The sequence below is a fragment of the Talpa europaea genome (assembly GCF_964194135.1).
Source record: "Talpa europaea genome assembly, chromosome: 6".
Taxonomy (NCBI): Eukaryota; Metazoa; Chordata; class Mammalia; order Eulipotyphla; family Talpidae; genus Talpa; species Talpa europaea.
The window spans coordinates 54,351,961-54,424,049 of NC_140072.1; the positions used below are offsets into that span (position 1 = coordinate 54,351,961).

The 72,089-nt window shown below is 42.3% G+C and overlaps 2 protein-coding genes across 2 annotated transcripts; both read left to right on the forward strand.

Annotated features, from left to right (window-relative positions):
* Positions 1-782: 782 nt before the first annotated feature.
* MOB1A (MOB kinase activator 1A) lies at positions 783-14,391 on the forward strand (the record flags this gene model as incomplete). Its single annotated transcript, XM_084235131.1, has 5 exons — positions 783-828; positions 6,571-6,664; positions 7,658-7,791; positions 12,583-12,746; positions 14,314-14,391. 5 exons carry the CDS (start codon positions 783-785, stop codon positions 14,389-14,391), a joined length of 516 nt encoding a protein of 171 aa, XP_084091257.1.
* Positions 14,392-22,952: 8,561 nt separating this feature from the next.
* BOLA3 (bolA family member 3) lies at positions 22,953-34,774 on the forward strand (the record flags this gene model as incomplete). Its single annotated transcript, XM_084234443.1, has 4 exons — positions 22,953-23,015; positions 25,195-25,318; positions 27,191-27,279; positions 34,709-34,774. The coding sequence occupies exons 1-4, from the start codon at positions 22,962-22,964 to the stop codon at positions 34,772-34,774; spliced, it is 333 nt and encodes a 110-aa protein (XP_084090569.1). The 5' UTR covers positions 22,953-22,961.
* Between the last annotated feature and the right edge of the window lie 37,315 nt (positions 34,775-72,089).

Here is a 72,089-nt window from a genome sequence, read left to right on the forward strand (position 1 = left end):
TTGGTAACTTTAGGACTGTCTCCCTCCCAACACCATTTTCTGTAGGTAGAAATTGAGGCTAAAAAGAGGCTTGGTTTCTTAGGCAGTCACAAAGTTAGTGGCAGATCAGGGACTACTAGGATCCAGGGTTTTTCCCTTTTGGTTAAAGTGCCCTTTCTATTATACTGGACTGCTGCTTGAAGCATAGAAAAATTGCCTTCTGTGTATGTGCAGTTGTGCTGCTAAAATCCAGTTTCTGTGGGAGGAAACAAAGTTAAAGCATCCTTATTTTGTGATCATTACTGCCCCCCCCATACTGTTACTTTTTTTTTTTAAGGGGTACAGGCCAGTGGTGTGAGGGTGAGAGGATTCACTAGAGACAGAGTGGGAAGTAGAACAGACAGAGCTACTGAAATAACACTGCTGAGGGTAGCAGCTGGTGAGACAGGAGAGGTCTGCTGCACCATGTGGGTCACCTCCCTGGCTCTGGATAGAACTGCTGCTGTGGCTATGGATTGCTTCATAGTACTGAGACTTAACGCCTAGCACCACCAGGGAGGCCCCACTGGTACTTTTCAAAGAATAGTTTTTAATTTATTCTCAGAACTATTTATCCACCTAAAATGATGCCATTCTGCCTCCACTCCTAAGATATAATATACTTTTACTTTTAACCTAACAGCAGCAGCCGCTCTTCCAAAACATTCAAACCAAAGAAGAATATCCCTGAAGGGTCTCATCAGTATGAACTCTTGAAACATGCAGAAGCAACTTTAGGAAGTGGGAATCTGAGACAGGCTGTTATGTTGCCAGAGGGAGAGGACCTCAATGAATGGATTGCTGTTAACAGTAAGTTTTTTAATAACTTTCAACTTTGATTGTTTATAGGAACATTTTTGCTAAAGTCTTTTTTTAAATTTTTCTTTATAATATATTATTTGTAAACTAAACTAGAAGTACAAATACATACAAAACTTGGTTCTCTTCGGAGTTCTTGGTAGTAGTTTGTCTGGTTGACGGACACGTGAGGAGAAATGGTAAGTGCTTTGGGGTAATTTCTGAGGAGAATGGTATGAATTGTTGAGTAAAGTGAAATACTAGATTAATAAGTGCAAGAATTCTACCTGTGCATACCATCACTTTGTAGGGAATTTATATTCACAGTTGTGCTCCAAATGTCAACACCTATTGTCTACATACTTAGAAAATAAAAGTCAGTTGCAGATGGTATGATCAGTCACTCGATTGTTGTGACTTTGGAGTAGTCTGAAGGAAATTTGAAAAATTTCAAAGGGAAGGGACCCATGATCTGAAAAGTCACTCTGAATTTGAGACATGTTAGATTTGAATACTAGAATCTGGGCTTCTGAGATGAGATCAATTCTGGATGATAAGGTTTAAATCTTTTAGGAATTTCACCTGTTCCAGAAATTTAAAGTTTTTAATAGGATTTATCTAGAATACAGAAATAGTCAAAGTAGTTCAACGAATTTCTAGGTATCCATTATCTAGTTTTAACAGTTAACACTTTACGCTTTCTGTATCTACCTTGATTATTTTGAAGTGAATCCCAGACATACTGTTTCATTTATAAATATTTCATTATCTTTGGGAACTCCATTTTAAAGATAATGTTAATACCTACCACCATTCCTTTATGTTATCAAATGTCAGTGTTTACAGTGTTTTCCTGATGTCTTATAAATGTTCCTTTTTTTTTAAGATTTATTTTTTATTTATACAATAGCTGGGGTACAGGCCAGAGGTGTGGGGGGGCGAGAGGATTCATCAGAGACAGAGTGGGGAACAGAACAGACAGACGGACTGAAAGCACTGCTGAGGGGAGCAGCAGGCGAGACAGGAGAGGACTGCTGCACCATGTGGGAATCTCCCTGGCCGGCCAGGAATCGAACCCACACTGCAGAGGCTGCAGACAGCTGCACAGCGCTGCACTCAACCTGCTGTGCCACCAGGGAGGCCCAAATGTTCCTTTTTTATTTATTTTTTTATTTTTTTTTTTAAAGATTTTATTTTTATTTGTTTATTTATACAAGCACTGGGTACAGTCAGAAGCGCAGGAGGGTGAGAGAATCCACCAGAGCCAGAGCAGGGAGCAGAGCAGGCAGAAGGACCGAAATACACTGCTGAGGGGAGCAGCGGGCGCAGGAGAGGTCTGCGTGCCATGTGGGACCCTCCTCTGGTGGCCGGGGAGCAGCCGGGGATTGAACCGGCGCTGCAGAGGCTGTGGGCAGCTTCGCAACCCAGCGCTCAACCGCTGCACCACCGGGGAGGCCCAAATGTTCCTTTTTTTAAAAAAAAAAAAATTGGTTTTAAGTCAGGACCCAATAAGGCCTGAACATGTTTCTTGAATCTCTTAATCTTAGAGTTCCCATCCTTCCGGTCTTTTTCTCTTGATTATTTTTTGTTGTTGAGGAAACAGTTCATTTGTTTTCACAGCACAAATTACCATGTCTTGTTCTTCCTTTTATTTTCTGTGAACATCAGATCTAGAGCAGCCCTTTCCAATAGAACTTTTTTTTTTTAAGATTTATTTATGGGCCTCCCCGGTGGCACAGCGGTTGAGCGCTGGGTTGCGAAGCTGCCCGTAGCCTCCGCAGTGCTGGTTCGATCCCTGGCCACTGGGCGAGGGTCCCACATGGCGTGCAGACCCCTCCTGCCGCCCGCTGCTCCCCTCAGCAGTGTACTTCATCAGTCTGTCTGCTCTGCTCTCCCCTCTGGCTCTGATGAATTCTCTCACCCTCCCGTGCTTCTGACTGTACCCAGTGCTTGTAAATCTTTAAAAAGAAAAAAGATTTATTTATTTATGCATACAAGAACTGGGGTACAGGCCAGAGATGCGGGGCATGAGAGGATTCACCAGAGACAGAGTGGGGAACAGAACAGGCAGATTGACCGAAATACACTGTTGAGGGGAGCAGTGGGCGAATCCGAGAGGTCTGCTGCGCTATGTGGGTTGCTCCCTGGCCGGCTGGGGATCCAACTCGTGCTGCAGAGGCTGCAGATTTCTTCATAGAGTGGTGCTTAACCCCTTGCGCCACCAGTAAGGCCCCCAATAGAACTTTTCCAAGAGGATATCAGTGTTTAGTATCTGCACTGCAGCCAGTTAGCACTTGATATGTGCCTTGTGTGACTGGAATGGAAAATTTTTTTAAATTTTATTTATGTATTTATTTATTTTTAAGATTTATTTATTTATTTATACAAGCACTGGGTACAGTCAGAAGCATGGGAGGGTGAGAGAATTCACCCTGACGAAGTAGTGACGAAGTACACTGCTGAAGGGAGCAGCGGGCGAGACAGGAGAGGTCTGCTGCGCCATGTGGGACCCTTGCCTGTGGCCGGGGATGAAACGGGTGCTGCAGAGGCTGCAGGCAGCTTCACAGCCCAGCGCTCGACTGCTGCGCCACCCGGGAGACCCTGGAATGGAATTTTTAATTTAATTTAGTTTTAATTGTAAGTAGCCATTTGTGGCTACCATGTTAGCATAGCTTTTGTGTTTCAGATTAAACTTGAGTGTAATTTTTGTAAGACTACCTTGTAGGTTGTAGATATACTAAATGTAGATTTTCATAGAGGCTAGTTGTCTTTATGTGGTATTAATTGACAATTAAGAATCATTGCGGGGCCTCCCTCGTGGCGCAAGGGGTTAAGCACCGCACTGTGAAGCAATCCACAGCTTCTGTAGCACGAGTTCGATCCCTGGCTGCCAGAGAGCAACTCACATAGTGCAGCAGACCTCTCCTGTCTTGCCCACTGCTCCCCTCAGCAGTGTATTTCATTCCATCTGCCTGTTCTGCTCCCCACTCTGTCTCTGGTAAATCCTCTCATGCCCTGCATCTCTGGCCTGTACCCCAGCTCTTGTAGGCATAAATAAATAAATCTTAAAAAAATCATTGCCTTGGTCAACACTGTCACAATGTGCACTACAAATGTAATTAAAAAATTTTTTTGACCCATTAAAAAGTTATATTTAATCACTAAGAGAAAAAAAACAAGGTATAGAACTATTTAATGTTATCTTTTGTGTAAGACATGATAAATAAACTTGAGGGGAGGGAGTTGGAATGGTTGGAATTTAGATTTTTCACTATAGGGTTTTTTGTGTCTCTTGATTTGTGAGCCATGTAAGTAGTATATATTAAAAAAATTCTGTTTTTTAAATTTTTCATGTTTGTTTAATTTATTTTTATTTTCTTACATCATTGTTCATTTTTGTACGAAATGTGATTTCTCCCCTCAGTTCTACTACTACATATCACCTATGATCCATAACTGTAGTCACTTGTGCTCTTCCCTTCCCAGTCTTGACCCATTGTGCTCCCCAAAAATACATTTTTAGCCTCATTTGAATTATTTTTCATTCTGAAGGCATCTGTTCACCTTCTTCAGCTAAATTATTCTTTGAAACTTACTTCTTTAGATCAGTTGTCTTCCAACCTTTTGGTCTTGCAGGGGTCTCTTTATTCTTTTAAAATTTATTGAGAACCCCCAAGAGCGTTTAATTTTGTAGGTTAAATTTAGTGATACTTACACTGTGTTAGGAATTAAAAATGAGAAAATTTAAATACTTATTTTTAAATTTGTCTAAAAATAGCAATAAATCTATTATCTGTTAACACAAATGTTTTTATGAAAAATAACTTCAAAATCAATTTTAGTGAGAAATATGGCATTATTTTATGTGTTTGCAAATTTTACTTAATATTTGGATTAATAGGAGATACTTGGATTCTCATAGCTGCTTCTGCATTTAGTCTGTTGTGGTGTCACATATCCTGTGTTTATTATGGGAAAAAAGACTGAAAGGAGACACACTAAAACATTAACCCTATCACAGCTTGACTTAACATTATGGATGGTGAAGTGTTCTATTTCTCCTTCAGTATTTCTTGAAACTTAATTACGGTAAAATAAAGTTTAATCCAGAATTGGTATAATTACATCTAAATGGTGTTGCTTAAGTTAGCATGAATAAGCACAAGAAGAAAAAAAATCAAATATTAAAAAGGTGCCTCTGGACAAATCTGTGCCTCCTGAATGAATGAGAATAGAAAGAGCAATCAAAAAAGCATGACCTCACAGATCCCTCTGAAATAGGGAATCCCTGGGCCATATTTACTTGCTTTTTAAGAAACTTGAAAAAGCCCTAGTTGATTTTTATTTTTATTCATTTATTTTGTAAAGATGTATTTATTTATGCAAACAAGAACTGGGATGTAAGCCAGAGGGGTAGGGGTGAGAGGATTCACCAGAGAGAGTGGGGAACAGAACAGGCAGATCTACTGAAATACACTGCTGAGGGGCGAGATAGGAGAGGTCTGCTGCATCATGTGGGTCAGCTCCCTGACCGGCTGGGGATAAAACTCGTGCTGCAGTGGCTGGCAATAGCTTGTTAGTGCTGTGCTTAACCCCTGGGCCACCAGGGAGGCTCCCTAGTTGATTTTTAGATATTGCTTTGGATGAGGAACTAAGGCTTGTTAGGTTCTCTTTGTACAGAGTAATGTTTCACCAAATTAAGTACATCCTCTTCCTGTTTCTTCCAGATCTAGCTGAAGCTCATTTAAGATGTACTTCCTGACTGCTTCAACTGGTCAAGATGTAGCCTTTTCTTAAATTTCTAGCACTTTTTGTTAGCCTTTAGATCCTATCTTATTTGTTATATTATTCATATTATATTATTCGGTTTTGTCCATCTGTTACACTGGAGATCCCACACTGAACATTATCTCATGTCCTTTTCATTTTCTCAGTATGCATTAGGCCCTCAGATTTTTATGATGAATTAGTTTTTTTTTTTAATTTTTTTTTTAATAGAGGCATGTTTTTATTTATTTATTTATTTTGTTTTGTTTTGTTTGTTTGTTTATACATGCACTGGGTACAGTCAGAAGCGCGGGAGGGTGAGAGAATTCACCAGAGCCAGAGTGGGGAGCAGAGCAGGCAGAAGGACCGAAGTACACTGCTGAGGGGAGCAGCGAGCGGCAGGAGATGTCTGCGTGCCATGTGGGACCCGCCTCCGGTGGCCGGGGAGCAGCCGGGGATCGAACTGGCGCCGCAGAGGTCGCGGGCAGCTTCACAACCCAGCGCTGAACCACTGCGCCACCGGGGAGGCCCATGAATTAGTTTTTTAAATGCCTGTTGATACACCTATTACCTAGAAATGTTCTGTAGCTTTTGTTTCCTAACACAAATGGTACTGTGGTCCATTTTGATAAGAAGCAATGAATATTTATATTCCCTTGGATGTAATAAAATTGTATATTCTAAAAATATAATGGTCACCAGTAGAACTATCTCTAATACTTTATTTTCCTACTGTTTTATGCTGGTTAAAAGCTTAGTACATTAAAACTGAATATATCTTAAAAGTTAACTTTACTTCGTTTCACAACTTAAAAGAGCATTTACAGTATATTTGAACTGTTGAATCTCCCAGGGAACTAGCCAAGAACTTGAATACATGGTCCATTTTGTTTTAACCAAGAAGTCTGATGTTTTGTTGAATTTTGCATAGAATTTTTTTTTTTTCCGCATAGAATTTTTAACACAATTCTGCTACTTTCTTTTCAGCTGTGGATTTTTTCAACCAGATCAACATGTTATATGGAACTATTACAGAATTCTGCACTGAAGCAAGCTGTTCAGTCATGTCTGCAGGTCCAAGGTATTACATACCCCTGTAAAGTAGATGTTTGAGTTATTGAAAAAGCTAGTCATTAATTGATACATGTTAAATAATTAAGACTTTGTTTTTCCTGTGCCCACTTAAGTAAAAGCAGTTCAGTGTTAACAAGTACTTGAATTCTTACCTATAAGCTTTTCGTTACTAGTTCATACTTTGGTGTGTAATATTTAGTGTTTTGATATTATAATTGCATTGTAATATGTATGAATGCTTAGTTGTGAGAGTAAAAAATTTGAGTTAGGTTTATCTTAAATTGCAAAAGTTCACTATTTTCTGTTGTATTAACGTTTATGGTTCTGTTTCTAGTTTACAAATGAATTTCTTGGAAGTGTTTACGTGACCTTTATGAAGGTCCACAATGAGTTTGTAGTCCTATTTTTATTACATTATTTTAGGAGTAATGTCTTTATCTTGCGATGTTTTATTCCTCAAACTTCCTTAAAAGAAATTAAGATAAATAGGAGAATTAAGCTTGTTTATGGATTACACAGTGAAGTTTTATATAAGTTTTGTTAGTCATTCTAACTCAGCAAAAATTAGGGAGAGAAAGATGGCATGCCTAAGAGTGTTTCTTTAATACCCCTTCCACAAAACAGGGTTTTATAACCATGACTGTTGGTGATAACTTGATGAACAAAGATCTCAGAATGTAGTGGATCAATCAGTCTTTAATCCAGCCCTCAACACGCTCTGCCTAACAGGAATGCAGTTCCTTTATCTCCCAAGGCTGTGCTAAAAACTTATAAGCTGGCATTGCCTGCTGTCATATTATCTTCCTTTTCTCTTCCAATTATAACAATCACATTTCAGAATACTTCTCAAGGGAACTCTTAAGTAATCTTCAGTAAGGCTTTCGGTAATTTACTTAAGGTAAATGCAACATCTGTTGACAAAATGTAGACCACTTTGGTTACAAGTTTCACTTTTGTTTTACTTTTGAAAATACGCTCAGCAAAATCTTTTTCTCTCCAGGTATGAATATCATTGGGCAGATGGTACTAATATTAAAAAGCCAATCAAATGTTCTGCACCGAAATACATTGACTATTTGATGACTTGGGTTCAGGATCAACTTGATGATGAAACTCTTTTTCCATCTAAGATTGGTGAGTTATTATAGAACTGTTTTTCTTTTAAAATGATAAATGTGTTGTAATTCTTTAATGCAGTTACTGAAAAAAAGAGACAGCCAAATTCCTTTCCAAAAAAAATCTGTGTATTATCTAAAATCTAAATGAGTATTCCTCTAGGTGTGTTTGTATCATGTCTGTTTTTTCATCAGTGCTAGTTATTACTCATTTTTTAATTCTATTTTGAGTAAATAAATTGGTTTTAATGTACATTTTAAAAATATTGATGAGGGCCTCCCTGGTGGCCTGTCGATTAAGTCTTAGTACTATCACTGCAACAGCTTGAGTTTCATCCCCAAACCACATACGGCTCAGCAGACCTCTCCTGTCTCACCCGCTGTTCCCCTTACCAGAATATTTCAGTAAATCCACCAGCTCTGCTCCCCATTCTGTCACTGGTGAATCCTCTCACACACACCCCCCTCCGCCCCGCATCTCTGGCTGACACCCCAGTTCTTCTGTGCAAAAAAATAAAAATATTAATGAGATTGAGCATTTTTTTGGTTTATTGATCATTGTGTTTTCTGTTTATAGTATTTATATTATATTAATTCTTTGTCATAGATAGATGATATATGTATTTTTCCCCAGGTTGTATTACTTTGTTCGGGAAGTGTTTTTGCTGTATATAACTTATTTTGTCCTATTACTCTTTTCTTTTATGACTTGTGGATTTTAATTAGTAATTAGAAAGGTTTTCTCTAAGATTATAACAATACTTGTCCATGCTTTTCATTAGTACTTTTGTTTTCACATTTAAATTGTTCTGTCAGAAATTTTTTTCTGAACACTCCTTTTTGTCCAAATATGCTAGCCAGTTTGTCCAGGACTATTATCCAAATACATGTGTCTTTTCTGCCCTCATTATCATGTATATACCAAATTGCTACATATTTTGGAGTGTTAATCTCTCTATTTACTACTGTAGAAGTTCTACACTGTTTTAAATACCATGGCCATACGGCTTTAAACATCTTGTAGGTCTAGTCTCTCTTCCTTGCTCTTCTTTTTCAGAATTATTCACAGCTATTCTGGCATAGTTGTTCTTCCAAAGAATTTAGAATCATTTTGTCAAGATAAAAAACTTTGTGAGATTTTGATTATGATTTCATTCAATTTATAGATAATGTAGGGATTCTTGTTCTCTTGACAATATTGAATCTTTTCAAGAACAGGGTGTATTTTTCATTTATTGATCTTTCATTATTTACTGTTGTAGAATTTGCCATTTAACTCTGTGCTGACCCTTCAAGTTTTTGAAGTTCATTACTAGGCATTTAATCTTGTATATTGATACCTTGTTTCCAATTGGTTATTGTTTAGTATGTAGAAAATTGGTGATTTTTATCTAAATGTTATAACTGACCACCAGATTTTAAGTGGTTCTGTTTTAGGTTGGGTTTCTCAAGTTTTTAAAGTATATAATCACATGTTAAAATATTAGCTTTGTGTCTTTTTTTCTTATATGTGTATTTCTTGTATAACTGAAATAATTTTACCAACTACTTCCAGAGCAGTGCTGGTGATGGCAGATATACTTGTTCCCCCCCCCCTTTTTTTTTTGAAGATTTATTTATTTATGCATACAAGAGCTGGGGTACAGGCCAGAGATGCAGGGTTGAGAGGATTTACCAGAGACAGAATGGGGAACAGAAAAGGCAGACTGACTGAAACACACTGCTGAGGGGAGCAGCAGGCGGGACAGGAGAGGTCTGCTGCGCCATTGGGGTTGCTCCCTCGCCAGCCCGGGGGATTGAACTCGAGCTTCAAAGGCTGCGGATCACTTCATAGTGCTGTGCTTAACCCCTTGTGCCACCAGGAAGGTCTTATACTTGTTTCCTTTTATGTCAGCATTTCTAGTATTTCACTATTAAGCTGGAATCTTGCCTTTGGTTTAAAGTGTGAATTTTTAAAAATCAGATATGTTTGTAGAGTTTTATTAGATACTTTTTCGGTATCTATTAATGACTATAAGGTTTTCTTAATGTTCTGTCGGGAGAGTAGTTTTTATTTGCTGATATTTTAAGATTTTGACATCAGCAGTATTCATGGATGAGATCAATTTTAGGGTGCCTTCTGAACAGCATATTATTGGATCCTGTTTGGGCTGCCATAACAAAAATACCAGAAGTTGGATTGATTATAAACAATACAAATTTATTTCTCACAGTTGTGAAGGCTGGAAGTCTAAGATCAGGGGGCTTACATGGTTGAATTGTGGTGAAGACCTAGTTTTAGCTTATAAAATTGCTGCCCTCTCTAGTCCTCTGATTCAAGAAGAGGCCACCAGCTTTGCCAGGGCTCTGCTGTTGTGATCTAATAACCTCTCAAAAGCTCCACCTCCTTCCTCATGCCATGACCTAAGGGCTTAGGTTTTCAACATATGAATTTGGGAATTGGAGGAGTACACAAAATATTCAGACGATTGCAGGTTAGGAATTTGAGTCCAGTTTTTGCTCTTTCAGGAGCAAAGTTTATATCATGTTGTTATACTTGGTCTGTTTGCTGTTCGTCAACTTTTCCATTCTGTTATTAAAATCTTAAATTCCCTTCCTCACAGACTCTATTGTATATTGATGATGCTTGAATGTTACTGTTAAAATCAGTTTGGCAAGTGCATAGATTTAAAAAAAATCTCTTACATTTCTTTATTCATTAAAATCTGCCTCTTGTGAAAGATAAATAATACTGTCTACTTTTATTCTCTTCCTTCAGCTTTCCATTCTGTAATAATCCATCCTAATGTTCTGGCATCCTTTCCTCTATTAGCTATTATCTACATCTTATTTATGCCAGTTCTTTACTCTTACTAAACAACAACTTCTATTCATTTTTTTAATTAATATATCTAAGTTTTTGCTTTTCCCTTTTTAAAGCATGTTGCCCATTTGTAAATTCTAAGAGAACAGTGGTTTGATTTTTAAAAATCTAACTTTTTAATGCACAAGTACAAGACCCAACCAGAAAACCATCTTCATAAAGTTGCAGAATAGGGGCCTCCCTGGTGGTGCAGGCAGTTGAGTGCTGCACTCTGAAGCTGTCTGCAGCCTTTGCAGCACAGGTTCAATCCCTGCCAGCCAGCGAGAATCCCACATGGCGCGGCAGACCTCTCCTGTCTCACCTGCTGATCCCCTCAGTAGTATATTTTGTCATTCTGCCTGTTCTATTCCCTACTCTGTCTCCGGTGAATCCTCTCACCCTCCCACGCATCTGGCCTGTACCCCAGCTCTTGTATAAAAATAAATAAATCTTAAAAAAAAAATAAATAAGGGCCTCCCCTGGTGGCGCAGCAGTTGAGCGCTGTGCTGCGAAGCTGCCCACAGCCTCTGCAGTGCCAATTAGATCCCTGGCTGCCCGCAAGGGTCCCACATAACATGCAGATCTCTCCTGCTGCCCGCTGCTCTCCTCAGCAGTGTATTTTGTCAGTCTGCTTGCTGTGTTCCCCGCTCTGGTGAATTCTTTCACCCTCCCGTGCTTCTGACTGTACCCAGTGCTTGTATAAATACATAAATAAATCTTTAAAAAAATAAAATTTCTTTAAAAAATAAATAAAAAAAGTTGCAGAATAATATTTGCAAAGGCAGGTTGACTAAAATGGGGGTTGGAGAAGTCCATAAAAGTCAAATTACAGGAGAAAAACATACTAAACTTCCAACTATCAAGGACTGGTTGAGAAGTAAGTTAACAAAAACAAAATGTAGGGAAGGGAAAGTGTTTTGGCCTTTCCCCCCACCAAAATATTAAAGAAAATGAAGTGTTTCAAGAATAGTGGTGTGAAACAAATCTTGAAGGTAAACTAGGTTACTTGGGTTGCAGAAGCCTTATGTCTTCATTTACTGTACTTATTATCAATTGTATTGTCTTTCTCACATATCTGTTGTCTAAGACACTTTGATATTGTTAACCAGAATTCTCAGGAATGTAACCAGTTGCATCCCCATCAGCATTGGTTGGAGAGAGATCACAAACTCTCTCGCAAGTCTTTTGTAAGGAGGTGTTTATTTTCTTTGAAAAATAGTGAGATGTCCACCTTCCCGTCTTCAGGAAGTATACCCCCTTCTTGGATTACAATAAATAAAAATAGCACTTAAAAATTGTAAGTTGAGTATTCACAGTTTAAGAAAGAAAACTGGTTTTTGAAAGTAATCCAGAAGATTGGCCACTTTTTCCTCCTAACAATAGAGGATAACGTCTATCCTACCCCTCCCCCCCTTTTTTTTGCTTAGGAGTTTGTTGAGAGTATGTGTGAGAGAGTGAGAGAGAGAAGTGGTTGTTTTGAGTTACAAATTACAAAAAGCAAGTTTTCTATTTGTAATCAAAATAATTTTTGCATATAATCTTAACTGGACACTTTCCGGTGTTAATAACTAAAATTATGTTTAACTTTGGTTCAGCAGCATCTTGTAACTTAATACCTGTGCCTTCTGTTGTAAGGCTATCAAAAAAGGATGGTATGTGGGCCTCCTCTGGTGGTGCAGCGGTTGAGCGCTGGGCTGCGAGGCTGCCCGCGCCTCTGTAGCTCTGGTTCGTTCCCCCGCCGCCGGCGAGGGTCCCACAAAAAAAAAAAAAAAGATGGTATGTGAAGCTATCTCATATATTTAGGTTTGAATTTTTTTTTTCCTTTGCCTTTTTAAAAAAATGTATGAACATGGTTCCCTATTCGTGACAGTGAGATTTTGTGTGTGTGAGTTGCTCATGGTAGGGTCTATAAACTTCTCTTATATTCAGTTAGATAAAGGACTAATCAGTATATGTGTTTGATTGCAGGTGTCCCGTTTCCCAAAAACTTCATGTCTGTGGCGAAGACCATTCTAAAACGTCTCTTCAGGGTGTATGCCCATATTTATCATCAGCACTTTGATTCTGTAATGCAACTTCAAGAGGAGGCCCACCTCAACACCTCCTTTAAGCACTTTATTTTTTTTGTTCAGGTAAGTTGAACTGTGTTTTTCTGTCCTTTGACTTGGATTTATTTGGATTGGCTTAACTTTAATAAAGAGCAATTATTAAAAAAGCAGTATCTTATTTATAGACATAGAGCTAAGTAAAAGTAGGCTCTTTTCTCTTTGCCACGTTGTTTATTTTAATGATGTGTTTAGCAACATAGAAAGCATAACCACCATTTTGGGCCTTCCGCTTCTGCTTGCCCCAGATGTGTCTGGTTAGGATATGGCAAGGAGCACCAAAAACCTAGGAAAGCCTATTCATACCCTTCTGTTCTGTTGCCAACTGCAAATATGGGGAAAAAAAATATTTGCAGTTGGCTTTGTTTCATGAAATGTCTATGCCTAGAAAAGAAACTAGAAAGAACTTGTCTGCTATCTTGGGTAGAGTTGTCGGATATCCCACAACAGGTCAAATTTTAGGAAGCTGGCAGCTAGTAACTTGAAAAAACCTCCCTTTTCCATCCCAGTATGGCCTGTTGCCTTTAGTTGGAATTGAAACTTTAAGAAAAATCAAAATACTTCACATTTTTTGAAAAAGATATCAAGGAATTGGGACTCCTTCATGTCTAAGTTTAGATTTACATAGTTTCAGGTAATTTCTATATAAATTAGACGTGCAATTTTTTTTTTTAAGATTTTTTTTTTATTTATGTATACAAGATTGGGGGCGGGGGCTCCCTGGTTGCACAAGTGCTGTTAAGCACAGCACTGTGATGCTGTCCGCAGCATCTGCAACATGAGTTCTATCCCCAGCTGTCCAGGGAGCTACCCACATGGCGCAGCAGACCTCTACCTCTCCTGTTTGCCTGCTGCTCCCCTCAGCAGAGTATTTCAGTCTGCATGTTCTGTGCCCCACTCTCTGGTGAATCCTCCCACCCCCACACCTCTGGTCTGTATCCCAGTTTTTGTATGCATCAATAAATCTTTAAAAAAAGAATTGGGGTATAGGCAGTAGGTGTGGGGGTGAGAAGATTCACTAGAGACAGAATGACAACTGAACAGGAAGATCTACTGAAACATACTGCTGAGGGGAGCAGCAAGCCAAACAGAAGAGGTCTGCTGTGCCATGTGGGTTAGCTCCCTGGCTGGGGAACGAACTCATACCTCATATGGCAGAGGCTGACAATAGCTTGAAAGCACTGAGACATTAACCCCTGTACCACCAGGGAGGCCCGACATGTGCAATTTTTACTTTAATATTTTACACTGGATCATGTCGATACAGTTGCTTATTAAGTTCCCTATTTTTTTTTTAAAAGGGAATAAAAAGTATGTTGTTTTTGTATTTCATTCAGTCTACCTGTTCTGTTCCCCACTCTGTCTCTGGTGAATCCTCTCGCTCCCCACACGTCTGGCCTGTACCCCAGTTCTGGTATGCATAAATAAATACATCCTTTAAAAAAAATTACACTATTTTAAAGTGTTCACAGAGATCATTTCATCATTCTTTTGTGTTTCAGCAAACTAGGGTTATTAACCCTTCTGTAAATGGCATTTATAAAAATTTAAATTTTAGACTCATTTACAAATTTTACTCTTCTTCTCTTTTTAGGAGTTTAATCTGATTGATAGGCGTGAGTTGGCACCTCTTCAGGAATTAATTGAGAAGCTTGGATCAAAAGACAGATAAACGGTTTCTTCTAGAACACAGTTATCCTCTTGCTTCATGTACTGCTAAAACTATCTCATTACTCTCTGTTATAGACTAGTGATACAAACTTTACAGAAACAGGATTAAAAAAGACACCGGTTGTGTGTACTGATAAAATTGTCTCAAAGGTAGGTTGGCCTGCTGCCTTCATAGTGAGAAATTAAGGACACAACTGAATCTGAGATACTGTATCACCACTCCTGTTACTTTCAGAGTCATGTTTGGTTGTAATAAGTGATGTCTAACCTGTAGCTTGTCAGTTTACTTATTATTCATTTACTGAAAGAAATGATTTATTCTGTTTCAGATGGCAGTAATAATGGATGTTAAAAATTTCCACCAGTAAGTTATTAACAAGTTTCCAGAACAAATTTCTTAGTAACATAATCAGATCAGCTTTACTCAGTTTTATACAGATAATAGGTATTTTTAAATTTCCTTAAGATTTAGAACATTTGTGTCACTTTGAATAACTTTTTAGTTTCAAGTTTGGACAGTAGTGTTTTTATAGATGAGGTTATATGTATACTTTTTCAAAATCTGTGACTGCAGTTTAAATCATCTTCTGTTACGTGATATGGGATTAACCAAGGTTATTTTTAAATAACTTCATTTTTCAAATCTGTTTTTTTATTCACATTTGTACATTTTTAGGAGTGTGTGCTCATACAATTTTTAAAAAGCATCTACAGGTGTTCTTGTAGGTTTTTATTTTGACTGCTTCATTCAAATTAATTTTATTATGTAGTTGTGACTGAAAAAAATAAACTTCCCCCAAATTATGATAAATTTAGGTCTCAAAGCCACTATTTCCATACACATTATTTTTCAGAGGCCTTGAAATTCTTGATAGGCGAATGGAAGAAGGTACTGAGTATTTGATTATTTTGTCTTGGGTTTCCTTTTTAAAAAAAAATGTTTTTATTGTGACTTGAGACTAGTAGTGTAGAATGCACAAACTTTATCCCAGTAAGGATAAAACCTAAGAAAAACCACAATAAAAACCTTGAAGGTGTACACATTTTATAGCATAGCTAAGAGAAGTGTGTCACCTGTTGTGTGTGTGTGTGTGTGTGTGTGTGTGTTTGTGTAATTAGGGACAATAAGTAAAAATTAAGTGGTTTGTTTTTGTATGAAAACTTGAAATTCTTCTATTTCTGTTGGGATCAAAAAAATCTTCCCCTTTACTAAAAATCTAATTTTCATTTGATTTCTAGGATTTAGTAAATCCTAGGTGACTGTTTAAAATGTATTGAGGCAAAGCTTTAAGTTCACCAGCATTCTGTGATTCAGTGCTGTCTTTTTTGCAAAGAACTCAAACATCCTAGATGACTCTGATCGGGTTAAATTTGATTTTTTTTTAAATTCATTTTTATTCTATTCGAGTATAATGAAAAGAATTTCTTAGAAATCCCATTTTTATAGTAACTGAATTTCAGTAAGTTCTGAAATATAGAGTTTTAAATTAAAAAAATTTCATCTGAGGCTGAAACAATACATCATTGTATGAGGGATTAAAGAGTGAGATTTAAAAAAAAAAAAAGGGAGATCACTTAGAAGAAAAAGCACTGTCTGAAGCATTCCACAGTCCATGTTTAAACTCATCCACAGGTCCTTGTCAGGTGGTGTTCTCTGTGTTTATATTGATCATTTATCAACAAGAAACCAGGTGTCTAGATCCTACCTAAGATGTTATTGCCTCTCAACTTTTAAACCTTGTTGGTTTTTTTAAAATCTGAAAGGAATGAAATATTTCTCAACTAGGTTGTAGTTTTCATCATTTCCATTTAAGATATTTTTAAACAAGAATTCTCACTTTTCTCCATTTTTCTTCAGTGATAGAAATCCTCTCTTTTCATGACTTGATTCCAAAACAAACCAAAGATGCTTACATAGTAGTAGCACAGTAGTGAAAACACCTTATTAACAGGATTATTAAAAATTTTTTATTGGTGATTTAAATGTCCTTTTTTTTAAAAAAAAAAGGCATTCACAGGTTCCCAAGTCAGTCTGGCTTAACCACAGTGCACCAGACATCAGTGTTAACACTTGTTTACATCCAAAGACAGGAGGAGAATTGGAGGAAGGAGAGAGAATGGGGAGAAGATGGCATCTTCCTGACTTGGCTGAAGGGCCATCCTTTGATAAGAGTTAGAAGAAATCAATCTGTCTTTGACTCTTCTCAGTTATTTTATCTCCCTGTGCCTGTACCACAACAATCACTCCCTTGCCATCTCCTAATCAGAGGCCATCCCCTCTCAATGTCACCTTCTGTTCCTCACACCTCATTACACCCATGGGGTGGAGTGTGCTTACTAAATTATGTAGTTAATGTTATGGTGCTTTAATTTCCAAGCCTTTAAAAAGCTTTTGGACAATGATTTACAGATTTTTGTTTAAATATTGAAACTTGCTGTGTTGCAGATTTTGTGTTGACAGCCAGGTGTATCTTTTATTATTCAGGTTGTGAATAAAGTTGATTTTTCAGGGCTGTCAACTAACAAATTATTTCATCTTAGATTGGAGGACCCTTAGCTCATGTAGTTGCCTACTTGGGAAATGTAAATCCATAGTCATCGTGACTTTGATGACAGCAAAAGGAGTTTTCCTTGTAGTGTAGAGGCAAGAACAATCGTGGTGGTGATGTTAACTTTTGCAGACATTGTTGAGGTTTCCTGATGATACTGTTTGCTTTCTCACTGTGCAGTGAGATTATACTAGAAGTGGAGGTTCTCAACATACCATCGTTACCTCAGAAGCATACGCCAGTCAGACCCAAAGATATCCTAGACATTTGTTTCTGAGCAGCCCCGTTCTGGTGCTGGAGTTAACCCTGCCTGATTGTGGGAGATTGTCTCCTGTCTGCAGGACCCTGGCGGGAGAAATGCAAGCTGTGATGCCAAACACCGAGCTACCTTTAAGAGGGGCATTTTCTCCTGGTAACAGTTCATTACTGGGTCTTGGTTTTAGAGTATAGAGTTCTGGCAAAAAGAAAAAATAGTAGCTCTTAAGTCTTCCTATCTTTCGAATCAGATTTTGATATTTCAGATTATAAAAGGCTTTTGGGGGTGAGATCATATGGGATAGCAGTTATTTTATTGAATGAGTTTTCTTACCAGATTCTATTACAAACAAGTGTTCTGTGTCCAAGTGGATCACCAATGTGCTATAGATTTATTATAGAACAACAGTCTGGTTTTGGTCTATGTTGAGAATAGTTTGCATAAGTTAGATCTTAGTTACCCTCTGAAATATTTTTAAATGTCTTTACATGCAAATTTATGTTGTATTTTTAAACCTTTAGGGGCTTTATCTATTTTTCTAAGTCAGTTAACTGTACTTTAAAAAAAAGTATTTTGTATCTACTTTTGTAACTGCCATCAGAATAAAATATATTGAAAGAAAGAAATGAATGATGAAAGTATGTGTCTCAACTCATTTCTCTTCAAATTTGGAGACTTGAGGGTTTTGCAGATTCTTTTTTTTTTTAAAGATTTATTTATGCATGCAAGAATGGGGGTACAGGCCAAAGGTGCGGTCGGTGAGAGGATCCATCAGAGACAGAGTGAGGAACAGAACAGGCAGATTGCGGGGAGCAGCTAGCGAGACAGAGGAGGTCTGCTGCGCCATGTGGGTTGCTCCATGGGTGGCCAGGGATCAACTTTTGCTGCAGAGGCTGTGGATTGCTTCATAGTGCGTAGCTTAACCCCTTGTGCCACCAGGGAGGCCCCTGGTTTTGCAGATTCTATGGATTTTTGAATAGAGCTTAAACTTGGAAGATGATTTTTGCTTATTAAGATACTTCCCTTCTCCCAAACAGCCACTTCTCATTTTTTAAAAAAGATTTATTTATTTATTTATACATACAAGAACTGGGATACAGGCCAGAGATGGGGCAGGTGAGAGGATTCACCAGAGACAGAGTGGGGAGCAGAACAGGCAGACTGACATACACTGCTGAGGGGGGCAGCAGGTGCAACAGGAGAGGTCTGCTGTGCCATGTGAGTAGCTCATGCTGCAGAGGCTGCGAATAGCCTCACAGTGCTGTGCTTAACCCTTTGCACCACCAGGGAGGCCCTACTTTTCATTATTATAAGAGAAATAGAGTTATTCTTAGGTCCAAATTATAGATGCTTAATTTTAGGTGTACTCAAAATAGTGCAAAATTATTTTGACTTTTTTTGAGTAGAGTTAATAAAAATTGAACATGAACATGGCTAAAATATGGGCTGACACCTATATTTTGTGTAAAATATGGTTAAGCTAGAAATTTCGGATTTTTCTTTGTTGCTTCAGTTAACTTAAAATCTCTAACAAAAAATGTTAAAATTTCAAGGGTATATGACTAAGTCTTTGAAAGTACTTTATAAGAGTAGTAGGAAAACCTAAAAAACCTTTGGAAGGGCCAGAATTGTGCTGCACAAACAGAAAAAAAAGTCTGCAGGATCCTGGCAGGAGAAATGCAAGCTGTGCCTTGGGCCTTCTCTAGCAAATAGCCCATTGCTGTGGACACTGCAGCCTGCACTATTACTGCTGGCCACTAGATGTCAGTCCTGGCCTCAGAAAGTAGATAACAGGCAACTGACCTGCCCAGAATAAAAGATTTTACCTGGTGCCTTCTTTTGTGTGCCCTCCTAACCAGGAGCCTCTAGTTGGCAAGACCTAGGTCATACATTTCTGTCCTGACTTGAGAGCCTGAGAAAAAAAGTCTGAATTTTTTATTTGGAGCTTCACAGTTCACAGCAAACTATTTAAGACACTGGATGGTCCAAAAGCTTGGACAGGCTTTCTCTGAGCTTGTTCCTGTTCTAGGAAAGTATAAGGAGTTTTGGGTCTCCCTGGTGGTGCAGGTGTTAAAGTCTCAGCACTATCAAGATATCAGCAGCCACTGTGGCATGCCAGCCAGGGAACTAACCCACATGGCACAGCAGACCTCTCCTGCCTCTCCTGCTGCTCCCCTCAGCAGTGTATTTCAGTAGATCTGCCTGTTCTGCTCCCCACTGTTTCTGGTGAGTCCTCACCACCACTACCCCCACCTGTGGCCTACACCCTAGTTCTTGTATGCATAAATACAAATAAAATCTTTTTTAAAAAATATAAGGAGTTTTCACTAGAATGAGCACAATATTTAGCTCAGTTAATATTTTTTGTAGCAGATTTTGTGAAGGAAGTAGACTGTTGATACAGGTTGTGGCTAAGCTCCTTAATTTGTAGCTGACCAGTACTATAATATCCACTTTAGGGAAACCTACCTGTTTTAGAGGAATCTTTTAGCAGGTTATCTCATTTAATCCTTAATAGCAACCTGGGAGGGGGTGGCAGCTGAGGTATGTTAGTAATTTTCTGTGTTAAGACAAAAGCTCAGACTTGAATTAACTAGTACACTAGAACGTAGTAAAGGAGGTCTCTTTGTGGGCTGTATTTCTAAAAATTCTGCGTGCTCAAGAGTGCCAGGTGCTTTATAAAATAAAATTATTGCAATTAGAGGTCATCCCAGTGAGGTAAGCAAGGAGGTTTATCCATAGATATCCTAAGGAGTCTCCCAGTTAGATCTAAATACTGTGGGTATAAAAGCTGGGACTAGCCATGGACTCATAAGTGAAGAGAAAGAAATGCTGAAAGAATAGACAGACATTTCCTGGGACTAAAGGCATTACTTTTAAATTGTAAGTATTAACCTGGAACTTCAGGTTGGTTGAGATTGTTCTGCATATCCTTTTCCAAAAGGGCTCAAATTCAAATGGAAACTAGAAGTGCTAAACCTGTCAGTGCTTTTCTTTTCTTTTTTAAAGATTTATGCATACAAGAACTGGGGTACAGGCCAGAGGTGTGGGGGTGGGGTGGGGGTGAGAGGATTCAGAACAGAACGAAACAGGCAGACTCTATCAGTGCTTTTCAATAATCACAGTGCATGAACTTTTTTCTCATACCATGCTGGGCTGTTGACATAAATGACTAAAGCAAGATCCTGCTACTGGAGCTTAAGGACCAGTGGGAAAAACATACATATCATTTTAAAGGGTGATGCAATAAAAGTCATGCACAAGTTGTGGGCCATTAGCTAACAGTCAGAGGGGACTTCTTGGAGAAGACTTGAACTGCATTAAACAATGGGTGATTCATAACCAAACTTGCAGCCTAGCTTGTATAAGTAGATCAGTGTGCTGAAGGTTGCACTTCAGTTGGGCAGGTAAGTAAGGATTAGATTATACAGAATTTGGGAGTGGACCTCCCTAGTGGTGCAAGGGGTTAAGACACAACTATGAAGCTAGCCGCAGCCACTATACCACATATTCAATCCCCGGCCAGGGATCTACCTGCATGGCACAGCAGACCTCTCGACTTACCTGCTGCTCCCCTCAGCAGTGTATTTCAGTCAATCCGCCTGTTCTGTTGCCCACTCTGTCTCTGGTGAATCCTCTCACCCCCCCAACTCTGGCCTGTATCCCAGTTATTGTATATAAAAATCTAAAAAAAAAAAAACTTGGGGGTCTGCCTGTAGGTGATGGGGAACCTGAAGCTTTTTAAGTTAGCAAATAATGGACAGGTTTTCTTTTCAGGTGGCTCTGCCAACTGGGGCTAAGGTAGGATACGAGGGCAGAGTTGACAGCTCAAAAAGAGTGAATGTGAACTTAAATTATGGGGCAGAGAAAGGTTGAAAAGCTAAAGTACTGATTATCAATTAAAGGAATTCTTCAAATCAGTGAGCATATAACATGGGTCTCGTGACAATCCAATTAAAATGGTGCTTATTCCTGTACTTCTAGTTTTTTTTTTTTAAAGATATATTTATGCATGTAAGAAGTGGGGTGTAGACTAGAGGTGCGGGGGGTGCCGAGAGGATTCACCAGAGACAGAGTGGGGAGCAGATCAGGCAGATCTGAAATACACTGCTGAGGGGAGCAAAGGGCCAGACAGGAGAGGTCTGCTCTGTGTGTGTAGCTCCCTGGTAAGCTGGGATCGAACTCGTGCTGCAGTGGCTGGCGATAGCTTGATAGGGCTGTGTTTTTAATCCCTGTGCCACCAGAGAGGCCCCTAGTTTCAGTTTTCATTGGTTTTGCTCTCAGCTCTGCTTCTTTATCTGTTTCATTTCCAAAGAGGTGCTGCCCACATGGTTATAAAGATGGCCACCCGCAGCTCCAGGTTTTCTACCAATTTGGCAATCCAATTGCTAATGAAGATTATTATTTTTTTTTTTTCGGTTCTGGTAGTCATTGATCACATTGATCTGGCTCAGATTATGTGACCAACACTAACCTACACTAATTCCTATGTCTAGTTGGCCGGACCTGAGTGTTTTGTTCTCTCCTAGAACTGGGGATGGCCTGTCTCCGCTGAACCGTGCCTGCAGTTTGAGTAGCAAAGGAGTGGTTCACCACTGCACCACTGGAAAGTTGGCCATTTTAATTATATCATCAACATCTAAAAAGAAAAATTGAAGACAAGTTAGTTACCAACCATCATTTTAAACATACATATATAGAGAGAGAGAGGGCTAGAATGTGGAAGCAATATATATATACATTGAGGGCCAGAATGTGGAAATCAATACTGGAATGAAAGAGCTTATTTTTGCTGAGGACATTAAGGAACAAAGGTGACCAACATCTAGCCAAGTGTAATGTTGATCATACTGACTGCACAGGCCAGAATGAAATAGCAAAAAGCTGGTAAAACCTACTGGGGTATACCAGACCACATGCTGCAAACAAAGAACAGCAGAGAGGGGAAGGGTTGAATTTTGGCCTTGATAGGTATTCTAGATGCAGGGCAGGTTTGCTGACAATTTTACATCTTCCACACCCCCGCATGGTGTCAGCTTCATAACATCCGCAGGACTCCAGGATGTACAGTTCCAGTCCACACTTCTGCTAGGCCGTGTTCTATGGGCAAATCCAAAGCCGTCAGCCCCCTCCCCCCCAAAGCTAGCCCTCATCCTCCATCTCATTGTCCAAGCCAGACACTTGGGAGTCATCCTAGAAGCCTTATTCGCTCTCACCAGTCACTCCATTCCATTTACCTGGAACTGGCAAACTCCAAAGTGTGTCAGCCACCTCCCATGATTGGTTTGGCTTCTCTGGTCCAGGACTGTTGCCTCAGATACCAGGTTTCCAATATCAGCCCCACTACAGTCCCTCCTCACGGGAGCCAGGGTGATCTTTCTAAAACTCAAATCTGAAAGCGACTCTCCTGCTTAAAATCCTTCTGCGGCTCCCCTTTACTGGAGGGAGAAATGCAAACCCCACAGTTTAGAAGCTGGCTTGCGGGCGGCGGGGAGTGGAGGCGGGGTTCCACCTAGGGCACGGGAAGGTGGGTGGAGGGCGGAGAACCCCAGAGTCGTTTCGAGGCGGCGAGTGAAGGTCCATTTAGCAGATCCAGGTGGCGGGTGCGCATGGCGGGGGCGAGGGCAGGGGCGGGGCCGGGCGGGGCGACCCGCGGCCTCCGGGCGGCAGGGGGCGGCCGCGCCCAAGGTGGCGGCTCGGGTTTCCCAGGCTCCGCGCCTGTCGGGCGGCGCAGCGACCTCGGGCGGCGCGCCGCGTTTGCCGGGCATGGCGGCGTGGAGCCCGGCCGCGGCGGCGCGCCTTTTCCGCGGGAGCCGCGGGGTGAGCGCGGGCGTGGGCCGGGCTGCTCTTCCCCGGGCGGGAGCCGCTGGGACTCCAGGACCGAATCCCGGGGGCGCAGCGCGGGGCCCAGGGACCTCCCTTCCTTTTTTTCATTCATTCATTCATTCAGTCAGTCAGTCAGTCAGTCAGTCAGACGTTCCGTGGGCCCCGGCTACCGACTTTCAGGGCGGGTCGCGCTCTGAGGGCGCCCCGGCGCAGGGTGAAGGTTGGGGGCTCGGGAAGTGACGCATGAGCAGCCATCACACTGCGGGTCTGGGACCGGCAATGCTGACTGGCCGCGCCGAAGACTTGGAGTCATCGCCCAGAGTCAGGACGCGGGTGTCGGGGACTGTCGCGGGGTCTGGGCTCTCCTGGCCGCTGTGACCTTGACCGTCCCTAAATTCCACACCTCTGGAGCAGAACTCCAGCAGAGGGCACCCGCGGCACGCTCCCCCAGTTTCCTCTTCTTTCACATTTTATCCTTTCCTCACTTCATCCACTTCTTTCACCTTCCTGCCATGTTCTTCTTTCTCCCCTGTTGGTTTTGAGTCACCCCCACTGGTGAATTTCATCGCGGAGAGTAGGAATCTGGAGATTTTATCGGTAGATTGCTTCATTAAAGCCCCCTGCCCACAGATCTGCTAAGATGAAAGAAATGTAGGGAATCTGCAAGCTAACCATCCCCACCCCTTAATGTTGCCACGATGCCTCCCACTTGGTCACCCTCTGCCTTTGCTGCTCTGTTCTCAGAAGAGGCTCCATCTCTCACTCCAGTGATGTTACCCAGGTCCACAGCATCAAGTTTCTGCACCTCTACACAACACTCATTCTAACTCCAAATCTTTCTCTTTTCCTGCATTTTAACTACCTACCAGAATCAAGACTTCTTTGGCAGGTGCACAGTAGGCATGTCGTGATTGGTGTAGTTCTTCCTCCCATTCCCAAAGTCCTGAGGGCTGACCTGGCCTCAGCTCTGGAAGGTGACAAGTAGCAGGACAGACTCAGCTTGGCCTTTAAGACCAGCTGGTGAAAGAGCTACTGCACAGGTTATTTTAGAACAGGTGCCCTTAGAGTCTATAACCCAGGACCCTGCCTGGGCCCTCAGGAAAGACCTGAGGATTGGCAGGACTAAGGAGTAAAAGGGTGGAAACTTTGGCACCAGCACTAAATAGCAGCCCTGATATTCTCCCACCCACCATCTTCCAGTTGGGGACCAATACCTGGTGCTACTTCCTTTGTAATGCCTCTTATCTGGGCATCTTTCCTGACTAGCATCAGAGGGCACTATTTCATGCAGGTGGCACCAAGAGGTAACAAAGTTACCTTAACTAACAAAGTCCAAAAACCTTAACCTGACACCCAAGGACTGTTGGGCTCTTATTTTCAGTCTTCTTTTTCAGAATGTGCTCAATCCAGCCAAGGGGCTAATGACCTAGTTTTCTGCTCTTTACCACTAAGGTGTGAGACACATTCCCATCAGCACTGGCTCCTTAAGAGAGCTGTTGGGTTGGAGGGAATATTGCCAATGGCAAGTGATGTAAAAATGTTCCTCCTTCAGGTTATTTAACAGAATTCTGCTTCCTCTCCCCAGAGCATATGGCAACAGGTAGCTGGCTTACTGAGCAGTAGGTTACACGGTCATATACCAGTGGAGATAGTGTGTAATGTTTATCAAGTGTAAAGGGTGGGTAGAATTTGGCCCCATAAGTGACTGGTCAGTGGCATGCTGGCCTACCAGGGCACATCTGAGGCAGGCTGCCTGGCTCTCCCGACTCTGCATCTTACTACCAGATGCAAGCTTGGGCATATTATGTAGTGTCCTAGTGTCTTCACCTATAAAACTCGTAATGATAGTGCCTCTCCCTCAGCAGTATCATGGATGTTAAACATCTACCAAATTTAGGTGTGAGCCTTGTGTCTCTACAGTCAAAATAAATTATTTATAACTGTCCCCCCAGCCTTCCCCCCCCCCCCCCCGCCCAAAAAAAAAAGCTTATTCTGCATCCTGGAGAGATAAAATGGACATCTGACACCATACTGCCCCTCTGACTAGTCACTCATGGTAAGTGCCTGGAGTCAGGCCTTCAGGGCAAGAGCAGGTAGGGCATGGGCAGTAGCCCAGTTCGGCCTGGGGACAGTGTCATCAGGCTCTGTATGACTCCTCTTTGTTCTGTGGCAGCTTCCTTTTCTCCACTGTGTTCAGCGGATGTTTGCCTCACAGACTGAGGGGGAGCTCAGAGTGACCCAAGTTCTTAAAGAAAAGTTTCCTCAAGCTACTGCTATCAAAGTAACTGATATTTCAGGTAAGGTTTTCTCTCATCTTTCCCACAGACTTTGGTAGACCTTCTACCCCTGGGTGGGGGCAGAGGGCAGGGGACTTGGTGTAAGGAACTGCCATCAGTGGTTTCTCAATGTGTGGCCTTGGAGCAGATGGACTCAGCCTCTCCTACTGGATAGGGTGGAGGTGGGGGGATATAGAAACAAGGAAGGGAAACTGGGAACAAGAGCCAGCTGGGAGGACTCATGTTCACCAGCTGGGACTGCTTGGATGAGGTTGCTTTTAGTCATCCCGAGACTCAGGTTGACAGTCTTTAATTTGACTATGAGCTGGGCCTTACTCTAATTTTCCCACATTCTCCTGATACCCTAGAGCTTCAGAGATGGAGCAAACCCCATGAGGACTTTATTCTTTTGAATAAAGAAACTGCCTCACTTTCAGTGACGCCAGAGAGGCCAACCTTCTCCTAGGGAGGAGGCAGCAAAATGGCTGTGAGGAGACGAGCCCAGAGAGGCCACAGAACCTATGCGGGTTCTCATGGAGAGGGAGGCAGCAGAATTGAAGCCAGAACCAGGACCTAGGACAGGCCGACAGGCCCTGTCTTGCTCCCATGGCCACTGGCACCTTGAAAATTCAGATGAGCTGTGTGTTAGAAGCAGACTGGGGAATCAGCTAGTGCACCACGGGATGGGGGAGATAGGGCCTCTATCCAAACCCACGTAGGGACAGTTTAGTCCAGGTGGCAATTGAGATAAGCGTTGACCTGCTTTTCCCTCCACCCAGATGCAGTGTGCCACTCAGTATTGCCATGAGGCTTCTCTGAGAACATAATATTTACAAGGGTTAGGAGAATGGTTAGAAAGTAATTTTTCCCTGAACTGTAGCATTAATCCATCTAAAGAGCCATGGGATGGTGGGTTGGTGAGCACCTGCAGGGTCTCAGGCAGTGCTAAGACCTTGCTGTCACTAGTCCTGTACCTGCCCAGGCCCAGGTAGGACAGAACTGGAGCTTGACTTCCAGCATGAGTCTTCCCTTCCCTGGATGGAATACAGAAAGGGAATTGGGGCCTTGATCCTTGATTTAATCCAGGTTTGGACTCCTAAAGCACATGGGAGAAGCAAAACGAAACCTATGGGGACCTTGCATTTCACATACAATGGCCCAGAAGCCATATTCTTTCTTGCCCACGTTGTTCCATGCTTGCGTACCATGCTTCCATCAGCCATTAGCACCAGCTCTCTAGTCAAGCGGTAACAAGCATGGGCAGGCCTGGAAGGGCCTGCCACTAGCTCTGCCAGGAGAGCTTCTCCAGAAAGCAGACCTCCCTGAGCAACACAGGACAGAACACTCAAGCAGCAAGTGTGGAGAGAGCTCCAAGCAGCCCATGGCTTTGCACCTGTACTTTTATTGTAATGCTGTGTCCCTGTCTCTCTCACACTTCCTTGTCCCCTTCTTTTCTTTTAGATAGTGTTACACACAATTTTCAAGTCAAATTTTAGTACGTTGTTGCACTTTATACAATGCTGGTTGCTGGTCCTTTGTAAGGTGAACACAAAAAAATCAGTCCCCTCACTCCCATCCCATGCATTTGTTGGTCAAGTAAAAGGAAATACTAGGAAAACCTACATTTCCTGTGTTTTCCACGTTTCACGCCTTATCTTCCCCACAAGTCATAATCCTGGGTAGTGCAGCCATCTTGTAAAAGGAAGAACACACTGGATTAAGGCAGGCTGCCAGGAGGCGCATGTGGTCAGATTGTAACTGACAGTCAGAGCAACCATCCTTTTGCTCCCAGCACCCAGACCTTTATAGGGTTGTGCAGTGCTTAAGGGACATATGGGGGCTGTGGCTGCCATAACGGAATACACGAACACTTTCAAATCGTGTGTATTTCAGGAGGCTGTGGGGCGATGTATGAAATCCAAATCGAGTCAGAAGAATTTAAGGAGAAGAGAACTGTCCAGCAGCACCAGATGGTAAACCAGGTCAGTAGAGGCACAACACTTCTATGTCACTGGCCAGCTTCTGAAAGCCTGCCGAGCAGGGCTGGTATTTTACTGGCAGTCTTGGGAAAGAGTGAAGCAAAACCACAGCCACATGAACAAGACTCAGAACCTGAGAAAAATAGAGCTCTCTGGAATCAGATTGTAGGAAATAGGAACTCTCATTCAAAATGGAAAACAAGCCATCCATCCCATTGTTATTTTGATGTCCTGGTATAATGCTAGCAATGTTTTTTTTTTTTTTTTTAAGATTTATTTATTTATTTATACAAGCACTGGGTACTCCCTAGAAGAAGTGTGGGAGGGTGAGAGAATTCACCAGAGCCAGAGCGGGGAACAGAACAGGCAGACTGATGAAATACACTGCTGAGGGGAGCAGTGGGCGGCAGGAGAGGTCTGCACGCCATGTGGGACCCTCGCCAGTGGCCGGGGATCGAACCGGCGCTGCAGAGGCTGCGGGCAGCTTCGCAGCCCAGCGCTCAACCGCTGCGCCACCAGGGGAGGCCCTCAGTGTTTATTTTTATCACTACACACAATAGTATTTATTAATGTAGGAGTACTACAAGATGTTTTTGTAGATTTTGAAGATTTTTTTTGGTCTTTCTTTAGGACTGTCTTATAGAGAGTACATTGAGGTTGACGATTGCTCCTGCTGCCCTGGTCCAGCGACAGAACGTTAGGGGTCCAGAATGTCAGATTTAGCCAGATAAAGGCTTATTCATTATCCGTGCTTGTTTTACTTGGAATTTATACTTGCCTTGACCCTTGCTTGAGTCTGTGTATATAAGCTGTCCCCTTCAGCTTGGTGTTAGACTAGTCTAACTAGGTCTTGCCCTAGTTTAACTTTTGTGAACTAGCTTAACTTTTGTAAAGCACAGCTCTGATCTTTAGAGTCTCTCTGTGGCATCAAGTTCAGGTGTTCTGCTATCTGAGGGCTTCTCCACTCATACCTTCCACCCATCCCCTGTGTATTGGTCTCCATGCATCTGGACCCTTATCCAAGTGGGACCTCCACCCATGTGAGACCACCTCCCGGCACTGCCCCCATCCATCCTGCATTCAGCTCAAATGCTGCTCCCCGGCCTGCCTGGCAGGGAAGGAATGCTTTCCACCCTCTGACTCCAGCATTTTCTGCCTCGTGTACTGGATACTGACGTGCCATCCATCTGCCCCCTGGTCCTGTCGGCCCTTTGTGGACTGGCTCCCTTTCGGATTCATCTTTGGTTCTTCATGGAGCCTAGCTCTTCATTTGGATGTGGTCTCACCTGGCAGTCTGTGATGGAACAGGAACCACCTGACTCCCCCAGAAACACTTCTGGGCTCACCTGATCTCAGGAATTAGCGCCAAGATGGAAGACAAGCCAGGAAAGCCCTAACTAGTCCAGATCATTCCCAGCTGGGGGTTCTTTGGATATTGTCCCCAAAACTGAGTGCTTCCCAGTATAAGCCAACCCCCAGGGGTGCTGTTAGTTTGAGTGCATCCCCTGGCCTGAAGCCGTGGTTACGAGTGGTTGTAGATGCAGGTTCTAGAGTTGAATTGCCCACATTTCAAATCTTGGCCCTGCTGCTTTCTAGTTGTGCAACGTTGAGCTACTTATCAAATCTTCCTGTGCTTCGATTTTCTCATCTATAAGATGAGGAGAGTGATAATACTTGCCTCCCAGGATTTGTGATAAAGTGCACGTAGAGCACTGAGGACAGTGTCCTGCACGTAGTAAGCCTTATTCATTGTCATCCGCCATCACTCTCATCTGCAACACTGGGCAGAGACTGCCATATCCAGGGGGAGGCAGCAGATCCGTAGGTTTGGGGGTATGTCACCTGATTTATCTTGGGCTCACAGTTTCCTCTGAGCTTCTCCTGAACGTGGACTTCCCAAGCACTGTCCCAGCAGGAGAAATCCCTCACTTGCCTGCTGTTTCCCCAGGACAGCCACTCTGTGCAGGCTGGCCCTGAGTCTGCTTTACTCACTGCTTTGTCCCACAACTCGCATAGGACCTGGCACAGATAGGAGTTTGATCAGCATTGGTTGGTTTGCAGACAATAAAGAGTGCTGGCGTGGGTTTGGGCTCACAGAGCAGTGTTCAGTGATTGAAAGGCTTTCCATTTCAGACAGTTCATTTCCTTGCACTGGAGTCAGCAGTCCCTCCTTATGCTGTTTCAGCTTGTGCTGTTGCAGTTACCTGCAGTCAACTTGTGGCCCACAAATATTGTGACTAAGATATTTTGAGAGAAAGAAAGCACATTCGCATCACTTTTATCAGAGTACGTTGTTACAGTTGTTTTATTTCATTATTAGTTATGATTGCTCTCTCTTGCTGTGCCTAGTTTATAAGTTAAACTTTACCATAGGTCTGTGTGTATAGGAAAAAGTTTATCTAAGGCTTTGCTTTGTGCTCTCTATGGTCTCAGGTGTCCCGGGGGGGGGGGGGGTCTTGAGACATATCCCCAGTGGATAAGGGGTGACTGCTCTATTTTTAACCTAGTTACCACTTTGCCCCCTGAACGTAGCTTGTCACAGAGTAGGGGATGCAGTGCCACAGCCAGCCTAAGTGGGCATTGCCAGTGAAAGAAGGGCATTCCCAGAGCTTGAACTTCGACTTGAGCAGAGGCCCTTGCTGGCAACAGCAAGCTGTCAGGCTCTGACTGCATCTGATGTGCTTTGTGGGCATTTTCAGATGATCGCATCTGCTGACGGTGACTTTAGAGTCATGTGGGAGGAGCAGTGTGAAATGGCATTTAAAAGCAAGTCTGTTGGCCTGCAGGGGTCTGAGGCAGACCGAAAGTTGGTTGCCTATCTTTCAGCAGTGCTGGCAGCCAAGGCTGGCAGTACCCAGGTAGGAGGAGGCAGAGGTGACCTAACTCTGCTCCTGGGTTCTGGTCTCAGTTCCCTGGTTACTGAGTATATGGTTTCTTGAGGAACCACGTGAGAGAGTGGGGGGGTGTGCCTGTCCAGATGCACTGCATGCCAGTCTGTGGGTGGGGGGCCTGGTGAGCCTAGGCCTGGGTGAAGCCTTCCTCACTGGTCTTGCCTAGTTACCGTAGGATTGAGCCTCAGTCTCAAAGGCTCCTGTATAGGTCCCATCTGGTGCTGAATCCACCTCCTCGGCCCCAACTCCTCATCAGACAGTTCCTGCCTCATTCCCCAGGGATGGGGCACCCCTATTGTCACAGGTCATACCAGTTCCATCCTCAGGAGTAAACTCCTGGTTCCTCTGGGACATTGCTGGTTGTGGCTTCTTGTAGGGGAAATGGAATTACTCAGGCTCTTTTGCGCCTTCCCACCGCTAGCCACTATGGCTGCCACCTGTGACCTTGCTGTCCGCCCAGGCTTCACCACCTACACGTGATAATGTGTTTTTGCAAAAAGTACTTAGAAGTGTGAGCACGGGGCATATGCGTCTATGATTACGGACACCCGTGCAGTGATCATGGAGAGCACAGGAGAAAGAAGCGAGGGCTCAAAGGGGAGATTCATGGGGGCTAGGGGGCTCAGTTGCTGCCTCATGCCTGCTGGCCCGTCCAGTCCCCTTATTCAGCATTAAAAGCATGTTAGAGATACTGAAGGCGCCGAAATTCTCTTTTCGCCTGCCCGAATCAACAATGAGCCATCCCATCTGGGATGGTTGCACAATATTCCTCCTCTCCGGCTCCCATGGGGCAGCAGCCTTCTCCTCAGAAATAGTCCAGCCATTTGCTTTGGGCGAGGCCAGGATGAGGCGTTTTCCTCCTCTCCCAGGAGCCCCCATGCATCCTGCTCCTGTCCTAAAGGAGGGACATAGGGAGGAGAGAGAGCATCCAGTTCTCTATGTGTTAGACAGAACTGCTTCCATTTTGGCATTCTGCTTCACAGAGGGATCTGAGCCTCACTTTTCTTGTTGGCAGAGATCACACAAGATAGTCACCACCTGTGCTGAGCTTCGTGCCAGCATGTGGTAGGCGCTTGGTAAATGGTGGTTTCCCTTTTCCCTTCTTTGGCCTCTTTCCTGCCTGTCGCCTCTCACCCTCCTCTGAGGGTGCCTTTGCCCACATCTCTCCTGCACAGAGCCCTGCAGTGGGCACCCTGGTTGCCCATGGAATCTAGCCCACCTGCCTAGTCTGGGATACCTACCCTCTGTGTGGCCTGCCTCAGTCTCCCCTGAATGTACCTGACTCGGTCAGGGTTTTCACGGTGGCTTGTGGTAGGATCTTTCCTCATCTTGTGCTCCTGGACCAGATGCCCTGTGTAGGGTCAGGTGCGGGTTTTCTGATCCAGCAGACCGGGTAAAGGAGGAGTCAGAGTCCTGGACTCCTCAGTGGCTTTTTGCAGGCTTTAATGGGGGGTTTACCAGGTACACAGCAGGCAGGGGTACTAGGGGGCCGGGAGGCTGGCAGGCATCCCAGCCCCAGCAAGTCTTCACTCTATCTGGGCTTTCCGTGTTCTCTGCTTCTCTCTCGGCTGCTGCTGCTGCTGGCATCCCCGTGACGCCGCCCTTAAAAATCCAGTCTCTCAGCCCAGGTGTACCCACTTCAGGTGCCCGCCATCAGGCATGCATTCAGGACCACTGGGTTCCCTCATCTATCCTAATGGCAGGAGGGCAGAAAAGCCTGATACCTTTTCCTTACCCTACACCCTGGCTCTGGCACCTGGCCCGGCAGCCCGTCACTTTCTGTGCTCAATCTACTTCTGGTGTACACTTGTGTGCATTACTTTCCTTTTCTTTTTTCATCATTTTCCCATGTTTTTTTCATTTGTGTTCCCCATGTCCATCTGAATGATATGGGCATGGCAGGTGCTGAAAAATGCTCATCCAAGCTACATCTTATAAACTGGGATTTTAGCCAAGTCACTTCCCTATCTGGACCTCAGTTTTCTGCCTTAGGGGATCTCTAAGGCCTGTATATCTGTGAGAGACTGTGTTGGAGACCTACAGAGAACCAGGAGGAGGCATGGGAAGGTTAAGTGCCCAGGGTGTGAGGGGTCAAGGTCCAGAAGGGTACTCTGTCCGAGGCATTGCATGGGAAGGTGTAGCCACAGAGGCTTTAGGGCAGGGAGGCTGGTTGTGGCCCAAACAGACATGGGACAGCGTATGGGAGCTCTCTGCCAACAGAAAGCAGGGAGCCCTTGGTTCAAGGAATTGTCATTCTAAGTGATGACATGAAGCTTTTTCAGGGGCCATTTTTACTCATCTGTTGTGTCAGGCAACACCACACTGATAATAGCAGATCCACACTCATCTACAGATTTGAAGAACTTATCTATGAATTTGGGGATGGGCTTATTGACCCCAAACAACAGCAGCTGAACTGCTGTTGTAGTACAATCAGGCTAAACAGGAAGTTGAGTGAAACCAGGCGAGGCCAGGACTTCAGGACACTGGGTTCAGGTCTTCACTGTTATTCACTGTTTACTGACATTGGACAAGGGATGAGAAGGTTTCTTTTTTCTCAAAGAAGGGGAAAGGATTAGATTGTCCTTAAAAATTCAGGTCCTCCCCAGTGGCGCAGCAGTTGAGCGCTGGGTTGCAAAGCTGTCCGCAGCCTCTGCAGCACCGGCGCCGGTTCGTTCCCCAGCCGGGTGAGGGTCCCACATGGCGCGCAGACCTCTCCTGCACCCGCTGCTCCCCTCAGCAGTGTACTTCGTCAGTCTGCCTATTCTGCTCCCCGCTCTGGCTCTGGTGAATTCTCTCACCCTCCCGCGCTTCTGACTGTACCCAGTGCTTGTATAAATAATAAATAAATAAATCTTTAAAAAAAAATTCTCCTAACTTTGTTAACCTGCAACGTGTGTTAGGACTCATAATTTGAGACCAAGTTAAATTACATAAGCAAACAGAAAATTAATTGTCTTATGTGATGAAATTATCTGGTTTCTGGCATATTTAGATTCAGGGTCCTAAAACAATTCATTCTGCTTACTCTCTTGCATATTTTCTCTTACTTTCTCTAGAGTTTTTGATTTCTCTCTGTATGTTAGCTTCATTTTCTCCTCCTGGAAATGGCTTTCTTTTTTGAGTGGGGAATGTGGCCCCCAGTACCCTAACTGACATTATTGCAGTATAATAACCCACAAATAAGGTTCCACACTGAAAAATCTCAGGGGAGGTTCTCATTGGCCTCTTTTGGGTCATGTGCCTCCCTGGGCCAGTCAGGCTGGGCCACTGGACAGAGCTACCACAGTACCAGCCTACTGGTAGGTAGTCCCACAGTAGTACACAAGTGAAAAAGAACTGATCCTCACGAGACAAGAGATTGCTGGACAAACCGAGGAAAAAATGTCTGTCCCCAATGATCAGTTTTGGGCCTCATATAAAAGGACTTTGTCTCCTCCTCTGTACTGATTATAAACTTGAGTGGTCCAAGCCTCCCCTGGGTCCTGTGTCTTCTCTCCTGGCACTACAGGTGCTAATGCTGATTTTGACTGTGGTGGCTTATTCACACTTAGGGCCTGACATCATTTGTAGCCTTATGCTAATCTCAATGGCAACTTTATTTCCTGATTACCCAAAATTACAGTTGAGGAATTTGTGCTAATTAGTGTGGTTTCAAAAAAAACAGCTATTCATTACTTAAAATAGCAAAAAAACAAGAAACAGATTAAAAGTTCCTCAATAATTGACAGACTGAAATGTTATGAATGATCCCTGTGATGGAATACTGTGCTGATGCACATAAGAATGAGGTTGCTCTCTCTGACAGGGAAAGATCTCTGGTCGTTAGGGGGAAAAGCAAAGTGTAGGACAGTGTGTTTGAAATGCTACCATTTGTGTTTCTAAAAGGTAGTGAGTGGAATACATAATCATATTTGTTTGAATTTTCAATTAGTGTGCATTTTCAAATCCTTGCAGAGATATACAGAAACTAACAATTCTCTTTTTGGGGTAGGAGGTAGAACTTGGGGGGTGGAGGACTAGGGCTGGGAGGGAGACTTCACCACATTCCGTTTTCTTGTTGTTTTTTTTTTTTTCCAAGATTTATTTATGCATACAAGAACTGGGGTACAGGCCAGAGGTGTGGGGGGTGAGAGGATCCACCAGAGACAGAGTGGGAAACAGAACAGGCAGATTGACCGAAGTACACTGCTGAGGGGAGCAGTGGATGCGACAGGAGAGGTCTGCTGCGCGCCATGTGGGTTGCTCCCTGGCTGGCCGGGGATCGAACTCATGCTGCAGAGGCTGCGGACAGCTTCATAGGTTACGTCTGAACCCCTTGTGCCACCAGGGAGGCCCACATTTCGTTTTCTATCTTTGGATTTTTTTATCCTTGTTACATACTGATTCAAAAAATAAAAATTGTTTTCAAAAAGGGAAAAACTGCTTAAACAATGCATGTGTGAAGTCTCATAGAGAACTCTATAAAAATACTCTCATAGAGGCTTAGAATAGTCAGTATCAAATACAAAATAAACAATAATGCTCTTTTACTTACTTAGGCACTAAAAGAAGAAATCAAAGGGATGCACGGACTACGGATATTTACCTCTGTTCCCAAACACTGACCACACCCTGGCTGCGAAGAGGCTGCTGCTTAAAAACTTGGATGAACTTGACTGACACCATTCTTTCCTAGAAATTTGCCAAAAATGTATCTATTTTGTTCATAGATATTTCCATATTATAATTATAGAAGAATGTTATCTATTTAGATGTTAATTAAAGACAACAGACAACTGAAGTTTTTTAGATCATTGGTAACGCTTCTCGAAGTTACTTTATTTCAGAAGCCATGTCCTTTTGTCCAAAGTGGTCACATTTTTGGACAGTTCTGTCCTACTAAAGAGGCAGAGTGGAGTGTCAGCTACATTTGACTGGTCAAGAGACTTTTTTTAAAGATTTGTTTATTTTTTTAAAGATTTCTTTATGCGTACAAGAACTGGGGTGTAGGCCAGAGGTACAGGGGTGAGAGGATTCACCAGAGACAAAGTGGGAAGAAGAACAGGCAGATTCACTGAAATCCACTTCTGAGGGGAGCAGCAGGCGAGACAGGAGAGGTCTGCTGTGCCATGTGTGTTGTCTCCCTGGCCAGGGATCTAACTCATGCTGTGGTGGCTGGCGATAGCTTAATAGCACTGAGAGTTTAACCCCTGCACCACCAGGGAGGCCCCCTCAAGGGACTTTCTTGTTTATCCTCAATAAAACTACACAGGTCCCTTAATCTCACCAAAAAGAAAAAAAATATTTTGTTTTGCTGTTCCCTTAATTCACTACTCTTTCTTTCTTCCCCCCAAACTTCTTACAAAAATGGTCTTGGACCTTCCATTACTTAATCCCCAATATGACCTCTGACATCTGGTCTGCCGGCTCAAGAGTCTTCTTCCTGTTTGAAAATCCCTCACCCTTTGCAGTTGGGTGGAAGGTGGAGCCCTACCCCCACAACAGAAGCTGAAAAGTTTGCCTTCTTGGCTCTCAGCTCAGGCAGATGGTGTAGTCAACTGATCAGATGGGTCTGTCCTGGACTTTGAATTGGGAGCAAGTGACACCAAGAAGCAGGAACAGTGCCCTTCCATTCTGGTGGCCATAACTGCCGTATCTGGAGTTCTGGGTGGCGGCAGTGTTGGTGTCACAAGCTGCTGTCTGGAGTCGCAGTGGTGGTCATGGTATCTGAGTCTGCAGAAGGATAGGGCTCTGGTCACGGAGCCTTCCCGTCCCTCTCCATTTTCAGTGGCTAGTTTGCCAGTGTTTCCAGAAATTCTATTATTGTCCCCATATTCTTTCCTGCCCATATCAGTGTGTGCTCACCAAATGAGGACCCTAAATTGGTTCACCTGCCCCTTGCAGCGTGGCTCCTGCCTTTGCACCCCCACTGTCTCGATGCACAGCTTTCTGAGAGTTCATGTCCATTGCTGCTCTCAGTTCTCGACACTCCAGTCACCATGACTATGAAGGTTGACCATTCACTCCTTCCCTAACTCTTCCTTTGTCTTTCCTGGAGTTGCCTCTAGGAAATCAAAGGTCACTATCGGTTCCAAGGGCCCTCCTGCTTCCCTGATATATAAGCATGTGTGGGTACAACAACCTTGGGCCTCAGGATTTTGGAGCAGTAGTTTTAATTATTCATATACTCTGCCCCCATTTTTTGGTTTAAAAATACTCTCCAGTCTGGGGAAGAAATTGGTGTCCTGCCAGGGCAGAACTGCTTTTTACATGGACTATAACTGAGGAGATGGTATAAAACAGAACGCTTGAGAGTCTAAGTCATCTCTAAAAGATCCAGACACCCCAAAGGACAGCATTTAGGTGGCGTAGTGAAGAATCACCTAAGACAAGTCCCAGAAGGTTGGAGAGAACGGAGAAGTCGTAGAGCAGTGTAGGGGTCAGGAATGACACAGTGCAGGTTTTCTGATCCAGCAGGCCAGGTAAAGGAGGAGTCAGAGTCCTCAGTGGTTTTTTGCAGGTCTTTTATTGGGATTACCAGGTACACGGCAGGCAGGGGTGCAGGAGGGCCGGGCGGCTGGCAGGTCTCCCAGCCCCCCAGCAAGTCTTCACTCTATCTGGGCTCTCCAGCATTCTCGGCTTCTGTTCGTTCTCTGCTTCTCGGCTTCTGCTGGCGTCTCCGTGACGCCGCCCTTTAAAAGCCCAGTCTCAGCCCAGGTGAATCCCACCTACCTATGCCCACACCCTACTCCAGGTGCCCGCCATCAGGCATGCATTCAGGACCGCAAGGATCCATCATCTATCCTGATGGTGGGAGGGCAGAAAAGCCTGACATTTTTCCTTACCCTACAAGCAGGTACATGTTAGCTGTGTGGAGCCTAAGTGTCCTCTTGAGGGTGGGCTGGACATAATGATCGGCTTCTAAAGAACAGAATAAAGTGAAAGTGACTATGCACAGCTAAAATTTACCCCAGGACTTACTTAATGACTTCAGACAACAAACATTTACTATCCTGAGTCAGGGGCATTTGGACAGTCATGGCGTCTGTCACACTGCAACCTTGCCCTGCTTTCTGCTTTGGAGGGGAAGGAGGAGCAGTTGCTAAAAGGAGGGAGTGGGTTCTGTTTTCCAAGGAAAGGACTGGGACAAAATAACAGGTGTTCTTAAAGCAAGAAAAGGGTGATATGGCCCAGCTGACCTGGGAATCTGGGGATAGTAGAGAAACCCCTTTCCTTCCCCCTGCTTCACCCCACCCTGCGCCAGGGGCTCTGCAGGCCCTGTGAAATTGTGTCAGCCCTACCACTGCTCTGGTCTGCGCCTGAATCTGGCAACCAGAACTTTTAAAAGTAGCCCCATCCCATACTTGTTCTTCCCCCTAAATTAAAGGCAAGTTGGGAGAGAAACCACAGGGTTTTCCTTTTAGTTGATTAAAAAAGGAGACACAATTGTGTAGTTTCAGTGACTAGGGCGTAACACTGCATCTGACACAGTCAACGACTAGCTTTTTTTAAAAAAAGATTTATTTATGCATACAAGAACTGGGGTACAAGCCAGAGGTGTTGGGGGTGAGAGGATTCACCAGAGACAGAGTGGGGAGCAGAATAGGCAGATCTACTGAAGTACACTGCTGAGAGGAGCAGAGGGCGAGACAGGAGAGGTGGGCTGCACCATGTAGGTTGCTCCCTGACCTGCTGGGGATTGAACTCTTGCTGCAGAAGCTGCTGATAGCTTCATCTTGCTGTACTTAACCCTTTGCACCACCAGGGAGGCCCCGCTTTTTGATTTTGAATTAAGGATGCATTTTCTATACTTCTACTTCCACAGCCCTCCCCCAGGCCAGGTCAGATATTTTTTCATGGGTTCCTGGAATGCCCCCTCCAGCCTGACTAGACCACCCACTGGCATTGGTGGGAAGGCTGGCCTGCAGCCTGGGAGGGGACCTAGCGCCAGAAGGCCTTCCCTGACAGGGCACGGTAGGAGGCAAAGGATCCATTCCTTTTCTTGGGAATCCCAGGAGAAAGCAGGAATAAAGGACCCGAGGACACTACAAGGCTGGTGGAACGCTCCGGGCAAACAAATCTCTGTCTTCGAATGGGGAAATAAGGAGAGAATCCATCTGGTAAGCGACCCAAGTGGAAAAAAGTGGCCTGGGAGGTGTCATGAGGGGCCCTGGCCACTCTCAGCTCTCAGCGAAGAGAAGCCACGCGCTGAAATGTGGAGCGTGACCTGCAGTCTCGCTCCGGTTAGACCCACCTGTGCTGTTTACAGACGCGCACACCTGGGCCCTCCCGGGTATAAGAGGCGCCCGTGGGGCGCGGGAGCAGCGCGCAGGGGCCTGGGAAGCCCAGTGGCCAGTGGACTGGGGGGGACGCTGTCGCCCCGCCGCCGGCGCCGCTTTGCCAGCGCCCGGCTCCTGACCTGCCCCGGCGGCGCCCCACTCCACTGAGTAAAGGGGGAGAGCGCCAGCGCCCCCTGAACAGGTGCGGGCCGACCTGACGCCCAAGGGCCCCCAGGAGCAGCGGCCCGACGGGACGGCTACGCGAGCAGAGCGGCGACCCCGGCGGCGGCCCGGTGAGCGTGACTGTCCTGTTCCCGGTCTGGGAACTTCCCCTGCCCCCCCCCCCCAAAGGCGGCCTGTCTCCTGCTGCGCGGCGGCCTCACTGCTTCGCTGGCGGTGGGGGGGGGGAGGGCCTGGGGCGTGGGCCAGCCCCCGGTGCGCCGCGTGGGTGACGCGCGGGGAGAGGCCAGGCCGCGGCGCCAGGGCCTGTGGACCCGCCTGAGCCCGGCAGGCTGCGGTGGCAAAGGAGACCCCGTGGCCCCCTCTGGTTGCGGGAGAGCAGGGACGCAAAAGGCTTGAGGTGCCCGGCTGTGCCCTCACTTGGTCCGCCGCGCCGTGGCGGTAGACCGCGCACTGTGCTTGGCGCCGAGGTGCCCCCGCGGTCATTCGCCCGGGTGCCCCGGCCGCCTCGCCCGCTCCTGCCCATGCGGCCTGGGGAGCCGCCCGGATGGCGCAGGCCTGGCGCCGGGTGGGGTGTCTGTCCTGGAACTCGGGGAGCCGCCGCGGTCCCCTTCTCGACCCTGTTCCCGCGCCCTGCAGCCTCGGGCCCCTCCAGCAGGCGGCAGCGACGGAGTTGGGGGGCACGGGCGGGGGGCTGGTTTCGCGCTGGAGGACAGAGCTGGGGAGCTCTGCCGTGGTTTTCGTGTGAATTGGAAAGAACGTTTAAGCGGTTTCATTTTTCCCAGTGAAAATGAGAAGGTTTTAAATGTCCGAGTCGTTTTTTGAGAAGCAAGATAATGCAGCACATGTCAGAGCATCTCCTTCCCACGGAGCGGAGGGGTAATGTTACCCCAACTAGCCCACGTGTTACGGGCCGCAGTGTTTCCAATGGGGCGTCCCCGAGGGCGGACTTGGCCGCGGGGCAGACGTGTGATGTCGGTCCAGGCACCACCACGGCCGTTTTCACGCAGGAACCACGGGGCCCGGTCCCCTGGCGGGTCTCTCCATCTTGGTTTTGCCACAGAAGATGCTTGGAGCGCTGGCTGGTGTCCGTTTTCTTCACCATTTTCCCGAGGAAGGCACCATGACTGGTACCGTATTTTCTGACGATTGTGACCTTTTTGAAGCCCTGGCACGTATTGTGGCAAACTAGGTCGGAACCCAGAAAGCACACTTGAATTGCGTGTGTGTGTGTGAGAAAATGTTTCCTAGAGAGGCAGACAACAGGGCACAACTGAAAGATGCCAGATCGACTGTTCTTTTTTAGAACAAGAATAAAAAGAACCAACACTTGCACAACCACAACTTAATCAGAACCCCTTTCCTAAGTGGTCTCTCCTACATGGCATCTCCAGCAGGCAAACTCCCCTATGGTTATAAAAAAACAAAAAGGTCATTAGGGAGCTAAGTAACCAGCTAAATAAACAGAGGAGTGAAAAGTTAAAACAACGAAAGTAATCACTTTAGTTTTTTTGCCCCCACAAACTGTTTTTAGAGCAGTTTATACAGCTGTTTGTATAACTGCTTTAAGAACAGTTTTAGCTTTACAGAAAAATTGAAACCATAGTATGGAGAACTCCCCTGTACCCAGTTTCCCCCATTCTTACATCAGAGTGCTACACTTGTTACAATTCACGAACCAATGCTGATTCAGTATTACAAAGCCCATAGTTTATTCTGATTTCCTCAATTTCCCCCTGTTGTCTTTCCCAGGGATCCCCCCCACAACACCAAGTAGCATACATGTATTTGTTTATTTCTATGGTGAAAGAATTTATATTTAGAGTTAGCCAGTTGAACTCAGTTTAGATAACCCTAATTTTGTTGTCAACACCCAAAGCATCCTATTCAGGAGCCAGTGGAACACATGCCACCTTTGCTCCATCAGGTCTGATCAGGGGGTTGACCTCTGCCATGTCAGTGTCATAGAGCTCCTTTACAGCCTGTTGTTCGCTTGTGTTCATCCACAATGAACAGAAGCTGGTGTTGTTTTCTGTCTTCTTCTTCTTTCTGTTTTCTGTGGTCAGGGGGAACTTGATAATGGCGTCTCACCTAGCATACTGTACTCAAGGACCATCCATGTTGACGCAAATGGTAGTTATCCTTTTTCACAACAGAATAATATTTCATTGTGTATACATACAACATGTTTTTTATACATTTATCTGTTGATGGACATTTGTGTTGTTTCTATATCTTGGCTATGGGTGAATCATGCTGTGATAAACATGGATGTGCATATAATTTTTTGAGTTCCCGTCTTATATCCTTTGGGCATATATCCAGAAATGGGATTGCTGAGTCATAAGGTAAATCTTTTAATTTTTTGAGGAAACTCCATATTGTTTTCCATAGGGTTGGATCAATATACTTTCTCATAAACAGCATATGTAGCTTCCCTTCTCACCACATCCTCACTGGCATCTATTGTGTCCTCTTGATAAAAACCATACTAACAGGTGTGAAGTGATATCTCGCTATGATTTTGATTTTTACTTCCCACATGATTAGTGGTGGGCCTGTTGATACTTTTTATATCCTATTTAGTTCTACCCATTTCTCAATTGGATTTTTTTTTGTTATTGTGTTCTTTATATTTTGTACATTAATCCTTTATCCAGTATATGGTGTGCAAAAATTTTCTCCCATTCTATGGACCGTCATTTCATTTATTGGATTCTTTTTTTTCTTAATCATGCTATATTATTGGGATGTCAGAAAAAGTCATGATGTATGTCTTACAGGAAAAAATGACATTTCTGACAACCTAATATCTTTATTATATATGAAGATCCTTCCATCCAACTATGTCACCTAGAAAGCATTTCACCCATTGCTTTGTTTGACTGCCAGTATCTTGTCTCTCTTCAGCATGAAGAGTTTCTTGTCTCTCTTCTCTTTCCATGGGAAAGAGAAATCCATGATGTGTTGCCTTTGCCAATAGCAAAAATATTTTAGAGTCAGGTGGCAAAGCTGTCACCATTGGCATTTTTCACATGGATTACATGAAAAGAACCAGGGTGTATCTCTCTGTTGGTGATCACACCAGTTCTTCCCAAGTTATAAGCACCTCAGGGCGTTATGCACACAGTTACCAGTGTCAAATCTGTTGAAATTCGTAATCTTGCCAATTTCCAGTTTCCCAGTAAGTCTTAACGGTATCATTCACCTTAATGAGGGGGTCAGGATAGCAGATGATGCCAACATCCTGGGTCACCATGATGAGGGATTCTTTTGGTGCCCATAATGATCTTTCTGACTTTGCACAACTTTTGTTTGGCCTCCTCAGGTGTAATGAGATGAACAGTAAAGTGACCTTGCTATCATTGATCAGATGGGAATGATCTCATCTCGTCAATGCTGTTTCCATCCATAAACCAGTTGTGTAGGTTGGATCAGAGCAGACCTTAATGAGCCTCTGCATGCAGATCTTCATGTTATCTCCTGTTAGAGCGTACTGAAGTCCTAGGAAAAAATGAGAGGGAGGCCTTCTCTCTTTTTGTGGGGACTGGTGGATGGATACAGAGCAGTCACCCCAGTCAGTTTGCTTCATCCAATGCTTTGGAGCTGCAACTCTTGGGCCACAAGTCAGCCTAAGGCCACCTGTGGTTCTGACCTGAGAAACTGCTCCTCGTGGTCACAGGATGCATGGCTAAGGCATGAAACCAAGGCCTTCCTGCCAGCAGCAACGACTTCCACCTCCTCACCTCTACCCCAGGCCCTCACCCTACAGCCTGCCTGATCAGATGCCGCAGGCCTCACTCCCTTTACCTCAACCCAGTCGCCCTCTTTAGGAGACCCACAGCCTCTGGTGGCCCTGTCTATGAAAGGGCGGGGACTGCTGCTTCCCCTGTGGGCTGTTTCTTTTGCTGTGGGCAAGCTTTTGAGTTTGATGTTGATTTTTGTTGATTTTTTGCTTTTGTTTTTGCTTTTGGCATTGTTAAAAAATTTGTCAAGACCAATATAATGAGATTTCCCCCTCTGTTTTATTCCAGGTGTTCTATGATATCAAGTCTTATGTTTAAGTATTTGCTTATCTGGGGGAAAAAAATGAATCAGGGTTTTTTTGTTTTTTTCTCTGTTCACAACCTTCCTCAGCTTCCTCCTCATGGTCTTCTTCCCCTTTACCTTTTTCCTGGCAACTTCAGTGGGTCCGTTTGCTTCAGACTTTCCTTTCTTGTACATCCTTCTCTTCAGGTTTACTTCCTTACTCTTGTAAGGCTGCTTTTCACTGTCACTTAAGTTATTCCACATCTCACCCAGTTTATTTGCCATGGCTCCCACACAGATGCCAAGTTTCATGGATTTGATCCTGGAACAGAATTCTGAACAGAACAGGAAAAATCCAGATGGTGGCGTCTGGGGGCATTACGGCCTCAGTTAGTTGGGACATAATCCTCCGTTTCCTGATCATAGAGTCCTTTATCTGCCTTCCCATTCCATCACATTTAGACGTCTTATTCCCGGATAATTGCCTTCCACCTCTTAGATACTTCTTGGAAAATTCTGCAAAATCTACAGGGAACTTAGGTTTTTCCTGTGTTCTCTGAATATTTGCACAAAGACGATATAAGCAGGCATCTTACCCTTTGGTTTCTTGGGATCATCTTTTTTTTTTTTTAAAGATTTATTTATTTAATTTATTTATTTATACAAGCACTGGGTACAGTCAGAAGCGTGGGAGGGCGAGAGGGTGAGAGGATTCACCAGAGCCAGAGCGGGGAGCAGAGCAGGCAGAAGGACCGAAGTACACTGCTGAGGGGAGCAGCGGGCGGCAGGAGAGGTCTGCACGCCATGTGGGACCCTCCTCCGGTGGCCGGGGAGCAGCCGGGGATCGAACCGGCGCTGCAAAGGCCGCGGGCAGCTTCGCAACCCAGCGCTCAACCGCTGCGCCACCGGGGAGGCCATTCTTGGGATCATCTTTAGCCATCTCAACTATTGTTCAGTAGTCTCCTTTGATCCATGTTTGTTGTAGAGCAACCCCGATACCCAACTCCACCCTCAGGTCCCAGCCACCCTCCCTCGGTGGTGATGGGATTTGTCTTTTCCAGAGTCTTGATGGCTTTAGTCTGGAGTGGGGGTGGGGTCCACAAAGCCTGTATGGGATTATCTCAGGACATCATTTCCCCCTAACATGTTGAGTAAATTTTTGTGAGTGATGTGAACCAGCTGTATTGCATTTGTTTTTCTAGCTTCCCAGCACCATTTGTTAAGAGACTATCCTTTCCCTATTGGGTCTCCCTGGTTCCTTAGTCTAATATTAGTTGACTGTACATGCTGGGATTTAGTTCTGGGTGCTTTGTCCTGTTCAGTCATGTATGTGTCCATTTTGTGACAATACTGCACTATTTTTATCACTATGGATTTGTGCTGCACCTCCCCCTGCAGTGACCTTTAGGAATGGCTTTCGCCACAGTCCCTAGGTCTGGCTGGGCAACCAGCGCGCAGGGGGAGAACAGCAAAACACCCTGAAGCAGGGGAAGTACAGCGAAGTTCCCTGAAAAGACAGAAGCTTATCAAAAGATAACGACCAGCAAGAACCACTACAAGAATGCTAAAAAACCTTATCCCGTCTTTCTAGAACTACAAACTTTAATCCCTTATTGTCTTTCTAAACTTCCTTCTTTCTTCTATAAAGGTCATTGCTTGTTAATTAAAAAATCATATGAAATCCTTAAAACAAGGCTGACTCAAATGAAACATTACTAAACCCTGTAATAATTAAAATATAGTTTAGGTTAAAAAGTAGTTAATAAAAAATGCGATTATATAGTTTAAAAACAAAACTAATGGTCTATCTACTTAGGAATGAGGCTGAGTCCAGATGTAGATCACCGCCCTGTTGGTGATAGGCTGAGCCCATGAGCAAGCTGATTTCATTGATATTCATTGTTCCTGTGCTTTTGGAAAACATATATATACTGGTCACAAACTCAAAGAAAATTACACTCAGATTTTCACTCTTGAAGTGTGTCTGTTTGTCATTTCTTTCACCGACGCCCTGACCACCCTGCACGCTTCTCTCAACCCTGAGGTGGCCTCATCGTCTACTGCTGTGCTGGTCCGCGGCAGATTTGCAGTCAAGTTTGAAATAGGAAGTGTGATACCCCTGGCTTTCTTTTTTCTCAAGATTGCTTTGGCTATGAAGGGTCTTTTGTGATTCCACAAATTTTAGAGTTGCTTTTTCTACTTCTGTGAAGAACAACTTTGGTATTTCGAGATTCTATTGAATCTGTAGATGGCTTTGTGTTATATGGTCATTTTAACAATATCAATTCTTCTGATCCATGATCATCAGATCCATTTGTATTTTCTCCAGTTTCTTTCAGCAAAGTCTTGTAGTTTTCATTGTACAGATTTAACTTCTCTGCTAACTTTATTTTCCCAATATTTTATCATTATTTTACAGGAATGCCCTTGATTTCTGTAAGTTTCCTTAGTAACCTGCTACTTTACTGAAATCTTTGATGAATTTCAAGTTTTTTTATTAACCCTGGAGTTTTTGCAATATAAGTTGATATAGTCAACAAATAGCAGCAATTTTACTTTCCTGATATGGATCCCTTATATCTTTGTCTCGTCTGATTGCTCTAGCTAGGACTTCCAGTACTATATTGAAAAGGTGTGGTGAGAGTGGGGAACCTTGTCTTTTTCCAGACCTTAGAGGAAATTCTTTCATTTTTGTCCCATTGCATATAATGTTAGCTCTGCATTTGCATTATATTGAAGTATTTTTTTCTATACACAATATGTTTAAGGGTTTTTTTATCATAAAATGTTGTATTTTGTCAAATGCCTTTTCTGCATTTATTAAGATGATCTTGTGATTTTTCTTTCATTTTAATTGTGGTGAATTACATTATTGATTTGCATATGTTGACCATGCTTGCATCCCAGGGATAAATCACACTTGTTCATGATGTTTAACGATATCAATAACAATATCCTTTTTATTATGTGTCCTTGAATTTGGTTTGCTAATCTATGTAGTTTTCTGTGGTATTCTTACCTGTTTTGGTGTCAAGAAAATGCTTACTCTCTAGAATGAGTTTGGAATTGTTCTTCTATATTTTGGAAGTGTTTGAGCAGAATTGGTGTTAATTCTTCTTTAATTATTTGGTAGTATTAACCAATAAAGCTCTCTGGCATTTAGTTTTCTGTGTTGGAGGTCTTTTGATTACTGACTCAAATCTCTTGTTAGTGGTTTATCCAGATTTTCTACTTTTTCTTGATTGAGTCTTGATACTATGTTTCTAGAATGTATACATTTCTTCCAGGTTATGTAATTTGTTGGCATATAATTGTTTATAGTAGTCTCTTATCCTCTGCACTTTTGTAGTATCAGTTGTAATGTACTGTCTTTGTTGTATTTTCATTTGTCTTGAGATTTTTTTCCCTTTGATTGCATCTTTGATCCATTGGTTGTTTTCATTTCTAGTTAGTGTTTTTTATAAAACTTTAACCAGTTTCCTCTTTTTTAATGTTTCATGTCTGCGCTCTAGATTTTTGTTTTGTCTTATCATGAGGCTTATATTAAATGCCTCAAAGTAACCTTCTTTCCTGTTGATAGCAACTTATCTTTTTTTCATCTTTTTTTAATTTAAATATTTTATATAATTCTTACATCATTTTTCATCTTTGCACAATGTATGCATTTTCATTTTGGTTATATTCCCCATACAATTGCACCCCCCCCCTTATTTTGACTCTAGTCCTTCCTTTCCCCACCTCTCCCTCACCCGCCCCCCCCCCCATGCCTCTGGTTTATAGTTGTTTGTTGATTTTGATTTTTACTTTGTATTGATTAGTCTTTTTCCTGGTCTCTTATTTAGGTTTTCTAAATTCCTGCTATGAGTGAGACCATCTGGTATTTTTCTTTTTCTTTCTGACTTATTTCACTGAGCATGATCCCTTCTAGCTTCATCCATGTTGCTGCAAACTGCATGTGTTTATCTGAAAAAATGTTCATCACTTGTAATCAGAGAAATGCAAATCAAAACTACAATGAGATACCACCTCACACCAGTGAGAATGGCACATATTAAAAAAACTAGCAACAACAAATGTTGGTGAGGATGTGGAGGAAAAGGAACTCTCCTGCACTGCTGGTGGGAGTGCAAACTGGTCCAACCACTATGGAGAGCTGTGTGGAGATTTCTGGACCTACTAAACATAGAGCTTCCATATGATCCTGCAATTCCACTCGTAGGTATTTACCCAAATGACACAGAAACAGTAATTCCAAAGGGCACCTGCACCCCTATGTTTATAGTAGCACTATTTACAATAGCTAAGCTATGGAAGCAACCCAAATGCCCAAAAATAGATGACTAGATCAAGAAGATGTGGTACATATGCACAATGGAATATTACTCAGCAATCAAAAAAAGATAGCAACTTATCTTTATTTGCCTATACACTCCCTTATATTATTGTAGTCACAAATTATCCCTTTTTATGTTTTGAGTTTGGTACCAAATTGTAGTAGCTATAGTTGTTTTTAATGCTTTTCCCCCTTTAACTTTATATTATTATTAAATGTTTAATATCCTATTCTAAATTAGAGTTGCAATTTTCTGATTCTAAGTATCACCTTACTCAAAGTTTTGTACACTTTTTTTCCTTTTTGTTTCAGATGGAAGTACTCCTTTCAACTTTTCTTGTTAGACAGATCTACTGTTGGTGAACTCTCTCAGCCTTTATTTGTCTGGGAAAGCCTTTATTTCTCCTCCTTGTCTGAAAACTAACTGCTGGATAGCGTATTCTTGGTTGACAACTTCTCTCTCTCCATACTTTGAATGTCAGTTCACTCTTTGGCCTGTAGAGTTCCTCCTAAAAAATCTGCTGAGTCTCATAGTGATTCCTTTGCTAGTTACTTACTTTTTCCCTCTAACTTTAAGATTCTTTCTTATTGACCCGTGAAAACTTCAATATAATGTTCCCTGGAGAGGGTCTGTTTATATTGAGACAGTGAAGTGGTCTGTTAATTTTGTGGACTTGTGGATCCTCTTTTATTCCCAGATTTGGAAAGTTCTCAGGTATTTCTTTAAATAACCTTCTAAATAAGCCTCTAAATAATCTGCCCCCTTATCCTTCTAAAATACTCAGTATTCTTATGTTGGCTTTTCTAATGGACTCTGAAAGTTCTTTCATGATTTCTACACTTTTTGAAAATCTTCTTTCTTGGGCCTCCCTGGTGATGCAAGGGGTTAAACACAGCACTGTGAAGCTATCCACTACCTCCGCTGCATGAGTTTGAGCCCCAGGCCGGCCAGGGAGCTGCCCACATGGCGCAGCAGACCTCTCCTGTCTCTCCCGCTGCTCCCCTCAGCAGTGTATTTCAGTCAGCCTGCCTGTTCTATTCCCCACTCTGTCTCTGGTGAATCCTTTCATCCCCGCACCTCTGGACTGTTCTTGTATGCATAAATAAATAAATCTTTAAAAAACAAAAACTGACTCAAAAATAAAACCTGACTCATTTCTAGATTCCTAGCTTCTGGATCTTTGACCTTCTGATGTGTTATATTTCCAGTGCTTTCTAATGCATTATTCATCTCATTTCTTGAGTTTTTAAGCTCTAGCAGTTCTGTTTGTTTCTTTCTTAGACTTTCAATGTCTCTGGTAAAGTTCTCCTGCTGTTCATTAATTTTATTCCTGAGTTAGCTGGACTGCCTTTCTGAATTTTCTTGTAACTCACTGAATTTCTTCATAACAGTTTGAATTCTTTCTCAGTAGATCACACTCTCTCATGAGTGAGTTTGGTCACTGGAGAATTATCATATTTTTTGGATACAGCATTAATTGTTTTTTTTTTTTCTTTTCCATAGTGTTTTTGTGAGATGTGTTGCTGCTAAAGCATTTGAAGTAGCAACCACCTTTCTTATTTAGGTGAAACTGTTTACTTTGAATCTAACAGTTCCACTGGTTGGAAATTGGAGACCTTTTTTTCCAGCAGGTGGCGCTATAGGAAAAAGTTTTGTTTTTTTCTTACCCAACTTGATTCATAGTTGTGTTTGGGAGCAGTGCACTTTCCATTTCCCTATGATCGTGTTGGAGTTATCCTCAGCATCCTTGTCATCAGCATTCATGCCTCTGGAGTTTCAGGTGCTTCCAACGGTGTTTCTGAGGTTGCAGGACCTCATGGCCTATACAAGTCCTATCCACAACCTTCAGATGTGGAGAGGTGTGGATCCCACCAGTGTCCTGTTGTGTTGTGGGAGAAACTTTGATGGGTTGTGGATGTCTTACTAGTTGTAAATTGAAGGGGAAATGCAAAGGGAGCATCTCACACTGCTATGGTGCTAAGTCATGTGATTCAGTCCTTTAGTTTTTAAATAGTAGTACATACAAATATATTCTGTTTGGGACATTATGGATGTGTCTGAGAGAAAGCAATGTTAAAACAAAAATAAGGGGCCTCCCTGGTGGCACAAGGGGTTAAGCACCGCACTATGAAGCAATCCACAGCCTCTGCAGCATGAGTTTGATCCCCGGCCGGCCAGGCAACAAGCCACATGGCACAGTAGACCTCTCCTGATAGCCCGCTGCTCCCCTCAGCAGTGTACTTCGGTCAATCTGCCTGTTCTGTTCTCCACTGTCTCTGGTGAATCCTCTCACCCCCCCTCCCCGCATCTCTGGCCTGTACCCCAGCTCTTGTATGCATAAATAAATAAATCTTTTTAAAAAAATAATAAAACCACAAAAGAAGAAACTTGCAATCCAGTCAACCAATTAAAAGTTACTCTTCTTGGGCCTCCCTGGTGACACTGTGGTTGAACGCTGGGTTGCGAAGCTGCCCACAGCCTCTGCAGCGCCAGTTCGATCCCCGCCCTCCAGGCAAGGGTCCCACATGGCGCACAGACCTCTCTGCCACATACTGCTCCCCTCAGCAGTGTACTTCGTCAGTCTGCCTGTTCTGCTGCCCGCTCTGGTGAATTCTCTCACCCTCCCGCGCTTCTGACTGTACCCAGTGCTTATATAAATAAATAAATAAATCTTAAAAAAAAAAAAGTTTCTCTTTTTCTTTTAATTTATTGTATTCTAAACATTTTGGTTAATGTTAAATAATCACATTGTAGATACCACACCAAAAAGTACACTGGCATTATTCAAAATAAAACAAATGCCTTGTGTTATGGACATCAGGAAGTAGCAGCTTCTCCCAAACAGGATGGGCTTAAAGGAGGGCATTGTTTGGAATAAGGTTTGGTAGCTTTATAAACAAGATTAGGGAAGAAAGATTCTATATGCACATTATTAAACTGGAAGTGTACCTCTAAAATAAAGGAAGAAAAGTTTATAAACAAACTAAGATTCCCCCCCCCCTTCTTTTACTTAACAGAGAACTGTTGGAAGAAAACAATCTACTTGGGTGGAAATGGAAATTCCTGATATGTTAGAAATTGTTCCAATACTTTTTCTGGCAATTCAAGCATTGACTAGGGGAACTGAAACTATAAAATACCTTGACCTGTTTAGTCCGTGCCCCACATCTTCATCTGTTCTCACTGCTGAGGCATACAACTTTTAAAAATGACCGTAAACATGCAGACAATGACCTCCCTTGCTCACAAGAAACCAACTGAGCTATTTTTGAATCAAATTTGCACAACTCTAAAGGGAAAAAAACACTTCAAAGAACAGGATGTTTTTCAAGGCAGGCTTTTTAGAAGCTTATGTTGACCTGCCCCATTCTATCCTTTTTCAGGGTTTAGTTTGCTTTCTCTGGTAGTTAACAGTTTGGAAATGAGCTCATCACCTAACATAGGAAGGTTAGATTTTAACATCTTGAGTCTCCCATTCCTTTGCTTGAATGCCTATAGCTGGCAATTTACTAGTGCTGCTGCTGCTGAAGCAGGGGCATTTGTGGTTCATTAAAGCAAACCTCCACGGTTTAAGAGTCAGCTGATTTTCTTGCTAACACACTTAAAAAGGAGAATTGAAACAATCTCCCTGAAGAGGTCTAGATGGAGATAAGCAACTCTATCAATATCACGTCAGTAAGTGGGTAATACTGATGCACAAATTTTAATTACAAAAATTTTGAAAGTATGGAGTTGTAAGGCAAGCTGTCATTATGTGACGTCTACCACATTGGACTTTGGTAGCCCTTTTAAAATATAAGCTCCCTCATGCTGGCACCTTGGGACATGGGCCACTCTGACTTGAGCATATGAAATAAGCCAAAAAGGTAGAAAAAGCAAATTTTCCTATCAAAAAGTAGGAAGGACATGAATGAATATTTTTCCAAAGTCAAAAAAAGAAAAACAGAGCTGTCTCAACCTAACACCTTCCCTCTGAGCCATTTGTGGCTGGCTCCCTGTGACCTGGGTACACTGCACCACTGGCCATGGTAGCTGTCTATGCATGTGGTCAGAGTTCTTTAGGGATGTGGAGAACAAGGCCTCCCTGGTGGCGCAGGGGTTAAAGTCTCAGAGCTATCAAGATATCACCAGCCACTATGGCATGGAACTGACACACATGGCACAGCAGACCTCTCCTGTCTCACCCTCTGTTCCCCTCAGCAGTGTATTTCAGTAGATCTGCCTGTTCTGTTCCCCACTCTGTCTCTGGTGAATCCTCTCACGCCCTGCACCTCTGGCCTACACCCCAGTTCTTATATGCATAAATTAATAAAAATAAATCTTAAAAAAAGTAAAACAGCCAACATGACTGGGAAATAAGTATGCACTGTTGTCATAGGAGCTTGTCTGTGTAGGGTTAGAACTTCTGTTCTACTGTGTCAATTTGGTGGAGAGCAGGACAGTTAGTTCATGTAAAAATCAACAGTTTGACCAACTCCAGTTTTCAGTTGGTTATACTGGATCAAATAGACATGATAGGATAATTATGATGAACTTAACCATGATCTTAACCATGTTTAAGGAAAAATAAACATTTCGTGCCAATGTAAGTATTTTCTCATTTATTTCTTTACTCAAGAAGAGTGAGCTTTTATTTTGTTTATGATTTCCTCTAAGTGAATAATGGTAAAGGTTAAAAAATTATCATAGTTCAATTTATTAAGTTGGAAAATGTAGCATTCTGATGTGCTTCAATTTATGACAGATACTATATATAAATTAAGACTAAAAATAAGTCTTCTATACCCCCATTTTGTAATGTTTTTTAGTCAGAAGTAATGATGAAAAGATAGAATCCAATTTTTTGTTATTTATGGATGCTTCCAAAAGAAGAAATATTTATCAGATTTCAAGCGACAGTTGGCAGCTTTCATTGTAAAACTTCATCTGCACAAGAGAAACTTAATCAGAGTCCGAAGGGAAGTTCAAGTGCATGAACCCTGAAAGTCGGCTGTGTGGGCATATGGAAATACATGCTGGGTGTCCTCCAGCCACCCAGTCTTTTGAAGGACTGACTGTAAAAGTCACAGTTGTGGGGAAAAACAATTCCAGTTCTTTTTTTCCCCTCTAAGCTTTCAAGTGATATTAAATATACATGTTAGCATCTTTGGCATTTTTGAACCAAATAGACTTGGACAAATAAAGTAAGAATATAAGCTTTTTCATCTTCATTTTTCAAATGCAAACTCACCTTCATTTTCCTCTATAAAATGCGTGTTTCTGTTTCAAAAACTGAGATGATTCCTTCATTCCCACCTTCAAGCATGTAGAAAACTTGATAAGTTTTTTTTTTTTTTTTAAATCTTTTTTTTTTTTTTTTTTTTTTTAATTTTCTAGAGGCATGTCTTATTTATTTATTATTTGTTTGTTTGTTTGGTTTATACATGCACTGGGTACAGTCAGAAGCGCGGAGGGTGAGAGAATTCACCAGAGCCAGAGCAGGGAGCAGAGCAGGCAGAAGGACCGAAGTACACTGCTGAGGGGAGCAGCGGGCGGCAGGAGAGGTCTGCACACCATGTGGGACCCTCCTCCGGTGGCCGGGGAGCAGCCGGGGATCGAACCGGCGCCGCAGAGGCCGCAGGTAGCTTCGCAACCCAGCGCTCAACCGCTGCGCCACCGGGGAGGCCCAAAACTTGATAAGTTTTTAATTGTCCCTATGGTGGAAAGGGATTCCCTGCCATCAAATTTATCATTAAAATCAGTGGCCTTTTTTGCCTCACAGTCCCAGCTTTGCTCCTCTCTGAAACTGCCATGCACGTTCTCCCAGGACTGTGAGCAGTACTTTGGGGCTGGGGTTTTTTGTATACTCCATCATGTTATAAAATTGGGAAATCACCACTTCTGCAATAATTGATTCAGGCAAGAAGTAGCCATGGGAGCTAAAACCTCTGGGTGAAAGATTGTTGGGGAAGAGGTTATTCATGCATTCTGGGTATCTCCTCATAGGTTAATTATTAATTTCAAAAGGGAAACTTTGGAGGCAACTCTGCATGGAGAATTCTGGAACACTGCCTTAGCCAAATGACAAATTTAACATTGCCAGTACTGAGAGAGTGTGCCTCCTGTTGTGAGGTTTTGGGAAGGACCCAGTATCATCGGGTAATATTTCTATCAAAGATGCTTAACTTGAATTTAATAATGAGGAAATAATCAGACAACCCCAAATTGAGGGCATCCTGAACCTTTAAAAGATCACGGTAGCGTGACGGGGAAAAAGTGATAGGGCAACAGTGGCAGATTAAGGGGGATGAAAGAAACCAAGTAAATGTACTGCATGGTTCTGGACTGACTCCTGTTTGTTTGCTCTCTTTGGGGGGTGTGGGGGAGGAGTGGGGGTAGAGCCACAGTTACAAAAGACTTAATTGCAACAGTTGGATAAATTTGCTTATGAACTCTATAGTAGATAAAATTCTAGCAATGTTAAATATCCTGGGGGCAATACTTGCACTGTGGTTAAGAGAATGACATTGTTCTTAAAAGACTCAGTTTACAGATGAATTTGCCTGCTGAATATCGTGCTTGGTAAAGAGTACTTTTGAATGTGGTGCTCATTTGGAAGTTACTTACTGTTGTAACAGTAAGAGCAGCAATCCTTAGAACTGTGACTTCTGTGAGCACTGGAGGAACCGGCTCCAGCCGCCTTCTGACTCAGTGTTTCTGCTCAGCACTTCTCACCGCTGCCCCAGCAGCCTGAGTGCAGGGACTGCAACCACATCAGGTCACTCCTGCCTCCCGTTTCCTTCCTGCCCCATCTCCTCCTGGTGCCCTTCCCCAGAGCTTTTACTCTGTCCACATAAAACACTCTTTCTTCCCCTTTTCTAAGTACATGTTAATGCAATTATAAAAAGTGTTCATTTAAGCAGTGAAAAGAAATGAGCTCTCAAACCTTGAAAACACACTGAGGAACCTTAAATGCATATTCCTCACTGAAAGCAGCCCATCGGGAAAGTCACCATGCAACTCCAGCTACATGACATTGTGGAATAGGCACAAAAAAAAAAAAAGGTGAAAAAGTTGAATAGGGAGAGGTGTTGGAGGGGAGGTAGGGGTGAATGGGTGGAGCACAGAGGACATTTAGGGCAGTGAAACTCGTCTGTATATAGGGGTGGATACCTACTGTTCACATTTGTTAAAATACAGGATGTACAAAGTGATCCCTGGTGTAAGCTAAGGACTTTCTTAATCAACACCGGCTCCTTCACAACAGGTGTACCACGTTAGTGCAAGATGTTAGTCATAGGGGGAGTTGGGGAGGATGAGGTTTAGCTGAACTCAGTGGTTCTCTTGCGGGTGTCTGGACCGAATAAGATACTGCCAAGGTGAAGTGTACAAAGGACAAATATTTATTTCCTGGTGACAAGAAAAGGAGTGAAATTAGTGCTTCCAAATGCTTCTGCTCCTAGTGCTTCCCCTCCTAGAGGGGACTGTGAGCTGAAGTTATATGTTGTTTAGTGGGGGGTGAAGAGGGGTCTCCAGGGATGTCTTTGTTCCTGTGCTGTCTCCACTCCTTGCAACGGGCTTTCTCGCTTGTTCCTTTATTTGCGGCGGAGAGACTGTATAAAACACTTTCAGGGAAACATGGAAGCTTGTTGTATACATGATTCTTACCACATCCAGGTTTTATTTATGGGCAAGAAGCTAGTGTGGTCGATCTACGCCTGGTGACTTGGCCTACAGGGAGACTTCCTCAACCCTTATTAATCCTGTGCTCACAAGCTGCGTATTGGGGGACTCTTTGTATTTAAGAGGCCGGTTTCTCTATAAATTTAAAACTGCTCTAAAAATAAAGTTTACTCTTTTAAAAACAAAACAAAACAAAAGGATTTATTCATTTTTCCCTTTTTGTACCATACTACTTTCTTCATTTATTGTATCAGTGATGATATGGTTTAGACTTGCCAGTGCACAGGGCAAATAATAAACAGCTGGACCTTCAAGTCTCTAGCGTGGTCCTCTGTTCTAAACTGTTTGGACTTGGCCCTCTGGGGTATCCCCAGCACAGGATCCTCTGAGAGCAAGGTGCTAGGTGCTGCCTCTGGAGTGAGTGGATCTGGACCTATGGGCTGTGGAACTGCAACTTTTGCTCAGGATTTCAAATAAGAACATGGCCAAAGAGTCAGGATGTCTTTGCAGAAATGCTTTCCCAGCAGATCAGGGGGACGTTCATGTATAGCACTCTGACTTCTTTTTTTTTTTAAATATTTATTTATTTTATACAAGATTGATTGATTGATTTATACAAGCACTGGGTACAGTCAGAAGCAAGGGAGGGTGAGATAATTCACCAGAGCCAGAGCAGGGAGCAGAGCAGGCAGAAGGACCGAAGTACACTGCTGAGGGGAGCAGCGGGCAGCAGGAGAGGAGAGGTCTGCGCGCCATGTGGGACCCTCCTCCAGTGGCCGGGGAGCAGCTGGGGATGGAACCGGCGCTGCAGAGGCAGCGGGCAGCTTCGCAACCCAGCGCTCAACCGCTGCGCCACCGCCACCGGGGAGGCCCAGCACTCTGACTTCTTAATGGGATGAGTCATGGCCTGCAGTGCCTTTCAGGTATCAGCTCTCATCTCACCTCATTCAGGACATTTTTCTTCTCACTGACCTTAGATTACTGATTCAGAACCATTTCTTCTGGGTCCTTAGTTGGGAGCTCCCGGTATTCTCAAGTACATCAGTGCTCTAGTCTCATGGGCTTTATGGCCTCTTGCACCGACCTCCTCATACATTCTTTCATGTTAAATAGCTGTTTCCTGGTCTCCTTTGGTTATTCTGTTCTCAGCACAGCAATTGTGCTTCCACTATAGATACTATGGCCTGTTATCTAGTAATCTTGCTTTTGTTCAGTAGGTGAGGTGTTCTTTTTAATCTTTTGGAAAATTGATTGTAATCACCATCTAACCTCTTGTAGTTCTTGCAAAGGACTCAGTGCTAGTCTTTGAATTTTTAATGCTTGTTTGTTCTTTGGCAGCAAATGTTTTGGTTTATTGTTAAAAGATAACTTGGCTTCCTGTTTATTCATATTTCCTCAGTAAAATCTTATTGCTCTTTTCCTTCTTATTGATGACTTATTTAGAGTAATTTTATAGTTTATATAAATATTGTAATAAATTTTAGAAGGAGTTCTTGGTGGTATCCTTATACTATCATCAGCCTGAAAGCCCTTTCATATTTGAGAAGCTACTTGGGGTGGAGGGAAGGGACTGATGAGAAGTAATTAGACCAAAATACCAAGTGGCCTGTAATTGGTGCTAGAAATGCAAGTGGGGTTCTGTGGGGTCCTATACCAAAATTTGGATATTGTCCCTTATCCCAGGTGCTGGACCAAATGGGGAGCACTGAGGAATATTACAGGGAAATATTATATCATCCCACTGGTTTTTAGGGAGCTGATCTAGATAAGGAGGTTGGCTTTGGACAGGGACATCAGGTGGGGCCAGAATGCAGCCTTTCAGATATCGACCCCAGACACTGAAAAGGCCCTAAAAAGCATTGTCTTCCCCAGAGCCACTGTGGTGCGGCCTGGGCCTCGTCCTGCAGACCCAGGCCTTAAGCTCTGCTTGTGGGTGGACTCCTGCCAGTGTGGCTGTGAAGCCTGTGGGTGCACGACTCTCAAGGTGCAGAAGAAGGGGAATATTTGAACAGGGCACAGGATTTGTCTGACACACCTGGTTAGATTGTGGGTTATGCCACTTCATGGGAGGTCTTGTAGTTTGCTCTTTCTAACATCTAAATTTTAGACCAAGGTGAGACCTGACCCAAGCTCCTGCTTCAGAGAGCTCTGCTGTGGTCTCTGCACTCCCCTCCCCGGGACAGGATGCCAGTGATGAAGGCCTTCTTGGTAGTCTGTGTGAATGGCGTGTAGCCTAAGCAGATGTATAATGTGGGCTGCTATTAAATGGCAAGGAGGGGCAGGGCTGAGGACACTGAGGGGTAAAATTCAGGGTGGGCAGGTGTCAGCATGTGACCAGCATGTGACATCAACTGTCAAGAAGGAAATATGGTAGAGAGGGCCTCACCAGTGGCTCAGTGGTTGAGCGCTGGGTTGCGAAGCTGCCCGCAGCCTCTGCAGCGCCGGTTCAATCCCTGGCCACTGGGCGAGGGTTCCCACATGGTGCGCAGACCTCTCCTGCCGCCCGCTGCTCCCCTCAGCAGTGTACTTTGGTCCTTCTGCCTGCTCTGCTCCCTGCTCTGGCTCTGGTGAATTCTCTCACCCTCCCGTGCTTCTGACTGTACCCAGTGCTTGTATTAAATAAATAAATAAATAAATAAATAAATAAATAAATAAATCTTTAAAAAAAAAGAAATATGGTAGAGAGTTGAGAGATCATTTTCAGGTGAGTTAAAGCTGTGGCCCTTCCAAACAACCATCCAGCAGCCCAAACTCATGAGGAAGGATTTGGAAATCACCAGCATTGTGACATAGTTGAGGCCTCTGAGCACTAAGAAAATTTTCTTGGTAGCATCTGTGTTTCAAGAATGTGGGAGCATGGAGGGACCATGAGAAGGGCAGCAGGTTTCAGGGCCCTGAGACAATGGGATATTACTGGTGCTACAACCAAAGATGGGGGGGGGGCGTCCTCCAGAGGGACTCACAGAGTCAAGGCTTTGGAGAAGCCAGTGAGGAACAAATCAGTGGTCTAGAAGACTGCTCTTTCTGGAGAGACCATGCGCAGATGAGTGAGTGTTGGCAAGTTGAAACCAGGAGGTTGTCTATGTTACAGACCCAACCTAGTTGCTTGCCATGGAGAAAGCCAGACAGAACAATGAGATCGTTTCCACAAAGGAAGCTTTTTATTAGCAAATGTCATCACATGGGGAGAATGGCAATTAGTACTCTGGAAAAAAAAAATCTCTCCAAATGTTTGTGAAGGAAGATTATGTAGGAAAGAAAGGAATATGAGGACATGTATGCAAGGAGGGTTCCTTCATTCTGGGAGGGCACTGGACAATCTAGGGACTGTCAGCCATTGGATTGTCCATGACCTTCCTGGAATAGGTGCTCTCTCCTGTGTTATTTAAAAAAGACCCTCAATGTTACCAGCATCCTTCACAGGAACAAAAATATCTTAAGCATAGTGTAACACATTGTCATGGCCTGAGGACTGTGTTATAGTGTTAAACTAAACTGCTAGGTTAAAGACAAAAAAAGGGGCCATGTGGTCCTTGGCTCAGATCCAACCCTATCTATACCTGCAGGAACTTGGCAGCAACAGGAAGGATGAGAGGTGAAGAGCACAGGGCAGGACTGGGTCATGATGGGAACGGGAGAGGGACTGCAGAAAGGAAGTACTTGATGACGCCTGTCCCAGGGGAGAAGCAAAGTGTACAAATCAAGGGAAAACTTCAGTGGGAGGATAGCTCCCCCTAGGAATAGGGATCAGTGTGTGAAGAAAAAAGATGGAAAAAATGGGAAGATAAAGATGTGTATGGCAGGGAACTTGGGCAAGTTCATTGGACTTGGGGCTTCCGAGTACAGGAGAAGAGCAGGTTTCTGACAAGGCTTTCACAGGTGGGAAGGGGATGAGGTTGGAAAGATCTAGACTTTGGTAAAGCTTCAATTGTGTCTTCTGCACTGTCCTTGTGACTGAACGTAGGTGTGTGTGTGTAGTGTAGAATTAAAAAAAAAATTGCATGAAGGCTGGAAATTAGGAATTTGGGCATAATTCATGTAAGATGTCACTACGAGTCTTGGACTCTTTAGTGACCTAAACTTTGTATATGCCAAGAGTAATAATAGCTTCCATTACCTATCATGTCCTAAATACCCAGTACTTTTACTTCTGCAGTATTTTTTTGATCTCATATCAACCTTGTATCATTAGTGTGATTTACAGAGAGAGAAAATGACAAAGTGAAAAAGGTTCATCTCATGTCACACAACTGAAGTGCAGGAACCAGGTACTTTCTACTGAGCTACACAGTAGCTCATATAGTAGTCCTCAGCTAGACTTGATCATAAAAAGCAAATAAACCTAGGTGTGTATTTATAAATGACATGTCCAGATAATGGGCCTCCTTGACTTCTGTGCTTGGTTTAGGGCAGCCAGATCCCATCTATAGTGTTTATTTCTAGAGAAGCCAATGTGAAGAAGGATGCTCTGGGTGTGAACAGACAAGGGCTGGGAAAAGGTGGGGTAAGGTAGGGTCTGGAGCTGTGGTGTCAGAGTGTTTAGGGAGTTGATGCAGCCATGTGGTTGAGAGGTTAATGCAGTCATGAGAAGCATCTTTTGTGATGCTTCTTAGAGTAGAAAGAAATTCAATGGGTGGGACTTAGATGGAGGCTGATTTACATTTGTAACAAACCGGGATCTTAGAGTTAAATAATAATATATGGGAGGTTAAGTGCATCTACATTCTTATAGTGAAATGACATAAATTCTTAAAAATTTAGTTAAAAAATTTTTATTGTGGTAAAATATATATAACATTGACCATTTTAACCACTTTGATTACATAATTTAGTGTCATTAGTATTTTCACATTGTCATGCAGCTATCACCAATATCCTACATGAGATCTTTTACAGTATTATTTACTGTAACTCATGCTGTACATTACATCCCCAAGATTTATTTCTTTTATAACTGGAAGTTTGTACTCACCTCTTTCACTCATTTGCCCACTCTCCACAACTCTCTCTTCTAGCAGCCACCAATTTGTTTGATGTGTTTTGTTTGTTCATTTGTTTTATTTTACATGTAAGTGAAACCTATGGTATTTGTCTTTTTTGGTTTCACTTATTTTACTTACCCTCAAGTTCCATCTATGTTGTCAAAAATGGCAAGATTTCGTTCATTCTTATGACTGTGGAGTATTCCATTTAGTGCTCATGTATCTATGTACATATATAATCTTTTTTTATTCATTCAGCTATGAGAAGCATAAATACTTAGGTTGTTTCCATATCTTGACTATTAACACAATGTTAGTGAACACAGGGGTCCTCATAGCTTTTAAAATTAGTATTTTTGTTTTCTTTGGATAAATAAATACCCAGAAGCAGAATTACTAGATCATTTAGTAGCTGCAGTTGTTTATTTTTTGAGGAATCGCCATACTGATTCCTACAGTGGCTGTGTCAATTTGCATTCCCACCAACAATGCATGAGGATTCCCTTTCTCCACATTCTCATCAGCATTGGGTATTTCTTGTCTTTTTGACAACAGATATTTTGACAGGTAAAAGGTGATAGATTGTTGTGGTTTTGATTTCCATTTCCCAAATGACTAGTGATGTTGAGTATCTTTTAATGTAACTGTTGACTCTCTCTTTGTCTTTAGAGAAATGTCTGTTCAGCTCCTCCACCATTTTTTAAATTGATTGCTTTTTGGTTACTGAACTTGGCTGAGATCTTCATATATTTTGTACATTAGACCCTTATGGGATATGTGATTTGCAAAAATCTTCTCTCATATCTTCTCATATACCTTGCAACTTTCTTTTTTTAAAGATTTATTTTATTTTATGCATATAAGAGCTGGGGCACAGGCCAGAGGTGTGGAGGGTGAGAGGATTCACCTGAGACAGAGTGGGGAACAGAACAGGCTGATTCACTGAAGTACACTGCTGAGAGGAGCAGTGGGTGAGTCAGGAGAGGTCTGCTGCGCCATGTGGTTTTCTCTCTGGCTGGCCAGGGATCGAACTCATGCTGCAGAGGCTGTGGAATGCTTCATAGTGTGGTGCTTAACCCCTTGTGCCACCAGGGAGGCCAGTACCTTGCAACTTTAGTGAATTTTTTTGTTAAGTCTAATAGTTTTTTTGTGTGTAGAATATTTAGGGTTTTCTACAAATCAAGTCCTGTCATCCATAAACAGTGACAGTTTTACATTCTACTTCCCAATTTGGATACCTTTTATTTCTTTTCTTGCCTAATTGGTCTGGCAAAGACTTTCAATAAAATGTTGAACAAAGTAGAGACAGCAGGCATCCTTGTTTTGTTCCTGTTCAGAGGACAAACTTCCAGCTTTTCACTATTGCGTATGATGTTAGCTCTGAATGTGTCACATATGATCTTTATTATGTTGTTTCCACTTCTGATCCCATTTTGTTGAGGGTTGGGTTTTCATTTGTTTTTGTTTTTCTAACAGGCTTTATTCCATGTATTGTGTGCTAATTTTATTTTCAGTATTTTAAAAATTATTTTTATATCCATGTTTTAACTTTAGTTAGTTGCTTGCTACCTATATTATGTTTGCTACTAGAAAACAGCTATGTTTGTTTAGTTCTTTGTACTTTCATAAAGTGCTTTCTTATCTTTATCTCATTTATTTGTTGCGAAGATAATCTTTTGCTCATCTACCTGAAATTCTTTTTTTAAAAAAAAAGATTTATTTATTTATTTTATACAAGAACCAGGGTACAGGCCAGATGCGCGGGAGGGTGAGAGGATTCACTAGAGACAGAGTGGGGAGCAGAACAGGCAGACTGACGAAATACACTGCTGAGGGGAGCAGCGGGCGAGACAGGAGAGGTCTGCCACGCCATGTGGGATTCTCACTGGCTGGCCGGGATCGAACTGGTGCTGCAAAGGCTGCGGACAGCTTCACAACGCGGCGCTTAACTGCCTGCGCCACCAGTGGAGGCCCTACCTGAATTTTTTTTTTTTAATATTTTATTTATTTATACAAGCACTGGGTACAGTCAGAAGCATGGGAGGGTGAGAGAATTCACCAGAGCCAGAGCCAGAGCAGGGAGCAGAACAGACAGACTGATGAAGTACACTGCTGAGGGGAGCAGCGGGCGTGGCAGGAGAGGTCTGCACGCCATGTGGAACTCTCGCCCGACGGCCGGGGATCGAACCGGCGCTGCACAGTCTGCGGGCAGCTTCAAAACCCAGCACTCAACCGCTGCGCCACCGGGGAGGCCCATCTACCTGAAATTCTTGAAGAGTGGCACTTCACTGGCAGATCCATAGCTTCTTTACATTTACAAACCAAGCTACCTCAGTTTCAGACATTGCTCTGACTCACTCCACTGAGATTATAAAGTTCAGGCACTGTGGCTTCTCACCTCCAGTTCTTTCTACATCTTCTGGGTGCTCCTGAAGTCTAAGGCATGAAATTCCAGGCATGAAGTAATTAGTTGGTTTATTTATTTATTTTTAAAAAAGATTTATTTATTTATACAAGAACTGGGGGGTATAGGCCAGATGCGCAGGAGGGTGAGAGGATTCACCAGAGACAGAGCAGGGAGGGAACAGAACAGGCAGACTGACGAAATACACTGCTGAGGGGAGCAGCGGGCAAGACAGGAGAGGTCTGCTGCCCCATGTGGGACCCGTGCCAGTCAGCCGGGTTCGAACCTGCACTGCAGAGACTGTGGGCAGCTTCACAGCGCTGTGCTCAACCACCTGCACCACCAAGGGAGGCCCTTTTTAAATTTTTTAAATTTTATATATATTTTACATCATTCTTCCTTTTTGTACAATGTGTGCTGTCTCCTCTCAGGTGTAGTTCCTGTATAATTCCCACCACCAATTCACCCGTGCACCATCACCATAGTCCCTTGTGCTCTTCCCTCCCCTGCTTTGATCCCTCTTCCTGCCCCTCCCCTGCAGAGTGTCTCTGATTTATAGTTGCCTGTTAATTTTGTTTTTTAATTTATTATATATTTTTTCCTGGTCCCTTATGTGGTTACCCTACATTACTTCTTTAAGTGAAACCATCTGATTTTTTTTTCTTATTTCTTCTTTCTTATTTCACTGTGCATAATCCCTTCCAGCTTCATCCACATGGCTGCAAATGGCATGAATTTATCCTTTTTGATTGCTGAGTAATATTCTATTGTGTATATATACCATATCTTCTTGATCCAATGATCTGTTTTTGGGTATTTGAGTTGATTCCATAGCTTACCTATTGTAAATAGTGCTTCATTAAACATTGGGGGCAGGTATCCTTTTGAATTAATATTTTTGTGTCCTTTGGTTAGATCCCTAGAAGTGGAATTGCTGGGTCATATGGAAGCTCCATTTTTAGTAGTTTGAGGAACCTCCATGCAGCTTTCCATAGCGGTTGGACCAGTTTGCATTCCCAGCAGCAGTGTAGGAAAGTTCCTTTTTCTCCACATCCTCACCAACATTTGTTGTTTCCTGTTTTTTTAATGTGAGCCATTCTCACTGGTGTAAGGTAGTATCTCATTGTGGTTTCGATTTGCATTTCCTTGATTACAAGTGATGTTGAACATTTTGCATTTACCTGTTGGCCATTTGCATTTCCTCTTTGGAGAAGTGTCTAACTCTGCTGCACATTTTTTGACTGCATTGTTTACTTTGTTTTTGTTGAGTCATGTCAGCTCTTTGTGATCAGTCCCTTTGTGATCAGTAGTATTGTGTGCAAAATTTTCTCCAAATCAGTAGGGCATCTCTTTGTTTTGGTTAATGTCTCTTTTGCTGTCAGAAGCTTTTTAATTTATTTTAATTTTTTTAAAGATTTATTTATACATACAAGAACTGGGGTTACAAGCCAGAGTTGTGGGAGGTGAGAGGATTCACCAGAGACAGAGTGGGAAATAGAACAGGTGGATTGACTGAAATACACTGCTGAGGGGAGGAGCAGGCGAGTCAGGAGATGTCTGCTGCACCATGTGGGTAACTCCCTGGCTGGGGATCGAACTTGTGCTACAGTGGCTGTGGCTAGCTTCATAGGTTGTGTCTTAACCTGTTGCTCCATCAGGGAGGCCCAGAATCTTTTTAATTTAATGTAGTCCCAGCTGTTCATATTTTCCTTCTTTCTTTGCTTTGGGGGATGTGTTTTTGAAGATGTTACTGAGATGTATGTCATGTAGTGTTTTGCCTATATTTTCTTATATATATTTTATGGTTTCAGGTCTTATGTCCACTCTTTTATCCATTTTGAGTGGGTTTTTGTGCAAGGTGAGGGGTAATAGTCAAGCTTCATTCTTTTGCATGTGGCAGTCCAGTTTTCCCAGCACCATTTATTGAGCAAACTGTCCTTCTTCCATTGCATATACTTTGCTCCTTTGTCAAAGATTAGTTGTCCATAAATATGTGGGTTTACTTCTGGGTTTTCTGTTTAATTTCATTGATCTCTGTGTCTGTTTGTGTTCTAGTACCATAGTTTTAATTATTATGGCTTTGTAATATAGTTCAAAGTCTGGAAGTGTGATACCTCCATTCTCTTCTTTTTAGTCAGGAGAGCTTTGGCTCTCCAAATATTTCATCAATGTTTGCTCTATTACTTTGAAGAATGTCATTGAAATTTTTATTGGGAATACTGTTGAATCTGTAAATGCAGCGTGTGTCTTTCCTTTTCTTTGTGTCTTTTTCTATTTCTTTCAACAATGTTTTATAATTTTCTTTTTATAGGGCCTTCACCTCTTTTGTTAGTTTTTTTTCCAGGCTTTTTTTGTTTGTTTGTTTCAATTATAAAAGGGATGGTTTTCTTGTTTTTTTAAATCATAAAAGGATGTTGAATTTTGTATCAGTTGAGATGATCATATGATATTTATCCTTCAGTTTGTTAATGTGGTGCTTCAAATTGATTGATTTATGGATAGTGAACCATCCTTGTATCCATGGAGTAAATACCCACTTGATCACAGTATATGAACCTTTCGAAGTATTGTTGAATTTTATTTACTAATGTTTTATTGAGAATTTTTGCATCCATGTTCATTAAGGATATTAGTCAGTAATTTTATGTTTTTGTGATGTCCTTGTCTGGTTTTGGTATTAGGGTAATGTGAACCACGTGAAATGAATTGGGGAGTGCTCCCTCCTCTTCAATTTTTAAAAAGGTTTTAAGAAGGATAGATATTAAATTTTCTTTGAGTGTCTGGTAGATTTCACCAGTGAAATCATCTGGTCTGGACTTTTCATTTGGTGGTTTTTGAATGCTAGTGAAGAGATTGAATCAGTAATTGGTCTATTCAGACTTTCTATTTCTTCATAATTCAGTCTAGAAAAATTATGATTCCAAAAATGTATCATTTTCTTCTAAATTGTCCAATTTGTTGGTTCATAGTAGTCTCTTACGATGTTTTGTGTTTCTGTGGTATCTGTTGTAACTTCTCTTACATTTTTAATTTAATTGCACTTTTATTCTTGGTGAGTTTAGCTAAAGGTTTCTTGATTTTTATTAAAAAGTTCATTTCATTGATCATTTCCATTGTCTTTTAGTCTCTATTTCATTTATTTCTGTGATTATTTCCTTCTATTAACTTCTCATATTATTTGCTCTTATTCTAAATTCTTTGTGTATAAAGTTTGGTTGTTTGAGATTTTGTTTCTTGAGGAAGGTCTGTGTTGCTATATACATCGCTTTTAGAACCACTGCATCTCATAGATTTGGGTATGTCCTATTTTCATTTTTTGTTGCATTGGCAACACCACACTGATAAACAGGAGTCATGGAGCAGACTGCACAATGCAGGATGCTGCCAAACAAGCAAGATCCTAACCTTTTTATTGATAGAATAATCATACAGCATCAGTTATATGGGATAAGAGGACAGAGAAAAAAAGATTAGTGAAATTAAAGAATGTGTTTTGTTATTTAGGGCTTCAGGGGGACATGAGTCTGCTGACTGGATAATTCTTATCTGCTTGATGATCAAGTGTTGTAATCAAAACCACACCCTAAACCCCCAGCCAAGTTTCCAATCTTATCAACAAGGCATTCCACTGATCAGCTCCTGGGGTCCCTTGTCATACACTGATCCACAGCCCCATAGGTATTTTGGGTCATAACGCACGATGCATAGCTTTCCCAGAGTGATCAAGCTTTCTGCTCCAGGTTGTTTTGAAAGGCACCTTGTAAGGTTTGGCTCCAGTGACTGACTGACCAGACAGTTCCGACCTTGTAAAGGAATGCAGAACTGCAGGTAACAAAGAATGGTAGCCGAACAGGCCACTTAAGTCTAGAAGACCCACACATATTCATTTATCAAGTATTTTTAAATTTCTCCATTATTTGTTGACCCAATAGTTAAATAATGTGTATTCTCCACATTTTTGTAATTTTTCCAATTTTCTTCTTATAATTGAATTTTAGTTTCATACTATTGCAGTTGGAAAAGATGCTTGATATTACTTCACTCTTCTTAAATTTAGACTGTAGCCTAACGTGATCTAGTATAGAAAATGTTCTATGTGCACTTAAGAAGAATGTGTATTCTGCTGATTTTGATGGACTAGTCTGTATATCTGTCCACCTGGTCTAATGTGTTATTTAAGGCCAATGTTTCCTTATTGACATTCTGTTGAACAATCAATCCACCAATGTAAGTGGAGTGTTAAAGTCTTCTATTATTGCTTTGCTGTCAATTTCTCCTTATAGGTCAGTTTATGTTCTTTGGTATTCCTATGTTGGGGACATACATATTAACAAATGTTATATCTTCTTGTTGCATTTTTCTTTTTCTTTTTTTTTACAGATTTTGTTTTAAAGTATATTTTGTCTGATACAGCGATTCCATATTTTTTTTCTATTTCCATGGAATCTTTTTCCATCTTTCCACTTTGTGTGTGTCCTTGCAGTGGAAGTGGGTTTCTTGTAGGCATTTAAAAATTCTTTTATATGGCATTATAACTTTGTTAGTTCAGGTGTGCATCACATAAATCAACATCTGTATATTCCACATTAAGTTCAGGACTAATATTTCTATACTTCACAGTACAATGGAACTCTTGTCCCTGAACAATCTATTCTCTCCTTCTCTTGGTTTTATAGTCTAGAAGTTTTGGTTTCATTTAGTTTGTTTCTCTATGTATCACATGAGTGAAATCATATGGTGTTTGTCTTTATTATTGTTGTTTAATTGAAGTAACAGTATGGCATGTCAGTTTCACATGTGCATCATTCAAAATCAGCTTGTATGTATACTTCATTAAGTTCACCAGTAAAAGTCCAGTTCTTTACTTACCATACACCTGATCTGAATACTTCACCTTTTATTCTGTTAACTCCAACCCTAACATTTGTCCCTCTACATCTGATTTATTTCACTACGCAGGACACCAAGAATGCCTTCTAGATCCATCCATGTTTCAGATGGCAGGATTCCAGCATTTTTTTTTAAATATCTGAGTAGTATTTCATGATGTATGCATACTGCACCATTAACCAATCTGTCAGTGGACAGTTTGGTTGGTTCAACTACTTGGCTATGTTGTAGTGAATATGGGGGTGCATATATCAATCTGAATCAGTTTTTGTATTCTTTCTGTAAATACCTAGAAACAGGATAACTGAATCCCAGGAATTTCTATTTTTAATTTTTTGCAGAATCTGCATATTGCCTTCAATCATGGCTCCATCAATTTGCAGTCCCAACAATAGTGTACAGGATTCCCCTTTTCTATGTCCTCTCTAACATTTGTCTTTTGGAGAATAGCCATTCTTACAGCTGTGAGGTAGTATCTCATTGTTTTGTTTTCCATTTCCCTAATAATAAAAGATGAACATCTTTTCATATGCCTCTTAGTTATCTCTATGTCTTCTTTGGAGAAGTGTCTATTCAGATCCTTTGCCTATTTTTAAGTCAGGTGTTATTTTTTTTAATTAGTTCTTTATGTACTTTGAATATTAATTCCTTTTAGATATATATGGTATACAAATATTTTCACCCATTCAATAGAATACCTTTTCATTTAAAAAGTTTCTTTGTGCAGACATATTTCCATTTGATAATGTCCCATTTGTTAATTTTTGCTTTTTCTTCCCTTGATGTTAGAGTTGAGTCCCCAAAGACATATCTAAGGTCAGTGTTGAGGAGCATATCACGATATTTTCTTCTATGTATTATATGGTTTCAAGTTTTATATGCAAATCTTTAATCCATTTTGAATTAATGTGTATGACAAGAGATCATGTTCAAGTTTCATTCTTTTGCATGTGACTATACAGTTTTCCCAGTACCATTTATTTAAAGACTTTGCTTGCTCTACTGTATGTTCTTTGCTCCTTTGTCATAAATTAGTTGTCCATATGTGTGTGGATTTACTTCTGGGTCCTCCATTTGGCCAATTAATCTGTGTGTGTCTTTTTATTCCAATACCATGTTCTTATTACTGTTGCTTTGTAGATTAGTTTGAAATTGTGCAGGATGACAGCTCCATTTTTGATCTTTTTTTCTCAGGATTGTGTTTTCTATTTGAGGTATTTTGTAGTTCCAAATAAATTTTGTGATTCTTTTGGTTCTGTTTCTATGAAGAATGACACCGGGATATTGATGGGGGTTGTACTGAATTTGTATATATTGCTTTAGGTAATATAGCCACTTTAATGACGTTAATTCCATGAGCGCAGAATATCTTTCCATTTCTTTCAACACTGTCTTACAGTATACAGTGTATAGATCTTTTACCTTTTGGGATAAATTTATTCCAAGGCAGGTATTTCATTCTTTTGGTCACAATTGTAAATGGAGTGTTTTCCTGATTCCTCTGTTAGTTCATTATTTGCATATAGATACACAACAAATCTTTATATGTTTTGTAGTCTGCTAATTTACTGTATTCACTTATTATTTCTAATAGCTTTTCACTGGAGTCTTTGGAATTTTTAAATATATTGTGATGTCATCTACATGCAAATAGTGATAGTTTTACTTCTTTCTATTTTTGATACCTTTTATAACCCTTTTCTTGTCTAATTGCTTTGATTAGGACTTTCAACCATGATTGAATAATAGTGGTGAGAGTAGACATCCTTGTCTTGCTCCTGATCCTTGAGGAAATGTTTTCAGCATTGAGTATCATTTTGCCTGTGGATTTATCACATATGGCTGTTATTATGCTAAGGCATGTCCTTTCTATACCCATTTTGTGGAAGACTTTTTTTACTCTAATTGGATGTTGAATCTTTTCAAATGCTTTTTCTTTTTTTGCATCATTGAGATATGTGATTTCTATCCTTTTGTTGATGTGCTATATATGTTGAATTATCTTTGCATCCTTGGAGTAAATCCCACTTGCTCACGGTGTAGGATCCTTTTAATATATTGTTGAATTCCATTTACTAGTATTTTGTTGAGAATTTTGCATCTTTGTTCATCAAAAATATTGGTCTTTAGGGGGTGTGTGTGTGAGATGTCCTTGTTTTGGGATTAGGGTAATGTGGGCTTCAAAAATTTGTTTGGATGTTTTTCCTCCTTTTTGGTTTTCTAGAAGACTTTGAGAAGGATAGGTATTCTGTGAATGTTTGGTAGACTCACTAGTGAATTCATCTGGCCCTGGGCTTTTGTTTTTTGGGAGGCTTTACTATTTCAGTTTCCTCTTGTGACTGGTCTGTTCAGGTTTTCTACTTCCTCCTAATTTATTCTTGGAACGTTGTTTCTAAGTTGTACAGTTCTTTTTTTTTTTTTTTTTTAAAGATTTATTTATTTATTTGTACAAGCATTGGGTACAGTCAGAAGCACGGGAGGGTGAGAGAATTCACCAGAGCCAGAGCGGAGAGCAGAGCAGGCAGACTGACGAAGTACACTGCTGAGGGGAGCAGCGGGAGGCAGGAGAGGTCTGAGCGCCATGTGGGACCCTCACCTGGTGGCCGGGGATTGAACTGGTGCTGCAGAGGCTGTGGGCAGCTTTGCAACCCAGCGCTCAACCACTGCGCCACTGGGGAGGCCCTGTCCAGTTCTTCTGGATTGTCAAATTTGTTGCCATAGAAATGTTCATAACAGTCTTATGATCCTTTGTATTTCTATGGTATCTGTTGTAACTTCTCCTTTGTCATATGTCTTTTCTTTGTGAGTTTGGCTAAAGGTCTGCCTGTTTTGTTTACCCTTTTCAAAGGACCAGTTCTTGGTTTCATGTCGTGAGTTGTCTTTATCTTTTTCATGTATTTTTGCTCTATTATTTCCTTCTTTTTCTTGAATTTTGGCTTAGTTTTTTTCTTTTTCTACTTTAGGTGTGATTTTCCTCTCTCCTTTAGGTGTAAGTTTAGATTTTTAATTTTTGATTCATTTTTTTCTTGAGGTAGGCCTATATAGGTACAAACCTCCTTCTTACTACTGCATCCTAGAGGTCCTAATAAGTTGTGTCTTCTGTCTCCATGTATTTTTTTTTAATTTTACCTTTGATTTTTAAGATTTCTTTTGTTTATGCATACAAGAACTGGGGCATAGGCCAGAGGTGCAAGGGGTGAAAGGATTCACCAGAGACAGTGCAGAACAGAACAGGCAGATCCACTGAAACACACTGCTGAGGGGAGCAGCAGGAGAGCAGGTGAGGTCTGCTGCACCATGTGGGTTATCTCCTTGGCGGGAGATCCAACTCCTGCCTGCAGTGGCTCCCTGCACCACTGGGGAGGTCCTATGAATTCTTTTTTGATCCAATCGCTATTTAGTGGCATGTTATTTGTCTCCACATTTGTGGGAAATGCCACTTTCCTATTTCTTCTTTCGGTTAATTTCTAGCTTCATTCCATTGTGATCTGAAAAGATGGTCAATATATTAATGTTCATAAATTTATTGAGACTGATTTTGTGTCCCAACATTTGGTATATCACTGACAATGTTCTGTGAGTGCTTAGAAAAATGTGTATTCTGTTGCTTGGGGTGGACTGCTATATGAATTGAGATGAGTCTTAATTTTTTTAATCCATTCAGCCACTCTATCTTTTGGAAAATTTAGTTTATTTACACTTAAAGTAATTGGTGATAGGTATGTATTTATTGCCACTTTGTTATTTCCTGGCTGTTTTGGTAGTTTCTCTGTTCCTTTTCCTTCTCTTTAATGTTAAATTTAGATCCTTTCTCATTCTTTATTGTTTCTATTACAGGTTTTTGCTTTGTGATTACCGTGAGGTTACAAGTCTGTTTTACACTGATAGCAAGCTAAATTTGAACTCATTCTAAAACTCTACATTTTTAACCCTCTTTGTATTGTTCATGAGATCAGTTTTATTTTTTCTTACATATCCTTTAACTAATTGCTTTAGTTTCAATTTTATTACTTCTAATCTTCACATTAGCAATATTAAGTGATCAATCTACTACTTTACTATATATTTACCTGTACCAATGATATTTTTTCTGTCATATTTTCTTGTTATTGCTTAGTTCTGTTAATTTTCAGCTTTTTTTCCCTCTAGTATTTCTGGCAGCCCAGTTTAGTGGTGATGAACTCCTCTAGCTTTTGCTTGTCTGGAAAAATCTCTCTCCATCAATTCTGAGTGATAACCTTTCCAGGTAGATAGAGTAGTCTTGGTAGGGCTTTTACCTTTTGTTTTTATATAGTTCTTTCATTTGGAAGATGCTCATTTTGCTTGACTCTGTGTTAGCTGTTTTGCTGAATACATAAAAGCACTCTTTTCCAGTCTTGAAGGAATGTCCTAGAGTGGGGATGAATATTACCATTTAACTTTGCTCGTTTGTCTCTTGAACCTTTGTGATTGCCTAAGCAACCTGATTTTTCTCAATTAGGTCAGTTGTTGAGCAGCCAAAAATTGTCTCTTCAATTGTTTCTGATTGTTATAGTTCCAAACTCAATCACTGGTGCATTTAAAGGGTGTCCCCATGTGTGCTGGCTGGCATTTGCACTATTGGGAGGCAGGGCTAGCAGCTTAGTGCCAAGATGTGCCCACTGCACCCGGTGCCTCTGCCCCAGAGAGACTCCCAACATACTCCTGCCCTTCTGACTGACACCCTGAGATTAATGAACGGTTCTCCCTGACATACAGTCTAGGCACTTTTCAAACTGCTGCCTTTGTGCTGGGTCTCAGGCATAAGGAGTCTGTGCCTGAACCCTTTGAGAGTAGAATCTCCATTCCCTATTTCTCTGTGGTCCATTAGTTTTCAGTGTTTGTGGAGGCTCGTAAGAGTAAATTCCAAGGTCTGGGGTCACTGATGCAGGCACAAACCCCTTGCTCCTCAGTGAAAGCCCCATGTTTGTTACATTCCTGATTGTGGGTTATCACATCAGGGGTGGCGTTTTTGGCAAGACTGTGTCTCTGCTTCTACTGTCATAGTGCGGCTCTTTTATCCACTGTTGTAAAGGTTTTTTGCTAGTTTTCACATCTATTTCAGAGGAAATTCTTCTATATGTCGCTGTAAGTTTGTGTCTCTGGAGGAAGTGTGTTCAGGTCTTCCTATGCTGCCTTTGAGAATGAGCCTTTACTAAGCA